At 42.4% G+C, this 71,639-nt stretch overlaps 2 protein-coding genes across 3 annotated transcripts in view; both read left to right on the top strand.

Moving 5' to 3' along the window:
• The window catches only part of CILP (cartilage intermediate layer protein), a 16,135-nt gene extending 3,580 nt beyond the window's left edge, over window positions 1-12,555 (top strand). Inside the window, exons 3-9 of the mRNA XM_012454484.2 lie at window positions 576-668; window positions 1,284-1,553; window positions 3,293-3,472; window positions 4,176-4,490; window positions 5,235-5,343; window positions 6,658-6,815; window positions 9,466-12,555. Of these exons, the coding sequence (XP_012309907.2) occupies window positions 576-668; window positions 1,284-1,553; window positions 3,293-3,472; window positions 4,176-4,490; window positions 5,235-5,343; window positions 6,658-6,815; window positions 9,466-11,834 (3,494 nt within the window). The 3' untranslated portion in view covers window positions 11,835-12,555. The remainder of the gene's footprint in view (window positions 1-575; window positions 669-1,283; window positions 1,554-3,292; window positions 3,473-4,175; window positions 4,491-5,234; window positions 5,344-6,657; window positions 6,816-9,465) is intronic.
• Window positions 12,556-30,233: 17,678 nt separating this feature from the next.
• CLPX (caseinolytic mitochondrial matrix peptidase chaperone subunit X) lies at window positions 30,234-71,174 on the top strand. Of its 2 annotated transcripts, XM_064361434.1 has the most exons (14): window positions 30,234-30,543; window positions 36,028-36,188; window positions 37,130-37,247; window positions 48,543-48,697; window positions 51,389-51,548; window positions 54,189-54,230; window positions 58,064-58,240; window positions 58,905-59,069; window positions 60,172-60,260; window positions 61,298-61,462; window positions 64,903-65,202; window positions 66,670-66,762; window positions 67,742-67,848; window positions 70,706-71,174. In XM_064361434.1, exons 1-14 carry the CDS (start codon window positions 30,465-30,467, stop codon window positions 70,794-70,796), a joined length of 1,902 nt encoding a protein of 633 aa, XP_064217504.1. In that variant the 5' UTR covers window positions 30,234-30,464; the 3' UTR covers window positions 70,797-71,174. The 2 variants fall into 2 exon arrangements, with proteins under 2 accessions (XP_064217504.1, XP_064217505.1); XM_064361435.1 differs by lacking the exon at window positions 67,742-67,848.
• Window positions 71,175-71,639: the final 465 nt, after the last annotated feature.

Genomic DNA, 71,639 nt, shown 5'->3' with positions numbered 1-71,639 from the left:
GTAACCTGCCCAAGGTCATACAGTTAGAAAGTGACAGAGGCTCAGGAGCCCACACTGTCAATCTGCATATACTTCAGAGAGGTTTATGTTCTATCTCATGGAATCCTCATGCCCATTGAGTCACCCTGCTAGGTGGGAATTAATATCTCCATTTTACAGATGAGGAAAACAAAGCTCCATTCTGCCAAGAAGGTTAGGTGCAGACACCAAAGCAGGAGTCCCAGGCCACTGGCTGCTCAGTAGCATCTGATGATCAGTTTCTAGAACAAGAGTGAACAGGGAGCTACCATTCATTATGTACTACATGCCCGGTCTCTTTATATTCATTATCGCCTGAATAAGGCACCAGGACCCTAGGAAGCAGCAATTGTTAATGCATTCCTATTTTATGGAGAAACAGGCTCAGAGGAATAAAGCTTTTCTGAGATTGCACGGCGATAAGTAGCAGAGTGGGATTTGAACCCGTGCCTGGGGCTCATGCTCCATCCACCGCCTCATACTGTTTCCCTGCATCTTGAGGAGGGCTGTAACTTCCAGCCCTGGCCTCTCACTTAGCTTCTCTTTCCGGCCCTCAGGGAGACAGACGATGCTCACCCAGTCAGTAAGAAGAGTCCAGCCCGGGAAGAGGAACCCCCTCATCTCTGCCAAGCCTGCCAACACCCTGGAGAGTGAGTTGTGGCTAGAGCAGGGAGGGGCTGGAGGGGGGAGTCTTTACCGAGCTTGCTAAGTAGATCTCTGAAGCCAGGGCATGATGTCAGGGTTCCATGGAAACCCACTTTTTACGGCATTTGGACTCCATCTCTGTCCAGGCAGAGGAACTTAGTGTATAAGACAGCTCCGAATCAGGAATCTGCCTGATACGTTTCAGGAATGCTGTGGAGCTTGGTGGGGCCAGAGCACAGGCTGGTGGGAAGTATGGAGAGATGGCTGCGGCCAGCTCCTCAGCACCCTGAGTGCCCAGCTAGAGGGTCTTAAAGCTGGGGGTGATGTGGCCCAAGGCACATGGAGAAAGCTCACCCTGATTGCAGGGTCAGGGATGGGTGTGAATGACGTAGAGGAGGAGCCTCGATGTAGAGAGATCAGGCAGAAAGTTACTGACATGGTTCAACCAGGCTGATGAGAGCGTGAACGGAGGCCTCAGCAGCGGCAGGTGTAGCAGGGATTGGAGAGAACCTGGAGAGACAAATGTGACAGGGCCTGAGACCAGCTGGGGGTGGGTGAGAAGGAAAGAACTGGAGCTCACCAGGATCACTGCTCCTCCCCGGTTTGGCTATGTCTCTCAGGCCCTGGTGAGTGGACAACGTGGTTCAACATCGACTATCCAGGAGGGCAGGGTGACTATGAGCGGCTGGACGCCATTCGCTTCTACTATGGGGACCGTGTATGTGCTCGTCCCCTGCAGCTAGAGGCTCGGACCACTGACTGGACACCTGCGGGCAGCACTGGCCAGGTGGTCCATGGTAGTCCTCGTGAGGGCTTCTGGTGCCTCAACAGGGAGCAGCGGCCCGGCCGGAACTGCTCTAATTACACTGTACGCTTCCTCTGCCCACCAGGTAAGCCAAACGACTCCCACCCCCACCAGCTACTTCCCACTAGTCTCTACTCAGGGAGAGGGAGAACCTGCCTCTGGCAACCAGAACTCTCACATCACACACATGCACATGCTTGGACTCTCTGTTGGAAATAGATGCTCGGTGCCACAAAGAAAAATTAGCACTGAGACAAAGGATCTTTCAGCAACACAATTTTTACTTCCTCGACTGCAGGAAGGGTACTCTCACTAGTGATCGTGCCACACGAGAGGACAATGAACAAAGGAACACACACAAAATTTATCCCTTACACATTTGGGGTCGTCCTTACTGCTGTGTCTGATCTCCATTGGCTGGAGCCAGACCTCACAATCTAAACTAAAACCTGATTGGCTAACAACTTAAAACTTTTCTAAACAGGTAAAAGCAGTGGAGAGCTGGGACATGCCTGTGAGCACGTCCAGCACAGATATCTTGGTTAAAGTACAAGGACATGGAATGTACTACATGCCTGTAAGCATGGCATGTCTAACAGCTGCATAGAATAGGGCTTAACAAAGTTATTAGCTCATTTATGATTTAACAAGAAAGGAAACTTGAAAAAGGAACTTTTCTACTTCCCACACTCTCTAATAATAACCAAGTGGTGTCATTAGTGCCAGAACCTTCCCAATACTGTCCTGTGTTTATAGGTACTCCCTATTCAACCTTTTTTATTGCGTTTGAGTGACACCATGGTGAAGACCACAGGCTCTGAAGTGGGGATGCTTGGGTTTGAATCCTGAGCCTGCCACGCGATGTGTCCCCTAGACAAATTTTCTGAAGTTGTCTTAGCCTCAGTTTTCTCCTATGTAACATATGGATAATAGTAAGTCTTCGGGTTTTTAATGAGGATTAAGTGATATGCAGAGGCTTAACTCAGGTAAATGCTCACTGAGTGTTAGTTTCTATTCTTGTTCCGATGTGCCAGATACTGTGCTAGTTATTCACATTATTCAACCTTTACAACTGATCTTTGACGGATCTCCATCTTGACAAGTTACACGAGGTTCAGAGAAGCTAGGTAACTTCTCACGATTCCACAGCTGATAAAGCAGAGCTGGGGTTTGAACCATGTCTGTGTTAGCAGTCCATGCATTTATATCCCCTCCCACCATGGATAATACAGATGATAGGGGAAACAGATCTGCTCCCGTCTTGGATGGGGATCCTCCCCCTTGGGGTTCCACAAGATCCCCCAGGCCCAGGCACCAGTGGTGGTCATCTGGGGTGGGAGCTCAGGCTGATCTGGGCAAGGTGTGAAGACCCCATTCTTGTACACAGGCCTCAGGCCAGAGGTTAGGAAGGTGGGCAGAAAGGGGCTTCTTGTCCAAGTCATTGCAGGTTCTAGGCCCTGACTTCCCAGGGAGTCAGTCCTTCCATAAGAGCACGTGCCTGTTTCCACACTAGTGAAGAAAAAAGACAGTGCTATCCCTGCACATCCTAGGACGGCATATCAAAGTCCCAGTGCTTGGCCCACAAGCCCCTCTCAGGGCCACCACTAGCCCATAGGGTGCCTCTGTGCAAATTAGAGACATCACTTCCTCAAGACTTTTGACTTCTATCTGCTAGAAAAATCATTGCAGTAACTATAAATATCAGTGACATCGATGACATAAATGGATACCTTGTCTTTACCAAAGAAACAGCTTCAGGGTCAGATTACCCGACAGAGTCCCCTCAAGAGGGAAGTCAGACTGTCTGCTGATTCCACTTTGCAGGGTCCCTGCGCCGAGACACAGAGCGCATCTGGAGCCCGTGGTCTTCCTGGAGCAAGTGCTCAGCTGCCTGTGGTCACACTGGGGTCCAGACTCGCACACGCACCTGCTTGGCAGAGACGATGTCACTGTGCAGTGAGGCCACTGAAGAGGGTCAGCACTGCATGGGCCAGGACTGTAAAGGTACCACCCTCCCTCCTGGCACTAGGCAGGGTATGGTGGGTGAGGTTGAAGAATGAGAAGTTAGATGGTCAGTCTGAGACTGATGGATTCCTTCATTTACTTACTCACCAAGTATTAACTGAGGATCTATTATGTGCCCTAATGAGGGATATACAGGATAATATAGGAACACAGGTCAGGATCAATTATCATAGCCTGGTGGAATCTGGGAAAGCTTCCTAGAGGAGGTGTTCTGGGCTAAGTTTTTTTTTTTTTTCTTGAGACAGAGTCTCACTCCGTTGCCCAGGCTGGAGTGCAGTGGCACAATCTCAGCTTACTGCAGATTCTGCCTCCCAGGTTCAAATGATTCTCCTGCCTCAGCCTCCCTAGTAGCTGGGATTACTTGTGCATGTCACCACACCCAGCTAATTTTTGTATTTTTAGTAGAGGAGGTGTTTCACCATGTTGGCCAGGCTGGTCTTGAACTCCTAACCTCAAGTGATCCACCCACCTTGGCCTTCCAAAGTGCTAGGTGTGAGCCACCGTCCCTGGCCCTGGGATAAGTTTTAAAGGATGAGTAGGAGTTAGTCATGCAGGCTGATAAGGAAAGGTAGTAAAGGCCAAGGAGGAGGGGAAGCGAAGTGTGAGCGTACAGGTTGTGATGTTGACTGAAGGAATGCCAGAATCCACAGAATCCCTGCTGATGTGGCCCCTTGTCCCACAGACTGTGAGCTGACCTGCCCAATGGGCCAGGTGAATGCTGACTGTGATGCCTGCATGTGTGAGGACTTCATGCTTCATGGGGTTGTCTCCCTTCCCGGAGGTGCCCCAGCCTCAGGAGCCACTGTCTACCTGCTGACCAAGACACCTAAGCTGCTGACCCAGACAGACAGTAATGGGAGATTCCGAATCCCTGGCTTGTGCCCTGATGGCAAAAGCATCCTGAAGATCACGAAGGTCAAGTTTGCCCCTATTAAACTCACAATGCCCAAGACTAGCCTGAAGGCAGCCACCATCAATGCAGAGTTCGTGAGGGCAGGTAACTAAATTCTCTGGGGTAGGACTGGTGAGAAGGTCCAGATTTTTAAATGAAGGGATCATAGTGCTAAAAGCTGGCTTCCCAGCTCACTCAGAGTAAAACCCTGAATCCTTACCATGGCCCACATGGCCCTATACACCAAATCACTCTACTCCAACTGCAATGGGCTCCTATCTGTTCCTCAAACACACAGGCACACTCCTGCCTCAGGGTCTTTGCACTTGCTGCATGTATTCTGTTTAGAATGCTCTTCCTGTAGATATTGGCATGGCTTGCTCCCTCAAATGTACGAGGTCTTCCCTGGCCACCTCATCTAACAGTCAATACAGTACACTGTGAGGTTTGGAGGTCACAGAGAGAAAGGCTTGGGAAGTTCAGAAATGGTGCAGGAAGGCCAGGAAATTCTGCCAGGGGCAGCAGAACATAAATATTGCACTATTCAAAACAGCCAGTTCTGTCCTAATGGTAGTGCTTAGGAATCCTGGCTGACACGAGGTCCCCTTGTTTCTCCACTGACCCACCCAGATGCTGCTTGACAGGCCATGGAGCAGGTCCCAGGATGGGACTCCACTCTGAACCAATTCCCTTAGGACCAATGGATATGGGCTGGAGGTGGGGGTGAAGCCATACAATTTTCAACCACCAAAGACCCTGAGGTCACACACACACACACACACACACACACTCTCTCTCTCTCTCTCTCTCTCTCTCTCTCAAAATGCTGTTTCTCATCTTCTGTCCCAGAGACCCCATACATGGTGATGAACCCTGAGACAAAAGCACGGAGAGCTGGGCAGAGCGTGTCCCTGTGCTGTAAGGCCACCGGGAAGCCCGGTCCAGACAAGTATTTTTGGTGCGTATTCGGCCAGCTACCCAGCCCAGTTCTCCTCTTGGAAACCAGAGCTTTCTTGCATTGGGTCTGAACTTATTAATAAGAACAATAACCAATAGAATAAAGTTACAAGTAAGGCACCGGTACAGAGCCCGGATGTTGGAACTTACAAGTGGGAGCCGGTGGGGTTGGGAGCCAGACAACCAGCAAGCTCTCTCACCGTACCCTCAAAGCTGGGAACCCTGTGGCGGGGCACAATGGCTCACACGTGTAATCCCAGCACATTGGGAGGCAGTGACAAGTGGATTGCTTGAGCCCAGGAGCTCGAGACCAGCCTGGGCAACATAGCAAAGCCTTGTCTCTATAAAAAGCTTTAAAAATCAGCCAGGTGTGGAGGCTTCTAGTCCCAGCTACTTGGGAGAATGAGGGAGGAGAATCACTCGAGTTCAGGAGGCAGAGCTTGCAGTGAGCTGTGATCACACCACTGCACTCTGGCCTGGGTGACAGTGTGAGATCTTGTCTCAAAAAAAAAACTAGGGTCCCCTAGAGCATCTCTGGTCTTGAGGTTCGGACTTGAGTATCATCAGGACACAGAACAAAGCTCCCAAGTCCTGCTTTTCCCAATAAAAGCAAACAAGGGCAGAATCCCTTATGGCTGTGAGTCCTTTATCCTTCACAAACATTTTATAGCTACTCTCTTGTTTGACACACCCAACAATCCTGTGAAGTCAGCTAGAGGTCATTGCTGCCATTTTATTATTATTATTATTATTATTTTTTTTTTTTCTGAGATGGAGTTTCACCCTTGTTGTCCAGGCTGGAGTGCAATGGCGCGATCTCGGCTCACTGCAGCCTCCACCTCCCGGGTTCAAATGATTCTCCTGCCTCAGCCTCCAGAGTACCTGGGATTACAGGCGCGTGCCCCCACGCCCAGCTAATTACATTTTTTTTTTTTTTAGTAGAGATGGGGTTTCGCTATATTGGCAGGCTGGCCTTGAGCTCCTGACCTCAGGTGATCCACTCACCTTGGCCTCCCAAAGTGCTGGGATGACAGGTGTGAGCCACCGCGCCTGGCCATTGCTGCCATTTTATAGACCAGAAAGCTGAAGCACAGACAGGTGAGATGGGGAGGGGGGTTGTCCCAGCCAGGTACATGGTAGGGCTGGGACTTAGAACCAAGTTCCTTGTCTCCCAGGCCAATTAGTGCTGTTGGATGAGCCAAGTCAAAGGGGAACCCATTTACCATCTGTCTCCTTGGCTGCCTGCTCCTGGAACTTTTCCAGGGACACCTGCCCTCCCACTGCCGTTCAGGTTCCTCCTCTCCATCCCTTGCAGGTATCATAATGACACATTGCTGGATCCTTCCCTCTACAAGCATGAGAGCAAGCTGGTGCTGAGGAACCTGAAGCAGGACCAGGCTGGGGAGTACTTTTGCAAGGCCCAGAGTGATGCTGGGGCCATGAAGTCCAAGATTGCCCAGCTGATTGTCATAGGTAAGCCTGTCTGGGTCCCTGGGAGCCCTGGGTCTGCAACAGGGACGGCTGAGCACCCCAGTGCACATAACTACACAGTAAAAGCTCAGGCTGGCTGGGTACAGTGGCTCATGCCTGTAATCCCAGCACTTTGGGAGGCCAAGGCAGATGGATTGCCTGAGGTCATTTGAGGCCAGCCTGGGCAACATGGTGAAACCCCATCTCTACTAAAAATACAAAAATTAGCCAGGTGTGGTAGTGTGCACCAGTAACCCGAGCTACTTAGGAGGCTGAGGCAGGAGAATTGCTTGAACCTGGGAGGCGGAGATTGCAGTGAGCCGAGATTGTGCCACTGCACTCCAGCCTGGGTGACAGAGCAAGACTCCATCTCAAAAACAAACAAACAAAAAAAAAAAAAGAAAGAAAGAAAAAGAAAAGAAAAATGCAGCTAAAACAGGAGATAAGGGGCTATAGACTCTAATAGATAACTAATAGGTATCTAATAGATACCTCCCAGGTGGGAGTGACCACAGATGGCTGCTTGAGGGAGCAGCTTTCCAGGTGGGGCTTAAATAATGGCTCTCAGTTTGGGCTGCCCATTGGTATGACCTGATTGGGTTTTAAAAAAATATTGATGCCTCAGTCTTACCTCCAGAGAGTCTGACTTAATTGGTCTGAGATGTGGCCTGGGCATGCATAGTTTAAAACCTCCCCATGTGATTCCAATTTGCAACCAAGGTTAGAACCCCTGGTCTTAAAGAATGGGCAGGGATTGTGTATGTGGAGGTGAGGGTGTTCCAGATTGAGGGGCCAGCATGGGTAAACATATAGAAGTGGGAACTCAGGGGGCTTTACAAGAAAGGGTGATCTAAAGCTGGCTTCAAGAAGAGAACTGGAGTGGGAGAGATTCGAGGTCCAAGACCAATCAGGAGCCTGTCTTTGGAAAATGGGTAGGAAGGAAGATAGTTTAGTAATTGGCCTAAACAAAACAAAACAAAACAAAATGCAAAGGAGGACAGAATGTATTGGAAGGATCATCCTGGACTACTTCAGACTCTTAAAAAGTTGAGCAAGAGACTTCAGGACAGACAAGACACAGGGTACTCTGGACATTGGCAGAGATGTGGAGCCCTCAGCAGTGGTCCCAACCCATCACACCAAGGCTCCCTGCTTGTTACAGTAATTTTTAATATTGCTTTATTGTTATGAAGTTCAATTTATAGATAACTACCTATAATTTCCAAATGTATTTGTGCATGGTCCTAAATATAAAACGAAGGATAAATTTTTAAATCTTTAATATAAAATAGTGTGTATTCCCATATGTAAATGCTTTGTCACATTGACACGAGAAGACGAACCAAGAAGTTAGCCACTTGCACTTAAATCCACCATAAACATGACCGCTACAAATGCTAACGGGTACAGAGGTATCATTCTGGCATTCACAGTGCTTAGGTAATGGTGGTGTAGAAACGTGATTTTCCTGAGATGAGGAACAATTCTTGGTATTGTTCTGAACTAAACAAAGTACAATCTAAGCTCAATTTATATGGTAGTTGCATACTTGAAAAATTCAGTATGTGGTTAAAGCCATGTAAAGGATACTAAGCTCTGATCTTTTCACTTTTTTTTAGACGGGGTCTTGCTCTGTTGCCCAGGCTGGAGCGCAGTGGCACACTCACAGCTCACTGCAGCATCGACCTCCCAGGCTCAAGCAATCCTCCCACCTCAGCCTCCCGAGTAGCTGGGACTATAGGCATGTGCCACCACGCCCAGCTGATTTTTATATTTTTTGTAGAGACAGGGTTTCATCATGTTGCCCAGGCTGGTCTCCAACTCCTGGGCTCAAGCAATCCACCCACCTTGGCCTCCCAAAATGTTGGGATTACAAGTGTGAGCCACGGCACCTGGCCAAAGCTCTGATCATTTTAAACAGGTTTTCTACCTAAATGAATGTCTGGTGGGATGTGTGAAAGTCATTCAGAACACAGAAAGATTTTTTATGCAGAACAGTAACCAGGCATTGCAGGACATAGAACATCAATGGCTGGCCGGGCACGGTGGCTCACACCTGTAATCCCAGCATGTTGGGAGGCTGAGGCAGGTGGATCATGAGGTCAAGAGATCGAGACCATCCTGGTCAACATGGTGAAACCCTGTCTCTACTAAAAATACAAAAATTAGCTGGGCATGGTGGCACGCGCCTGTAGTCCCAGCTACTCGGGAGGCTGAGGCAGGATAATTGCTTGAACCTAGGAGGCGGAGGTTGCGGTGAGCCGAGATTGTGTCATTGCACTCCAGCCTGGGTAACAAGAGTGAAACTCTGTCTCAAAAAAAAAAAAAAGAACATCAATGGCCCCTACCCACAATATGCCAGTAGCATCCCCAATTTTGGTGATAACCCAAAACACCTTCGTACATTTTCGAGACGCCTCCAGTCTCGACAAACCGCCACTATAGTGGTCTCATCAACCAACTGTGTTTCACCATATATAAAATGGGATCAGTAATAGCTGTTCCATCTCCCTCAGAGAGTTCTATGAGGATGAGGGTCATGGATATACAAGTCCTTTGAAAATCATAGAACACTGTAGAGATGTGAGGTTGAGATACTCTTTGTGTAGGATGTAAACTTACATCTTGATTTCCACACCATTTCCTTCTGCAGCACCTGACGAGACTCCTTGCAACCCAGTTCCTGAGAGTTACCTTATCCAGCTGCCCCATGATTGCTTTCAGAATGCCACCAACTCCTTCTACTATGATGTGGGACGCTGCCCTGTCAAGACCTGTGCAGGGCAGCAGGATAATGGGATCAGGTGCCGTGATGCTGTGCAGAACTGCTGTGGCATCTCCAAAACAGAGGAGAGGGAGATCCAGTGCAGCGGCTACACGCTACCCACCAAGGTGGCCAAGGAGTGCAGCTGCCAGCGATGTACAGAAACTCGGAGCATCGTGCGGGGTCGTGTCAGTGCTGCTGACAATGGGGAGCCCATGCGCTTTGGCCACGTGTACCTGGGGAACAGCCGTGTAAGCATGACTGGCTACAAGGGCACTTTCACCCTCCATGTGCCCCAGGACACTGAGAGGCTGGTGCTCACATTTGTGGACAGGCTGCAGAAGTTTGTCAACACGACCAAAGTGCTACCTTTCAACAAGAAGGGGAGTGCCGTGTTCCATGAAATCAAGATGCTTCGTCGGAAAGAGCCCATCACTTTGGAAGCCACGGAGACCAACATCATCCCCCTGGGGGAAGTGGTTGGTGAAGACCCCATGGCTGAACTGGAGATTCCCTCCAAGAGTTTCTACAGGCAGAATGGGGAGCCCTACACAGGAAAAGTGAAGGCCAGTGTGACCTTCCTGGATCCCCGCAATATTTCCACAGCCACGGCTGCCCAGAGTGACCTGAACTTCATCAATGATGAAGGAGACACTTTCCCCCTTCGGACGTACGGCATGTTCTCTGTGGACTTCAGAGATGAGATCACCTCAGAGTCACTTAATGCTGGCAAAGTGAAGGTCCACCTCGACTCGACCCAGGTCAAGATGCCAGAGCACATATCTACAGTGAAACTCTGGTCACTCAATCCAGACACAGGGCTGTGGGAGGAAGAAGGTGATTTCAAATTTGAAAATCAAAGGAGGAACAAAAGGGAAACGAGAACCTTCCTGGTGGGCAACATGGAGATCCGTGAGAGGAGGCTCTTTAACCTGGATGTTCCTGAAAGCAGGAGGTGCTTTGTTAAGGTGAGGGCCTACCGGAGTGAGAGGTTCTTGCCCAGTGAGCAGATCCAGGGGGTTGTGATCTCCGTGATCAACCTAGAGCCTAGAGCTGGCTTCTCATCCAACCCGAGGGCCTGGGGCCGCTTTGACAGTGTGATCACGGGCCCCAATGGGGCCTGCGTGCCTGCTTTCTGTGATGACCAGTCCCCTGATGCCTACTCTGCCTATGTCTTGGCAAGCCTGGCTGGAGAGGAACTACAAGCAGTGGAGTCTTTTCCTAAATTCAACCCAAATGCAATTGGCGTACCTCAGCCCTATCTCAACAAGCTCAAGTACCGCCGGACGGACCATGAGGATCCACGGGTTAAAAAGACAGCTTTCCAGATTAGCATGGCCAAGCCAAGGCCCAACTCAGCTGAGGAGAGCAACGGGCCTATCTATGCCTTTGAGAACCTCCGGGCATGTGAAGAGGCACCGCCCAGTGCAGCCCACTTCCGGTTCTACCAGATTGAGGGGGATCGGTATGACTATAACACAGTCCCTTTCGATGAAGGTGACCCTATGAGCTGGACTGAAGACTATCTGGCATGGTGGCCAAAGCCGATGGAATTCAGGGCCTGCTATATCAAGGTGAAGATTGTAGGGTCCCTGGAAGTGAATGTGCGATCCCGCAACATGGGGGGCACTCATCGGCGGACGGTGGGGAGGCTGTATGGAATCCGAGATGTGAGGAGCACTCGGGACAGGGACCAGCCCAGTGTCTCAGCTGCCTGTCTGGAGTTCAAGTGTAGTGGGATGCTCTATGACCAGGACCGTGTGGACCGCACCCTGGTGAAGGTCATCCCGCAGGGCAGCTGCCAGCGAGCCAGCGTGAACCCCATGCTGCATGAGTACCTGGTCAACCACCTGCCACTTGCAGTCAACAATGACACCAGTGAGTACACCATGCTGGCACCCCTGGACCCGCTGGGCCACAACTATGGCATCTACACTGTCACTGACCAGGACCCTCGCACGGCCAAGGAGATCGCGCTTGGACGGTGCTTTGATGGCACATCTGATGGCTCCTCCAGAATCATGAAGAGCAATGTGGGAGTAGCCCTCACCTTCAACTGTGTAGAGAGGCAGGTAGGCCGCCAGAGTGCCTTCCAGTACCTCCAGAGCACCCCAGCCAGGCCACCTGCTGCAGGCACTGTCCAGGGAAGAGTGCCCTCAAGGAGGCAGCAGCGGGCGAGCAGGGGTGGCCAGCGCGAGCGTGGAGCGGTGAACTCTCTGAGATTTCCTGGAGTTGCTCAACAGCCCCAGAGCAACTAAGTTTTGTGGTACTTCACCCTCTACTCCCCTCATCTCACGTGACAGCCATTGTGGGACTGACACACAAACGGTCACTTGGTTAATTTAAGCACATCTGTTTTGGTGCAATTTGCTTGTTTGTTTCTTCATGCCTTTACTTACTGTCTTTGTCCCATGATACTGATTGGCACGCGGCCCCCAAAATGGCAAAATAAAGCCCCTTTGTGAAACTGTTCTTTAAAAGAAACACAAGAAACTGGCCGCTGGTAAAACTGCAGCTTCAACTGTTCTTCATTTAATGCCATTACTGCAAATATACTTCCTCTTGTTTTTACATGGTTTTGCCCACCTCTGCAATAGTGATAATCTGACGCTGAAGATCAAATAACCAATATAAAGCATATTTCTTGGCCTTGCTCCACAGGACGTAAGCAAGCCTTGATTATAGTTCGTACATATGAATGGCGGTGAAATAAAGAAATAAAATGCAGTACTTTTTACTTGAAATGTAAATAACTTATTTATTTCTTTGCTAAATTTGGAATTCTAGTGCACATTCACAGTTAACCTATTAGATATAGGATAATGATAGTTTCTCTACCAAGACTGGAAGGAACATCTACTGGTATCCACAATTACACCAGGTTGCTAATTGCACTTGTACGTTTCCCTTTGCATTTGCTTTTGTTCTTGCCAGTGTAGCCCAGGGCAGATGTCAATAAATGCACATTCTGTACTTTGATTCTGAGGCCACTGTCCTGTCTTTTAAGTATTAAAGTGAGCCAGCTGCTCAGAGGGGTACAGGGGACTCTGGAAAGCAGGCACGAGTGGTGGAAGTCCTGGCCCCCTAAGTTACAGGGCAGGGCAACAGGCACACACTCCCGCGGTGAAGTTTGTTCTCATGGATCATATTTTCCATTTGCAGAAAAGAGCAGATTCCTGGAGTTGTGAGCATGTTCTGGGCTCCTGAGCAAGACTGAAAACATGTCCCAATTTCTTTTTCCTTCTTTCCAATACTTTGGAGCTTATACAATGGCTTGGCTCAGGGTCTGACGAGCTGGCCAAGTGGTCCTTTGGCTCCCTCCACAGCCTGTTGCCTTCTCCAGCTGCGCTGGCTGGCCTCACTCAGCAATGATCGGCTTTTTCTTTTTTTTAAGCTCTTCTAAAGATGTTAAGCTTTTCCAGACACCAGACCTCTGTTGTGTGTTACAGACCCTGTCCCCGGAGGAAAACAACTGGTCCAAACGGACAAGAGTTTTGGTTTTGGAAAAGGTATTTGTTTTAAAATAGTAACTCAGAAGCCCGTAGGTGGTACCAGAGCAATCTCGGCAGCATTGCAGTCAAGGCAGTAGGGTGTGGGGTTGGGTAAGATGCACTCATTGCCTCTATCCCAGCCCTCAGAATCTGTCAGGCAAGAGGCCAAGGGGTTTGGGGGAGGAGAGGGCACTGTTTATAATCAGGACAAAAAGCTTTCCCTGATCCCCTGGCCAGCCTAGTGCAGCTCCATTAGCCATCTCTGGCCTGGGCTGGATTTGTACTCTTGGATCACCATCTGGCTAGCTCCTGGGAATTTGGTTTGTGATCAATTAGAAATTTCTCTAGCTGAGCACATCCCAATAATCACAGAGAAAGGAAGCATCTGTAGGACTGAGGACTTGTGATTGCAACTTGACCCACTTCCAGACTCCACGTCTGTCACACTGCTCCCAGGAAGCAGCTCTCACTAACTGCTTGGGGAGGCTTGACTGCCCCTGCTGAGGGGTCAGCGTGCAGCTATCTGTAGCAGCATTGGCCCAGCCACTTCAGGAGCCAGAGTACATGCTGCTTCAACCTGACCACTAGTTCCCTTCAAACTCACAGGGAGGAGGTGCTGGGGAAGCTTGGCGGACTGGTTCCCCACTCTCGGCACTTTCCTTGCTGTTCTCAATTGAGGGCCTGAGTAAATGGACTCCAGTACACAGCATCTGATGCCTGACTCTTTCCTTCACTCCCCAACATTTATTGAGTGCCAAACCATGTGTGCAAGTAGACAAGCTTTTATGAAATAGTACAAAATATACGACACATCATGGCATCAGACTTTGAGGAAGTGGTGGTCAGAGAAGACTTCTTAGAAAAGGTGATATCTAATTTGAGGGCTAAACGATAGCTAGGAGCTGGCCTGCTGATGGTGTGGCTGTCACGAACAAGAGGCACAAGCAGAAACAGCTGTGCAAAACCAGTGACTGCAGGTGGGGTGGGGCTGGCAGGCAGATACCTCTCTTTTAGACAAGAAACTACTTTTTTTCTTTTGAGACGGAGTTTCGTTCTTTCACCCAGCTTGGAGTGAAGCAGTACGATCTCGGCTCACTGCAACCTCCAAACCTAGGGTTCAAGAGATTCTTCTGCCTTGGCCTCCAGAGTAGCTGGGATTATAGGTGTCCACAACCAGCTAATTTTTGTATTTTAGTAGAGATGGGCTTTCACCATGTTGGCCAGGCTGGTCTTGAACCCCTGACCTCAGGTGATCCACCCACCTCGGCCTCCCAAAGTGCTAGGATTACAGATGTGAGCCACCGCGCCAGGCCTAGGAAACACTCTTGAGTTGAACTCATGACACTTAATTCCTAAGAGTCTTGCCTCCAAAGTCAGATGTGCCTCTTGCTAGCTGTGTAACTTTCTCCTGGACCTCAATTTCCTCACCTATAAATGATTTCTAAAGTCCTTTTCATGATTTTCAGTGAGGCTAACAGCACCATTCCCAGGATGCTTTCAGTTCACCAAACCTCTGCTGATTCATCGGTTGTTCCTCTGTGGAGACTGCGCATTGGAGGGACAAAGTGCTCATCTCAGAAAAGCTCCGGCGTTTCAGTCTTAGCCTGCTGATCACCCAGTTACTGAGTGCGAATTCTATGAAGGTGAATACCGTATGGCAGAGAGGAGGGGAACAGGCGGGTTGTTAGATGGTAGATGGGTGGTTCAGGTTGTTTCTGCTTATAAACAAGGGAGTTTTCAAACAATAGTCTCGCAAGTTCAAAGAGTTCTAGCAGCTGGGGTGATAAGAGAAAAATGTCACCAAGATGTTGGGAAAAGAACAGAGTCTGGAAGGATTGAAAGGACTTATGCAAAATTAGAGGTAGTGCAGGGAGGGTGGGGTTTCAGGTAAAGGGTTGGCTAGAGCCAAAGAATAGAGGCGGGATTGTGCACTGGCAGTCTTTTGATTGCAAGTACCAGGGGTGCCAGGTAATCTCAGGAGGGACTGGAACCGAGCTGCAGAGCCATCAGAATCCAGATAACCACTCTCTTTGGTTTTGGTTCTCTTATCTTCTCTCACGCTCAGTGGCTTTTGCTTTCTCAATTTCCAGTTCAATGTTGCTTTACATGGTCTGTTTTTCAGACTGTCTCTCTGACTTTATTTCTCTTTTTCTCTCTTCCGTTTTTTTTTTTTTTAGAAGGAGTTTCGCTCTTGTTGCCCAGACTGGAGTGCAACGGTGCCATCTCAGTTCACTGTAACCTCTGCCCCCCGGATTCAAGCGATTCTCCTGCCTCAGGCTCCCAAGTAGGTGAGATTACAGGTGCCTGCCACCACACCTGGCTAATTTTTATATTTTTAGTATAGATGGGGTTTCACCATGTTGGCCAGGCTGGTCTCGAACTCCTGACCTCAGATGATCCACCTGCCTTGGCCTCCCAAAGTGAGCCACTGCACCCAGCCAATTTCTCTCTCTTCTTAGTCCCTCTCTCTGTTCATTCTATCTTGCAGTCTCTCCCTCTCACTGTGGTCTCTCCTCTCTGCAGGAATCCTTGGTTCTGCTTACAGATATGCTTTCTCTGTTCCTCTGGGCTCACAAAAGAAGGTGGCCATCCTATTTACATCTAAAGTCAATGAACAGCCTTATCTTGAAGATCAAATTTGATTGGCCCAGTTTGAATTGGGGCTCCACCTCTAGTCCAGTCAACCATGGCCATGACAGGTGTGGGAAATAGAGGGCAATTCTGCTATCCAATCAGATTCCTTGGAGAGACAATCTGGTTGGTCCAGCTGGAGTTTGCCTCTAGTCCAATCAACTGTGGCCATGGTGGGGGTGGGGCATAAAGGACAGTCCTAAGGCTGGGCACGGTGACTCTCACCTATAATCCCAGCACTTTGGGAGGCGAAGGCTAGCAGATTACCTGAGGTCAGAAGTTCAAGACCAGCCTGGCCAACATCACTAAAAATACAAAAATTAGCCAGGCTTGGTGGCACATGCCTGTAATCCCAGCTACTTGGGAGGCTGAGGCAGGAAAATGGCTTGAACCTGGGAGGTGGAGGTTGAAGTGAACAGAGATTGTGCCACTGCACTCCAGCTTGGGCAACAGAGTTAGACTCTGTCTCCAAAAAAAAAACCAAAAAACAAAAAATAAAGAAGTGCTATAATCACTGGGTGCAATACTCTATGTAAGGCTATTAACTCAAGCTTAATTGTTCTGTTCAGTAAATATACTGTTTGTTGCAATCTTCTACTTGGCATTTTTTCCCTACGAATCCTCAATTTGGGTTTTATACATTTAGAGGTTATTGTACTGGGTGCATATTATTGAATTTTCACACCTTCTCATGAGTTGAATCATCATTATATGGTTATGTTCTTTGTTCTTATGATGCCTTGTCTGAAAGCCTACTTTAATTACACAGCTCCCAACATTATTTTAGTATTTGCCCAATATACCATTTTTATTTTAATCTTGTGTCTTTTTAAAGATCTCCAAACACTATTTTATATTTTTTTACCTTTCAAAGTAATTTTATTATTATTTTGTATAATATTTGTTTAGATTTTATGTTTATCATCTCAGATCTTGCTTTGAAGGTCATTTTTCTTCTCCCTTCAGAATATCTTTTAGAAATTATTTTGATGAAGGTCTGTTGTTGGTTGAACCATCAGGTTTTTTAAACTGAGATATAATTCACTTTGCATAATGCTCACAATTTATTTACTTATTTATATATTTACAGGTGGGGTCTCCCTCTGTCATCCAGGATGGAGTGCAGTGGCACTTTGTAGCTCACTTGCAGCCTCAAACTCCTAGGCTCAAGCTATTCTCCCACCTCAGCCTCCTGAGTAGCTAGGATTACAGTGTGCACCACTGTAACAGCCCAAGGGGTTCACCTTGTCCACTGCCTAGAAGAGCCAATTAATCAGGACAGGGGAATTGCAATAGAGAAACAGTTATTCACGCAGAGCCGGCTGTATGTGGGGAGACCAGAGTTTTATTATTACTCAAATCAGTCTCCTCAAGCATTCAAGGATCAGAGTTTTTAAGGACAATTTGGTGGGTAGGGGGAAGCCAGTGAGCCAGGTGTTCTGACTGGTCAGGGATGAAATCATGGGGAGTCAAAGAGGTCTTCTTGCACTGAGTCAGTTCCTGGGTGGAGGTCACAAGATCCACATGAGCCAGTTCATTGATCTGGCTGGTGTCAGCTGATGCATCAAGTGCAGGGTCTGCAAAATATCTCAAGCCCTGATCTTAGGAGGAGTTTAGGGAGGGTCAGAATCTTGTAGCCTCCAGTTACATAACTCCTAAACCATAATTTCTAATCTTGTGGCTAATGTTAGCTCTACAGAGGCAATCTAGTCCCCAGGCAAGAAGGAGGTCTGCTTCAGGAAAGGGCTGTGACCATCTTTGTTTTAAACTATAAACTATACACTAAGTTTCTCCCCAGGTTAGTTCAGCCTATGCCCAGGAATAAACAAGGACAGCTTGGGAGTTAGAAGCAAGATGGAGTCAGTTAAATTAGATCTTTTTCACTGTCTCAGTCAAAATTTTGCAAAAGTGGTTTCACCACTGCACCTAATTTTGTTTTTTAAGATGAGGTCTTGCTATGTTGCCGAGGCTGGTCTTTAACTCCTGGCCTCAAGCCATCTTCCCACCTTGGCCTCCCAAAGTGCTGGGATTACAGGTGTGAGCCACTGCACTCAGCCAAAATTCACCATTTTAAAGTGTACAGTTCAGTAGTTTTCAGTATATTCACAAGGTTGTACAACTATCATCACTTTCTAATTCCAGATATTTTCATCCCAGAAAAAAACCAGGTACTCATTAGCAGTCATTCCCTATCCCTCTTGCCCCCAGCCCCTGCCAGCTACTTTCTTTATAGTCTTGCCTATTCTGGACATTTCATATAAATGGAATCATATGCAGTTTATGTTTGGTTTCTTTCACTTAGCATGTTTTCAAGGTTCATCCATGTTGGAGTATGTGTCACTATTCCATTCCTTTTTATGACTGAATAATATTCCAATATATGACTATTCCACGGTTAATCTACTAGCTAGTTGAACATGTGAGTTGTATTTATGTTTTGCTGATTATTAATAAGACTGGTATGAATATTCACGTACACATTTTTGCATGAATGCATGTTTTCAATTATCTTAGGTATATATGCAGGAATTCCTGGGTCATGTAGTAATTCTCTTTAACATCTGAGGAACTGCCAAATTGTTTTTTACAGCAGCTGCACCATTTTACATTCCCAGCAGTAATGTAAGAGGGTTCTAATTTCTCCACATCCTTGCCAACATTTGGTAACTTCTGCTTTTTAAAAAATTGTAGCTGTCCTAATGATTGTGAAGTAGTGTCTCATCGTGGTTTTGATTTGCATTTCCCTAATGGTTAGTGACCTTGAGCACCTTTTCTTTTTTCTTTTTTTGAGACAGAGTCTTGCTCTGCTCCCCAGGCTGGAGTACAATGGCATGATCTCAGCTCATTGCGACCTCTGCCTCCTGGGCTCAAGAGATTCTCTTGCCTCAGCCTCCTGAACAGCTGGGATTACAGGCACTCATCACCATGTCTGGCTTATTAGGGATGGGCTTTCACCATATTGGCCAGGCTGGTCTTGAACTTCTGACCTCAGGTGATCCACTTGCCTCGGCTTCCAAAGTGCTGGGATGACAGGCATGAGCAACTGTGCCTGGCCTTGAGCACTTTTTCATATGCTCATTGATTCATTTGTAAATCTTCTTTGGAGAAATGTCTGTTCAAATCCTTTGCCCATTTTAAAAATTGAATTATCTTTTTATTGTTGAGTTGTAAGATATCTCTATTGATGATTTTGAATACTAGGACTTTATCAGTACATGATTTGCAGAGGTTTTCCCCATTCTGTGAGTTGCCTTTTAACTTTCTTGATAGTTTTCTTTGAAGCACAAAAATTTCTAATTTTGATGAAGTCTAATATATTTTTTTCATTGGTTGCTTATACTTCCAGTGTCTAAGAAAGTGTTGCTTCATCTAAGGTCATGACGATTTAGCCCTATATTTTCTTCCAAGAGTTTTAGCTCTTACATTTAGTCTTTGATCCATTTTAAGTTAACTTTTGTACATGGTATGAGGTAAGGATCCAACTTCATTCTTTTGCATATGGATATCCAGTTGACTTGGCACGGTTTAGTGAAAAGACTCTTCTTTTTCCACTGAATGATCTTGGCACTTCTGATAAAAAGCAACTAAGGCTGGGCACGGTGGCTCATGCCTGTAATCCCAGCACTTTGGGAGGCTGAGGCGGGAGGATCACCTGAGCTCAGGAGTTTGAGACCAGCCTGACCAACAAAAAGAAACCCCGTCTCTAGTGAAAATACAAAATAGCCGGGCATGGCGGCACACGCCTGTACTCCCAGCTACTCGGGAGGCTGAGGCAGGAGAATGGCTTGAACCCAGGAGGTGGAGGTTGCGATGAGCTGAGATCGCGCCACTGCACTCCAGCCTGGGCAACAAGAGTGAGACTCCGTCTCAAAAAAAAAAAAAAGCAACTGATTTTATGACTGTAAATGTAAGGGTTTATTTGTGGACTCTCAATTCTTTTGCTCTATATGTCTATTCTTATGAAGTACCACTCTGTCTTGATTACTGTAGCTTTGTAACAAGTTTTGAAATTAGGTCATGTGAGTCCTCCAACTTTGTTCTATCTGTTTTTAGTTATCTAAAAATGTCCTTTATTTTGTCCTCATGCTTGAAAACAGTTTTGTCATTACACAGCTCTAGGTTGACAGTTATCTTCTCATTTCCACTGTTAGTGTCAAGTAACATTACATCCATCTTGCTGTCCGTTTGTCATTTCTTGTAAGGGATCTCTTTGACAGTTTTTAAAGATATTTTGTCTTTGGCATTGTGAAATAAATCTGACTATAACTAGGTATTTATTTCATTTTAATTATCACGCTCGGTATACACTGTACTTTCTGTATTATGAATTCATATGTTACAAGTAGATATGTCTTTCATCAGTTCTGGAAAATTCTTAGACTCTGTAAATATTGCCTGTTCTCTTATTTTCTCTGCTCTCCTATCAGGAACTATAATTAGACGTATCTTAGACCTTTTCATTCTACTCTCCACATCTCTAATAATATACCTCATCTCCTCCTCTCTGGACAATGTCTTTTTTTTTTTTAGATGGAGTCTCTGTCACCAGGCTGGAGTGCAGTGGCATGATCTTGGTTCACTGCAACCTCCGCCTCCTGGGTTTAAGTGATTCTCCTGCCTCAGCCTCCCAAGTAGCTGTGACTACAGGTGCCCACCACCATGCCCAGCTAATTTTTTGTATTTTTTAGTAGAGACAAGGTTTCACTGTCTTAGCCAGGATGTCTCGATCTCCTGACCTTGTGATTTGCCTGCCTTGGCCTCCCCAAGTGCTGGGATTACAGTCATGAACCACCGCTCGAGGCCTGGATAATGTCTTTAGAGCTGTTGTTTAATGCATTAACTATCTTTTCAGCTGGGCAAAATACTAATTAAATGTATCCATGTAATTTTAACAATTAGGTTCTTCATTTTCAAGTGTTTTACTGAGGTGGGGAAGATGATTATTTTTCAAAATCATCTGGTCAATTTTTTTTTTATTTTTGAGACAGAATCTTGCTCTGACACCCAGGCTGGAATGCAGTGGCGTGATCACAGCTTACTGCAGCCTCCACCTCTTGGGCTCAAGCAATCCTTCTTCCTCAGCATTTCAAATAGCTGGGACCACAGGCGTGCACCACTATACCTGGCTAACTTTTCCTTTCTTTTTTTTTTTTTTGTGTGACAGGGTCTTACTAGGTTGTTCAAGCTGGTCTCAAGCAATCTACCTGCCTTGGCCTCCCAAACTGCTAGGATTACATGTGTAAGCCACCACTCCTAGCCTATCTGGTCATTTTTGATAGTCTCCAATTGCTTAATTGCTTGCTCATTTAAAACCAATTCTGGGCCTGGTGCGATGGTGTACGCCTGTAATCCCAGCACTTTGGGAGGCCAAGGCAGGTGGATCACCTGAGGTCAGGAGTTCACGAGCAACCTTACTAACAGGGTAAGTACTAAATACAAAAAAACAAAACAAAACAAAAAACCCAGCATGGTGGTGCATGCCTGTAATCCAAGCTACTTGGGAGGCTGAGACAGGAGAATCTCTTGTACCTGGGAGGCAGAGGTTGCAGTGAGCTGAGATTGCGCCATTGCACTATAGCCTGGGCAACAAGAGCGAAACTCCATCTCAAAAACAAAAACAAAAACAAAATAATTCCGGCCAGGCATGGTGGCTCACACCTGTAATCCAAGCACTTTGGGAGGCCAAGGCAGGTGCATTGCTTGAGATCAGGCAGGAGTTCAAGACCAGCCTGACCAACATGGCGAAACCCCATCTCTACTAAAAATACAAAGATTAGTGGGGCGTGATGGTAATCCCAGCTACTCAGGAGGCTGAGGCAGGAGAATAGCTTGAACCTGGGAGGTGGAGGTTGTAATGAGCCAAGATCATACCACTGTACTCCAGCCTGGGCAACAGAGCAAGACTCCATCTCAGAAACAACAACAGCAACAACAACAAAAAACTCAATTCCTGAGTTTACTTTTGATTACTCAAAACACTTATATGATGTTAATTCTATGTAGTAACATGTAGAGGGGAGATACCATAAGCACTGAGGCAGGAGCAGAAAGCCTCAGCCTATTTCCATATACATAATGAAGAAGAAAGTAACTAGAAATATAACCATAGTTATTAGTTATTCATATGTGATCTTAGTTATTCATAGGTGATCTTAATTCTTTTACTAATGCCTCTCAGGTCGGAACTGTGAACCTGGGGTGACATTGTGAAATAAATGATACAAGGTAAGATGCTTTAAGCCCTCTGTCACGCCCATATAAGGGCTGCTGGAGGGCACCTTGGCTGTGCGGCAGCGCCAGTGCTGGGAAAGCACCCGCTGTTTAGCCAGCTAGGGAAGGAGTCGTCCAAGGTGACTGAGACGTCTCTTTCCCCGAGGAGTTAGGAGAAAACTCTGCTTCTCCAAGATCTTGCGGTAAGGCCTCACGGCTGTCAGGTAGGCCTGCAGACATCCGGGGGCTTAACTGTCTCTATGCAATGCTGTGCTTCAGTGGTCACATTCTATGTCTACTCTTATGTTCTACTTCTGCACCTGGTTCCTTTTTTCTTAGAAAAGATAATCAGTAATAGTAACACAAATCTTAATGTTTTAGTTCTTTCTTGGTAAGTATGGAAAAAGTGCTGATGCATTATGCTCCTTACCTCACTTTGAGTGCCAGAAATTCCTGAGCCCCTATCTGAATGACACGTGATGTACTTGACCCTATCACTGGCACGCCCTATCTACCCTGCCCCCAGTCTCCGACAACCAAGACCATGCCCTACTTACCCTGACCCCAGATTTGCAACTCAATAAATGTGAGAGCGTCTCGGCATTCAGGACCACTGCTGGTCTCTGAGATTTGGTTGGCAGTGGACCCCCAGGCCCAAACTCTCTTTTCTCTATCTCCGTGTCTTATGTCTTTTATTTTTACAATTTCTGGTCTCCGCACCAGATGAGAGGGGCTCACAGAACCCTGTAGGGCTGGACCCTACAGTAACGTAAGAGTTTACATGCATGTTCTTAGAGAATATTATTACCTTTTGTGAGCCCAACAATGCAATAAAGTGTGTTTCATCCAGGAGGATCTAATAGTGAGTCCTACAGAGTATAGTCCAGTAGTTAAATGCATGACTCTAGGACCAGACTACCTGGTTCTTTTACTTACTGACAGTGAAATCTTGGACAAGTTATTTAACTTTTATATGCTTCTGTTTCCTCAACTATATAGACTTAAAATGTACCTCGTCGGGTTGTTATGAGGATCAATTGAACATATATATGAACACAGTATATATTAGCCACTGGAACACAGTAACCATGATATAAGAATTTGCTGGCTGGGTATGGTGGCTCATGCCTGTAATCCTAGCACTTTGGGAGGCTGAGGCAGTTGGATCACTTGAGCCTAGGAGTTCAAATCCATCCTGGGTAACATGGTGAAACTCTATCTCTAAAAAAATACCAAAACTAGCCAGGCATGGTGGCATACACCAGCTACACGGGAGGCTGAGTTGGGAGGATCGCTTGAGCCTGGGAGGTCGAGGCTGCAGTGAGCTGTGATTGCACTATCGTACTCCAGTCTGGGCAACAGAGTGAAACTATGACCCCCAACAAAAAAAGAATTTGCTGTATACCACATTGCTAGAAATGGAAGAGACTGAAAATTGTGTAGATTTTACAAGGTAATGGTTCATTTCTGTAGCACAATAGGAAATTGAGTTGTTTTACAGAAGCAGTTTACCAGAAAATTCAAACTTTTCCTCTTTATTTAAGCCTCTTTTTTTTTTTTTTTTTTTTTTTGAGACAGGGTTTTTTGTTGCCCAGGCTGGAGTGCAACGGCGCTATCACAGCTCACTGCAGCCTTGACCTCCCAGGTTCCAGCAATCCTCCCACCTTGGCTTCCCAAGTAGCTAGGACTACAGGCATCAGCCACCATACCAGGCTAATTTTTTATTTTTTGTGGAGACTGAGTCTCATTATGTTGCCCAGGCTGGTCTCAAACTCCTGGACTCAAGTGGTCCTTCTGTCTTGGCCTCTCAAAGTGCTGGGATTACAAGAATGAGCCACTGCACCAGGCCTCCAAAACTAACTTTTATTTTGGTTGTTTTTGGGTAGAAATATAAAAGTATATAGTCTATTTTTATAAAAACAGAAATAACATAATTCAATATTTTCTTAATGTATTATGAATACCATTACTGTGGAAGTATAATAATAATAAAATAGCAACGAGGGCTGATATGATATATAAAACATTTTATCTAATCCCAGATGATGCCAAACTATATACCCTTCTTGTTGAGTTCACATATCTGTTTTTCTGTTTCCATTTTTGTCAGACTATTAGACAACCCTTTGGCTGTGCACCTCTTCCCCCTTTCTAATTTACTTACCTGTGGAATATGGTGAGTAAATTATAATATGACCAAATTAGTATTTAAAATGAGTAAAAAGGCCAGGTGCAGTGGCTCACGCCTATAATCCCAGCACTTCGGGAGGCCGAGGCGGGTGGATCACGAGGTCAAGATATCGAGGCCATCCTGGTCAACAAGGTGAAACCCCGTCTCTACTAAAAATACAAAAATTAGCTGGGCATGGTGGTGTGTGCCTGTAATCCCAGCTACTCAGGAGGCTGAGGCAGGAGAATTGCTTGAACCCAGGAGGCGGAGGTTGCGGTGAGCCGAGATCGCGCCATTGCACTCCAGTCTGGGTAACAACAGCAAAACTCCATCTCAAAAAAAAAAAATAATAAAATAAAATAAAAATAAAATGAGTAAAGAGACTTATAGAATGAAATTCTGAAGGGCTAGGTATGAGTAAAGTACACGAACTTTGATATGCCAACTTTCCGATATCTACTTCGATGGCTCAGAAGACTTTTCTCTTCATAACCTTGTTACTGATTAATTTACCCATGAGTACTACTTTACATACAGAGCCAGTGAGTGCTTCTGTATATTTAACAATTGCTTGCATGATTATAATTGTTAACCACTTGTATTATCCAATATTATGGTTAATGCCCATAAATTGCAAATTGGAAAAGACTTATAAGCCAAGAGTTCATATTCTCTCTTTCATCTCTTTTTAAGTGTTTCATTTGAAATCAAGCAAGTTCCTCACAATGCTAAAGTATTGTGAATAGGGTAAGATCCTCAACAACCTGGCTAAGAAGCAAGACCAAAATAGAAATTTTTTATTTTTATTTAGTCTGCAACTCATATTGTTTCTTATCTTTTTTTAATTTAAAGGAATTTTTTAAAGGCATAAAGGGAAAGCCATAATTCACAACGCTGCACAGGAAAAGCTCTTTATTACTTAGTAAGCACCTACTTACTATAGTAAGTGCCGAGGAGTAATTTATTCTTCACATTAATTCTAGGAGGTCAAAAACACCCCAATTTATAGTTGAAAAAATAGGCTTATGGAATTAACTTACTTACCAGAAGTCACATGGCTGGTGAGTGACTCAGCTGGGATTCACACACCAGTCCTTCTTCTCCTGACATCTGTGCCCTTTAGAAAAAACAAACGAGGGCCAGGCACAGTGGCTCACGCTGGTAATCTCAGCACTTTGGGAGGCCGAGGCAGGCAGATCACCTGAGGTCAGGAGTTTGAGACCAGCCTGACCAACACGGAGAAACCCCATCGCTCCTAAAAATACAAAATTAGCCGGGCATGATGGTGCATGCCTGTAATCCCAGCTACTCAGGAGGCTGCAGCAGAAGAATCACTTGAACCCAGGAGGCAGAGGTTGCAGTGAGCTGAGATAGCGCCATTACACTCCAGCCTGGGCAACAAGAGTGAAACTCGCTCGGAAAAAAAAAGAGAGAGAGAGAAAGATAGAAAGAAAATACAAGCAAGATTTCCCTAGCACTGTCTTCGAGATTTGATACACCGAAAGTTCCACTGGATTAGTTTTAAGAATGCTCCTGCAGGATTCAAAGAAGGAAGGCTGGTAAGTTAGTGCCATCTGCTGACCATCTCCCTGAACATCAGGAAGAGGGACAAGGAGGAGTCTAATTTAGGACAAGAGGAACCTTATGCTATCTAAGGTTACCTCCAGCCCCCAAGGACAGGCTCAGGAGGATGAAGAGCACCTCGCTGGAGTCCCCTTGGTCACTCCACAATGCCAAGGTTGGGCAGTGACCTCCTGAGGAAGAAAGTGGCAGCAGTTGGAGGGAGCGTTAAAAAAGAGACCTTGAAAAGGCCGGGCGCAGTGGCTCACGCCTGTAATCCCAGCACTTTGGGAGGCCGAGGCGGGTGGATCACGAGGTCAAGAGATCGAGACCATCCTGGTCAACATGGTGAAACCCTGTCTCTACTAAAAATACAAAAATTAGCTGGGCATGGTGGCACGCCCCTGTAGTCCCAGCTACTTGGGAGGCTGAGGCAGGAGAATTGCTTGAACCCAGGAGGCGGAGGTTGTGGTGAGCGGAGATCGCGCCATTGCACTCCAGCCTGGGTAACAAGAGTGAAACTCCGTCTCAAAAAAAAAAAGAGACCTTGAGAAATAAAGGCCCAGACTTCTATCAGCACAGTGGAAACATATCATTTCTGCAAATAAACCTTAGCATCTCCTAATTCTACATTCTAGCAATAAAAATAGATTCCTGGGCTGGGAATGGTGGCTCATGCCTGTAATCCCAGCATTTTGGGAGGCCAAAGCAGACAGATCACAAGGTCAGGAGTTTGAGACCAGCCTGGCCAATATGGTGAAACCCTGTATCTACTAAAAATACAAAGACTTATAACATGAAAGAGCCTACCACAAAGTTAGCGTCCCAATTCATGCTTATTGGGTGCTGATCCCAATAGTCTAGGTAAATTCTGACCTGCAGAGGATAGTTTTAGGGGAATGCATTGTAACTACCAAATTTGTGCTGCCTGTGTGATAAAACCATCACCAGCCTCATACCAAAGCTACATGACCTTTGTTCACATTTTTGAGAAAAAGTTAAACTAAGTTGTGTACAGCTCCCTCTGTTTTGTACTTTCTAGGGCAAAGTCTATACTCTGCTAATCAGGCAATCTCTGAGAATTCCTTTTGGGACACTCAGTAAGTTAGATTAATCATTGTTTACATTTGTAGAACTTATGTCTATTAACACTCTATTAATACTCACCTCTTTGTCCATTGTAATTTGCTTGCTTATGTGTTGGATTTTATTTTTTGGAACAGAGTCTCACTCTGTTACCCAGGCTGCAGTACAGTGGTGCAATCTTGGCTCACTGCAACCTCCGCCTCCCAGGTTCAAGCAAGTAGTTGGGATTATAGGTGCCCACCACCACGCTTGGCTAATTTTTGCATTTTTAGTAGAGACAGGGTTTCACCATGTTGGCCAGGCTGGACTTGAACTCCTGACCTCAGGTTACCCGCCCGCCTTGGCCTCTCAAAGTGCTGGGATTACAGGCGTAAGCCACCACAGCTAGCCATGTGTTGTATTTTATGAAGACACCATCCTATGATTCTGGCATGCAAACGTATCGCTGGAAGATAAGTACTTAACCAAGTATTTACTGAATTTCTACTATGGATTCAGCCCAAGTGCATATATGTTAAATATATATATATACACACACATACATACATATATATATTTTATATATATACACACATACATATATATATATTTTATATATATATACACATACATACATACATATATATATTTTTTGAGATGTAGACTCCCTCTGTCACCCAGCCTGGAGTGCAGCGGTGCAATCTTGGCTCGCTGCAACCTCTGCCTCCTGGGTTCAAGTGATTCTCCTGCCTCAGTAGCTGGGATAACAGGCGCCCCACCGCCAGCCCAGCTAATTTTTGTATTTTTAGCAGAGGCACGGTTTCATCATGTTGGCCAGGCTGGTCTCAAACTCGTGACCTCAAGTGATCTACCCGCCTTGGCCTCCCAAAGTGCTAGGATTACAGGCATGAGCCACTGCGCCTGGCCACAAGTATATAAGTACCTGCGTCAAAGAGCTCATAGTCCAGTTGGGAATACAAGGCTACACACACATCAACCCGTAAATAAAATTAGTCAATCATTCTGGAAATAATATAAGAATATGTTACACAACAACATAAGGATATTACCGTGTCATCATACCACTGGTATATTTTATTTACTGTCTTATCTTTCTCCACTAGAATGGAAGTTCCATGAGAGGAGGAACATTTTTTATTTTTATTTTTGAGATGAAGTTTTGCTCTTGTTGCCCAGGTTCAAGTGCAATGGCGTGATCTCGGCTCACCGCAACCTCTACCTCCCAAGTTCAAGCAATTCTCCTGCCTCAGGCTCCTGAGTAGCTGAGATTACAGGTGCATGTCACCATGCCTGGCTAATGTATATATTTTTAGTAGAGATGGGGTTTCACCATGTTGGTCAGGCTGGTCTAGAACTCCTGACCTCATGGTCTGCCCACCTTAGCCTCCCAAAGTGCTGGGATTACAGGTGTGAGCCACTGTGCCCTGCAAGAGGAGGAACATTTTAAAAAATTCAGTGCTGGCCGGGCGCGGTGGCTCACGCCTGTAATCCCAGCACTTTGGGAGGCCGAGGCGGGTGGATCACGAGGTCAAGAGATCGAGACCATCCTGGTCAACATGGTGAAACCCCGTCTCTACTAAAAATACAAAAAATTAGCTGGGCATGGTGGCGCGTGCCTGTAATCCCAGCTACTCAGGAGGCTGAGGCAGGAGAATTGCCTGAACCCAGGAGGCGGAGGTTGCGGTGAGCCGAGATAGCGCCATTGCACTCCAGCCTGGGTAACTAAAGCGAAACTCCGTCTCAAAAAAAAAAAAAAAAAAAAAAATTCAGTGCTATTTCCCCAGTGTGTGGCTTGTAACCGGTGGTTAATAAATATTTGTTGACTGATTGAATGCAAGGTCAATTCCCTAGAATAGACAGGAAAGAAGGAGGCTTACTGGAGTGGTTCCCCTAGCCTGAGCCTTGATTTAGCAACACTCATACTCAGCTTGCTTATAGCAATCTATAGGTTTTAGCGAACAATCTCTTCTTTATTTTTATAATGAGAAGAAAATGTGACACAATTGAAAAATAAGGTGGGGGTGGGATGAAAAGAATTTAAATTGGGTGTTAGGGGCTCTCAGTTCATTTCCAAAAGAAGGGGTTTGCCCTTGACTCAATGAATCTCATTTTTTTTTTTTAATCTTCTTTTCTCAAACATTGTTTTAATGCAGAACTACTTTCAAACAAAACCCCAATAATGAAATAGATCAAGGCAGAGCTGCTCTAGTTGATTCTACTACAAAGATACAGCTTCTGAGAAATTTTAGGAACATAGTTTGAAACACTGGATTGAGGGAACATTTGGAGACTCTCCTCTCTCAAAATTCTATTAATGGATTCAGCTGAGGACGGCCAAAGTCTTGGTGAAGGAAGACGTCGGCTCTCTTCTGGTCTCCGCCAGTTTATGCTGAGGGAGTACTAGGAGTCATCTCTCCAAAGAGAGAAAGAAAAAACTGTGGCCTGGGCCGAGGCCAATGCCCCTTCTCACGGCTAGACACAGGGAGCTGGAAGCCACATTTCTTTGGACTGGATGGAGATTGATGAGGGCTCATGGACTTGTGTGACCTGGTCTTGCCTCTCCCTTTTCCGCTCCCCCACCCCCACCCCCACCCGCATCCCCAAAGCTCAGAACTAAAAGCACCTAAGCTCACTTGGCAACTTCTCTGGGTTTGAGAGTTAATCAGAATCTTATACACAACGTAAATACTCAGTCTGGCACCAACCCAGATGGAAGAAGGGTGTGACTCGCTTGTCACCATCTTCCATCTTGTGCAGCTGGTCCATCTGTTTAGTTGTGCAGAAGCAAGCTCTGCAAGAGGGCTCAAACAAAGGGTTAACAGAAAAGGGTTTAATTAAGGGAGTATTTACTAGGGTGTGATCAGGTTTAAGAAAACCAGCCGGGAGGCCAGGCGGCAGGGCGCGGTGGCTCACGCCTGTAATCCCAGCACTTTGGGAGGCCGAGACGAGCGGATCACGAGGTCAAGAGATCGAGACCACCCTGGCCAACATGGTGAAACCCCCATGTTACAAGTGAGAAAACTAAGGAGAACAAGAAGATAAGGAACACAGGATGTGGAATTCCGGGGGATAGAAATTTAGTAAATCTGAAGCATCTAGCGGCTACCAAGGCACTTTAGAGGCTTCCCCGTGGATGGTTAAGCCGCCAGCCACACCTTGACCTTGCCTACCGCCCGCTGAAAATAACCGGAAGAAGAGCTTGACTATGACGACTAGGGACTACAAGTCCCGGCATGCATCTCTCCGCGTCTATCTCAAAACCTTCAAACTTTAGGCTAAAGGAGCTTTTGGAAACCTTGCGCGTCGGGACCTGTAGTCGTCCCAGTTGGGGCTAGGCGCTTGCCGTAGTGCGCTCATTGGCGCCCAGGGCACCGCCCCCGCGCCTTCGCCTCACATTGCTTCTCCAGCACGCACTAGCGGCGCGTGCCCACGCCCTCCACCCCCTCCCCGGGCCTAGGACGCAGGCGCGCGCACGCTCCCCGGGCCGGGTAGGCGGGGGGTGGGGAGGGGGAGAAGAAGAAGGAGGGGAAAGGGAAGGGGGGTTGGTTGTCCACTCTGGTGAGTAGACGGCTGTGGGGCACAGAAGTGCTAAGGCCTGGCTGCCGGGCAGGTGAACTCTGCACGGGGTCTAGGGCCCGCGGAGGATTCGGAACTGAGTCGGCACGCCTTGGAAGCAAGAGTCGCGCCGCTAAAACCCGGAGGTCCTCAGGGGGTGAAGCCCCGGCCTAGGCCCCGCGGAGATGTCCAGCTGCGGCGCTTGTACCTGCGGGGCGGCCGCCGCCCGACTCATCGCCTCCTCACTCGCCTCCGCGCAGAGAGGTAACGAAATAGTGCCACTTCTGAGCTCTCAGCCCTTGGGAAGGGGGTGGACTGGCAGATGGGAGGGGGCCCCGGGGAGGGCACGAGGCCTAGTGTTGCTGGGGACTGTGAGGGAAGGCGCGGCGCTTCGCCCGGCGCCCACCACTTTCCGCGTGGAATGGGGCTCTGCCAACCTCTGGAGCAGCCGTTGCTCATATTGGAAGTAAACCCCTTCCCCCGCAGCTGCCTGCGCGTTTTCAGGCCTGCTGACTTTGGGGCCGTAATGCGGCCACTTCGTAGAAACCCTGAATGTCTCCAGCCCTACTCAGCCCCGCCGGGGACCGCCGTCTGCCCCAGCTGTGGCCCTTGTTCCACAGCCTGGCCGGGATCCCCCTTGGGCCCTTCGGGGGCTCTGGGAGGGGCTCGGCTGAGGGGCTGTCCCTGCTGGGGTCCCCCAGGTCTCGGGGGTACCCAGCCGGCAGTCCCGGACGCAAGCCGCGCGATACCCGAGATGTTATTACTGTCACCGTGCTGCCCAGACACTGGGACATAAACCAGGTTCACAATACTTCCTGGCTTCAGGCAAGCCTCGGGGCCCTCAGGACAGTGGCCGGAGAGATGGAGAGAAGTCCCCCAGGAGTTGGTTTGGAAGTAATTGGGCGTTTCATCAAGTCCATTGCTGGCTTTCCTAACTTGAGCGGAGGTAACTTCCTGAGTGGCGCATGTCTGTTTACCTTTCCTTTCTGTTTATCTGAAGCTGGCTCCCCAGCCAAGAGAGACTAGAAAAGAAACTGTTTTTCTCTTCCTCACATCTATGGATGTCAGACCACGAGGCTAGATCCTGTTATATCGCTGACTTCTAGACAAATTCTTTTTATTTTGGCTTATCAGTTTATGACCCTTGGATGGATTTTTTTTTAAAGACCCCCTTTATCTAACTTTTAAGTCAATTATAAAATTCTTGTTGTTCATATATCTTCAGTTTATTTACTACACCAGGAGGGATTGAATGAGGTAATGTGGGCAGAAGCATTTTGTAAAATGATACATAAATGTAAGGGAGTGAATTTAATCCTAAATCGTTAAGCCTCAACCAGTAAATGTCCCGATTCCAGTGTGACATATTTTTAATCCATTTATCTGACATACATTGCTATTTGTTGAGGGCCCACTGTGTGCCAGCCTTATTTTAGTGCTGGAGGTAGAGTGGTGATTAAGTTCTCACCGTCATGTTTAAATCCAGTGGAGTAGATAAAGAATAATACACTTTCCAGTGGGTGGATGGAGTATGTGTGTGTTCTCTTTGGGCAGGGAAAGCCTCTTTGAAAGTGTTCTTGATCTGTTCTGTCCAAGAGTCCTTGAAAACTTTTGAATCATAGAAGATAAGCAGTTATTTTTTTTTCTTTTCAAAACCACTGGTTTCGTTTCTTTCCTTTTCTTTTCTTTCTGATGGAATCTGCTGTCGCCCAGGCTGGAGTACAGTAGCACCATCTTGGCTCACTACAACCTCCCCTTCCTGGGTTAAAGGGATTCTCCTGCCTCAGCCTCCTGAGTAGCTGAAATTAGAGGCACCCGCCACCATGCCCAGCTAATTTTTATATGTTTAGTAGAGATAGGGTTTCGCCGTGTTGGCCAGGCTGGTCTCAAACTCCTGGACCTCAGGAGATCTGCCTGTCTCGGCCTCCCAAAGTGCTGGGATTACAGGTGTGAGCCACCCCACCCGGCCTAGTCTTTTTAAAAACAGCTTTTCTGAAACTTAGAAAGCTTTGTTTGTATGATAAGTTTTTGTAAATAGTGGAACTTGTAATTGTCTTTTATAGTTGTTGCCAAGTAGACTAGTGAAGTATACTTTACAGAAATACGTGTCTTTTTTGGCTTTCAGAGGTTCTTCGCCTGAGGTTTACAGGCCCCCAAAGGGTCCTTGGATAGAATTCAGAGGGTCTGTGAACTTTATTTTCACTAAGCTCTAACTGAAACATAGCATTTTCTTTGCCTATGAATGTAGGCAAAAGATCCACGGTAGTCTTAGAAATGTCTGTGAATTTGAATCAAAATCAGAAATATTTTCATACCACATTATAGTTGCTAGTATTTCAGAATATTGTTCATACTTCTTGCTACTTTGAAATCATAGTAATTATTTAAAAAGCTGTTAGATCCTATTTAATTTTGCTTGTTAATAAAGAGGCATATTTTAAAAATATTTTCATTTTGTTATATATTTTACACATTTAAAAATATTATTCTGAGAAGAGATCTATTCAGAGGCTTCACCAGACTGCTCAAGGGGTTCATGGCACAAAAAATGTAAGAAACCCCAGTTAATTTGCTGCAGAGCTTTATAATTTTTGTGAGGATTTTTTGATTGGTGAATGGTCATTTTGATTGTGTCTGTCACTCCCTCATTTTTTTTTTTTTTTTTTTGAAACGGAGTCTCGCTCTGTCACCAGCCTGGAGTGCACTGGCGTGATCTCGACTCACTGCAACCTCCAACTCCTGGGTTCAAGTGATTCTCCTGCCTCAGCCTCCTGAGTAACTGGGACTACAGTTGTGCGCCACCACGCCCAGCTAATTTTTGCATTTTTAGTAGGGACAGGGTTTCACTGTGTTCACCAGGATGGTCTCGATCTCTTGACCTTGTGATCCACCCACCTCGGCCTCCCAAAGTGCTGGGATTACAAGCATGAGCCACTACACCTGGCCCCTCATTACTTTTTCTAACCCTACTTTTGAGATTTACATTGTCTTTATTTACTTATTTATTTTGAGACAGAGTCTCCCTCTGTTGCCCAGGCTGGAGTGCAGTGGCGCCATCTCGTCTCACTGCAGCCTCTGCCTCCTGGGTTCAAGTGATTCTCCTGCCTCAGTTCCCATGTAGCTGGGACTACAGGCATGTGCCACTGTGCCTAGCTAAGCTAATTTTTTGTATCTTTAGTAGAGATGGGGTTTCTCCACGTTGTCTAGGCTGGTCTCAAACTCCTGAGCTCAGGTGATCTAGCCACTTCAGCCTCCCAAAGTGCTGGGATTACAGGCGCTAACCACCACGCCTGGCCCCCACAGTGTGTAATATGGCCTTTTTTGCCATTGACTGTAATTTTAGGGGGTATTTATTTTGGATTTACATGAGAAAATTAGGGGGCAGCAAACAGTGACCCCCATGGATCAAATTTGGTCACACCCTCTTATTTACATGTTGTTTTGTGTTTGCTTTCCTGCTACAATGGCAGAGTAATTGAGACTGAGACTACATGGTCCACAAAGCTGAAAATATTTACTGTTCTAATCCTTTATAGAAAGTTTGACTCCTGACCAATCTATAGCATTAACCAGTTATTAACATATTCCTTTTTTTTTTGGAGATAGAGTTGCGCTCTTGTTGCCCAGGCTGGAGTGCAGTGGCACAATCTCAGCTCACCTCAACCTCCACCTCCTAGGTTCAAGTGATTATCCTGCTTCAGCTTCCCAAGTAGCTGGGATTATAGGCATGCGCCACCACGCTCGGCTAATTTTATATTTTTAGTAGAGACAGGGTTTCTCCATGTTGGTCAGGCTGGTCTTGAACTCAACCTCAGGTGATCTGCATGCCTTGGCCTCCCAGCCTCCCAAAGTACTGGGATAACAGGCGTGAGCCACCATGCCCGACCAATACATTCTTTTTAAGAATGTTAACAGGCTGGGTGAGGTGGCTCATGCCTGTAATCCGAGTATTTTGGGAGGCCAAGGCAAGAGGATAGCTTGAGCCCACCAATTCCAAGAGGAATTGAAGACAAGCCTGGCCAAAATGGGTAGACACCATCTCTACAAAAAAATGTAAAAATTAGTCCTACATGGTGATGTGTGCCTGTAGTTCCAGCTCCTTAGAAGGCTGAGATGAAGGATTACTTGAACCCAGGAGTTTGAGGCAGCAGTGAGGCATGATCATTCCAGACACTGTAGCCTGTGTGATAGAGTGAGACTGTGTCTCAAAACATAAAAAAGAACATTAATGTCAAATATGGCAAAAGGTTAGAATGTTTGAAAGTAGAATGGTGATTATGTGGTATTTATTGAATTTCTTCTTCTGTAAAATTGAAGTATTTCATTAAAATATATGTTTTAATAAAGAGCTCAAAATTTTGTTTTTCCTTCAATTTTTTTTTTTTTTTTTTTTTTTTTGAGATGAGGTCTTGCTCTGTTGCCTGTACTGGAGTATAGTGGCACAATCTTGGCTCACTGCAACATCCACCTCCTGGCTTTAAGTCATTCTGCTGCCTCAGCTTCCTAAGTAGTTGAGATTACAGGCGCCCACCACCACACCTGGCTGATTTTTGTGTTGTTTTGTTTTGTTTTTTGGGTTTTTTTTTGAGACAGAGTTTCACCCTGTTGCCCAGACTGGAGTGCAGTGATGCAATCTCAGCTCACTGAATCCTTTGCCTCCCGGGTTCAATCGATTCTCTTGCCTCAGCCTCCTGAGTAGCTGGGATTACAGGTGCACGCCACCATACCTGGCTAATTTTTTGTATCTTTAGTAGAAATAAGGTTTCACCTTGTTAGCCAGGCTGGTCTCAAACTCCTGACCTTGTGATCCGCCCACCTTGGCCTCCCAAAATGCTGGGATTACAGGCGTTAGCCACCATGCTCGGTCTAATTTATGTATTTTTACTAGAGGCAGGGCTTCACCATGCAGGCTAGGCTGATCTCAAACTCCTGACCTCAAGTGATCGATCCACCCTCCTCAGCCTCCCAAAGTGCTGGCATTACAAAGTGCATGAGCCACCACACCTGGCCTTAAAGAACATTTGAAGTTTCTTTCCATTGTTACAGATATTCCTCTTCTTCTTCTTTTTTTTTTTTTTGAGATGGAGTCTGGTTCTGTTATTCAGGCTGGATTGTGGTGGCATGATCTCAGCTCACCGCAACCTTTGCCTCCTGAGTAGCTGGGATTACAGGTGCCCACCACCACTACTGGCTAATTTTTTTGTATTTTCATTAGAGATGGGGTTTCACCATTTTGGCCAGGCTGGTTTTAAACTCCTGACCCCAGTGATCTGCCTACCTAGGCCTCCCAGAATGCTAGGATTACAAGTGTGAGCCACTGTGCCTGGCCCAGATATTATTCTTACCTAACAACAGATAGGAGTTGCTGTCAGATGTTTATTCTCATTGGTAGAAATAATAAGAATATAGAGGATACATGGCCTTTTTCAAAATCCTACTGGTGAGGCAGATGTTGAGCTCCATTCAGACTTTGAAAAAGCCACATATTGTAATGTGGGTGATCTTGCCTTACTGCCAAAGGACACATACAGAAAGAAACATCTTTATCTAGAATCTTTCAGAGCTCCAAGCCCAGCCTGTTTTGGAGAGGGCTTTGCCTCTGTTGGTGTCATTATTTTCTGTCAGTTTATACTCCTGCTGTGAAAATGATAGCTTTTTTTCAACCTCCTTTATGCTCAAGGAATTTTTGTTTCCAGGGGATTTATTGAGGCATGTCTATATTTGACATAGATTTCCTTTTATTTTCAGGTATTTCTGGTGGTCGTATTCATATATCAGTTTTAGGAAGGCTTGGGACATTTGAAACTCAGATTCTGCGAAGAGCTCCTCTTAGATCCTTTACAGAAACACCAGCATACTTTGCCTCAAAAGATGGGATAAGTAAAGATGGTTCTGGAGATGGAAATAAGGTAATTTTTTTTATCTTACTGGCACCTGTATACATTGTGAATTCCCACCTGTTAAATATAATAATAGTACTGTCTCTTGCTGGCTTATATGTTTTCCTTAGGAAATATGAGATCTGAAGAATTTTATGTAATTAGATGTTTCATTTTGAACCTTAGAATATTTTTATAAGCATTGCACATAGTAAGCAGTAATTAAAATTTCTAACATCCCAAAGTAGTAAAGAAGTGTCATTTAATAACCTGTATAGTCAGTAAGATTGAATTAGGAATAGCCATCATTTCCTGCTTTCATACAGCTCTTATAACTTGTTATAGTATAAACCTCACTTTATCTTCTACCTAAAAATTGCAGATTTGTGGTATAACTTAATGTTGTAGCTAGTAAGTAGGTGATTGGTAGTTGTATTGGGTCAGTGACTTACCAATTTTTTTCATTATGTGAATTTGAGTAACACTTGAGTTAATTTTATATGTTAGACGAAATGTGAGGCACTTACATATCCATACTTAACCCTAACAGTGACTCTCTGATGTAGGTAAAATTATTCCCATTTTAGAGGTAAGTTAGATGTAAGAATAGTCAGAATCACTACCTGCCATGATAATAACTCCTGATTCAATTTCATTGAAATGTAGTTTTTTACCCTTAGTAACTTTTCTAGTGCTTAATGAGTCATTGAATGAAAGCTATTTATTTTATATGTTGGCACATGTCATATAAAGGAGGACTACAGATTTACATGTATTTACTAGAACTGATTTGACTTTTGAAGTAAATAGATCTTCTGACACCAGTAATAGTAGAGTAACTATACTAATAATTTCATTCTAGAAATTTAGAAAATTATAACATTAGTTACAAACAGTATTGTTTATATTTAAGTTGGTTGCCTGAAACTAATAATTGACACTCTTCCTTTTTTCTCCTTCATAAAAATTAGAAATCAGCAAGTGAGGGAAGTAGTAAGAAATCAGGCTCTGGGAATTCTGGGAAAGGTGGAAACCAGCTGCGCTGTCCTAAATGTGGTGACTTGTGCACACATGTAGAGACCTTTGTGTGTAAGTATTACGTCTTCTGTTTTTTCCGTACATTTTCTATACATTATTAAATGTATAGAAATATGTAAATTATGTAAAATTTATTGACATGTTTATTATTTTTTGGGACAGAGTTTCACTTTTGTTGCCCAAGCTGGAGTGCAATGGCGCGATCTCGGCTTTCTGCAGCTTCCACCTCCTGGGTTTGAGTGATTGATTCTCCTGCCTCAGCCTCCTGAGTAGCTGGGATTACAGGCATGCGTCACCACGCCCAGCTAATTTTTGTATTTTTAGTAGAGATGGCTTTTCTCCCTGTTGGTCTGGTTAGTCTTGAACGCTCAACCTCAGGTGATCCGCCTGCCTTGGCCTCTGAAAGTGCCAGGATTACAGCTGTGAGTCACCGTACCTGGCCCAATTATGTAAAATTTATAAATATAGGCCAGGCACAAATGGCTCATGCCTGTAATCCCAGCACTTTGGGAGGCGGAGATGGGAGGATCTCTTAAGCCTAGAAGTTCAAGACCTGTCTGGGCAACATGTTGAGACACCTGACTCTACCAAAAAAAAAAAAAAAAAAAAAAGCTAGTTATGGTGGTGCATACCTGTGATCCTAGCTACTTCTTTTAAGAAGGTTGAGGCTGCAGTGAGCCGTGATCATGCTACTGTACTCCATCCTGGGTGACAGAGAACCTGTCTCAAAAAAAAAAAAAGAATGTATATATATATACACACACACACACAATATAAATTGTATTAATTGTCTAGAAATATGAATTATATAAAATATATAAATTTATGTAACTTTGTTTGGTATGTAAATTATATATAAATTGTATGAACTTACCTGATTCTCTCTCACGTTCACCATATACTAGAAAATCCTCAGGACAGGTAATACTTTGCACTGTTGTATAAAAGACAGTTTAAGAAAAATATTTGCTTCTTTATTTTGCTTACTTGTGTTTATTTCACATTTGGATTTTGTGAATTTCTGGATGTGATTATTAGGCTATAGGAGAACCAAGACTTATTTATTCTGTATTTATTACTACATTCTTCGAATACATATTGAGTATCTCACATGGCTGGGAAGGCCAGTCATTCAAATATTAAGGTAATTTCCCTTAATACTTACCAAAGGAGGTAAGCCCTGAATTCTGGGAACCATCTGGTAATTATTAATGATTCAAACACTCAGAGAAGGAAGAAATCAGGGCTGGGCACAGTGACTCACACCTGTAATCCCAGCACTTTTGGAGACTGAGGTAGGCAGATTTCTTGAGCCCAGAAGTTCAGAACCAGCCAGAGCAACATGGCAAAACCCCATATGTATAAAAGATACAAAAATTAGCCAAGCGTGGTGGTGCATGGCTATAGTCCCAGTTACTCAGGGGACTCAGGTAGGAGGATCGCTTAAGCCTGGGAGGTGAGTCTTCAGTGATCCAGCCATTGAACTCAGGCCTCACTGACAAGGAAAGAGCCTGTCTCAAAAAAAAGAAAAGAAGGAGGCCGGGCACGGTGGCTCATGCCTATAATCCCAGCACTTTGGGAGGCTGAGGTGGGTGGATCACGAGGTCAAGAGATCAAGACTATCCTGGTCAACAAGGTGAAACCCCGTCTCTACTAAAAATACAAAAATTAGCTGGGCATGGTGGCACACGCCTGTAGTCCCAGCTACTCGGGAGGCTGAGGCAGGAGAATTGCTTGAACCCAGGAGACGGAGGTTGCGGTGAGCTTAGATCGCGCCATAGCACTCCAGCCTGGGTAACAAGAGTGAAACTCCATCTCAAAAAAAAAAGAAAGAAAAGAAGGAAAAAATCAACTGTTCTACTTTTGCCGTTAATGTCAGTAACTCTGAAATGCAAAGATGCTATTACAGATATTTTCATTAATGAATCAAATAATCAAAAAACTCATTACTTAAATGATTTAGAGTTGATGGTAATTAATTTTACTACCATGTCATCCTTTCTGTACAATCCAGTTGTAGAAAGCTTCATGACTGTAAGAATTCAGTGTCTGATGGTTGACTAGAGAGTATTCTCTCTCTCCTGACCCTAATTTTGAGACTTTGATTACAATTTCACATTTACCATTAATAGTAATTGGCTACCATATGAAAAGGTACTAGATGTAGTTTTTTGGTTTTTTGTTTGTTTGTTTTGAGACGGAGTCTCACTCTTGCCAGGCTGGAGTGCAGTGGTGCAATCTCGACTCACTACAACCTCTGCCTCAGCCTCCTGAATAGCTGGGACTACAGGTGTGCGCCACCATGCCCAGCTGATTTTTGTATTTTTAGTAGAGACAGGGTTTCACCATGTTGGCCAAGATGGTCTCGATCTCTTGACCTCATGATCCACCCTCCTCGGCCTACCAAAGTCCTGGGATTACATGTGTGAGCCACCATGCCTGGCTATAGTATGTTTATAGGTACTGAAAAGACTTAAAGTAGCTCCATCACATAGCTGGAATATTAGAGGCTCTGAACAAAATTTAATTTGGATCACACATAAAATAAAAGTGGTCTGGGCACAGTGGCTCATGCCAGCAATCACAGGACTTCGGGAGGCCGAGGCAGGTGGATCACTTGAGGTCAGGAGTTTGAGACCAGCCTGCCCAACATGGTGAAACCTTGTCTGCACGCATCTGTCGTCCCAGCTCTTCGGGAGATTAAGACAGGAGAATCGCTTGAACCTGGGAGGTGGAGGTCACCGTGAGCCAAGATCACACCACTGCACTCCTCCAGCCTAAGGGACAGAGCGAAACTCCATCTCAAAAAAAAAAAAGGGTAGAACTAGATGATAAAACCTTCTAAACAAATTTGATGTGATATAATAAAATTATAAAGAGGCCGAGAATTGCTCAGTTTATAAGGTTAGTGTCTCATATTTTAATCAAGAAATTTTCCTCCTTTTTTTCTTTTTTTTTGAGACGAGGTTTCACCATGTTGGTCAGAGTAGTCTCGAACTCCTGACCTCAGGTAACCCACCTGCCTCCGCCTCCCAAAGTGCTGGGATTACAGACGTGAGCCACCACACCTGGCCAGCCTCCTTTTTTTTCTTGAAATAAACATTTCAGCCTTTACAGACCTAAAGAATAGTTTCTTGATGGGCGTGGTGGCTTATTACTGTAATCCCAGCAGTTTGGGAGGCCAAGGTGAGCAGATCACCTGAGGTCAGGAGTTCGAGACCAGCCTGGCCAACATGGTGAAACCCCATCTCTACTAAAAATACAAAAATTAGAGCTGGGCATGGTGGTGGGCACCTGTAATCCCCTGGGAGGCTGAGGCAGGAGAACTGCTTGAACCCAGGAGGGCGGAGGCTGCAGTGACCCGAGATTGTGCCACTGCACTCTAGCCTGGGAAACGAGCGAAACTGCATTTCAAAAAAAGAATTTCTTAGAGTGGAAAAGGAAAGAAACTAATATTTAATAAATGCCAACATATATAGTTTTATTCTTGCAACCTCATTTTGTCATAACGAAGAGTATTCTCCTTTTTATAAGTGAAGAAACTTGATATTTAGCAAGTTTAAGTAACTCATTCAAGGTCACATAGCAGTGAAGATTTAATATTAAGATAAGATAGGAATTTCTTATCTCATACATTTCTACCATCTAGAGATTCTTTAGGAGTAAACTAGCTCCTCTTGGGATTAAATTCATTTTACTTCTATGCATTCTTTCCAAAACTTACCAGTTGTATTTATCACTAAAGATGACTGTTAAACTTAGAGATTCCCAAACTCCTTCCCTAGAGATTAAGATTCTGTAGATGTGGGTTGGGTCCTAGAATCTGTATGTTAGTAGTATCTGTATATTAGTAGTTAGACTAAGTGTGGAAACACTACTTTACTGTAATCAATTCAAGGCTGAGTCCTGTTTGTTTTGAAAATTCTAATTGGGGATGGTGATATGGGAGTAGAAAATGTGGAAGGAAAGAATAAAAAAAAAGAGCACACACATATATACAAAATTTATAAGCAAATGTGTTGATCCAGACACCACTGGCCTCAGAAAATGTGCAGATGATTGTGACACTGTCCCCGTCCTCTGTAACTGTTTGTAGGCCCTAGCAGTGCAATAATCCCCTCCTCCCTTGGTTTTACCTACCCATAATAAGTCTTTTCAGAATGCATCCTTTTGACTCCTTCTGTGTCTGATCTTAAAATTTGGGTCTTCATTGTCCTTAAGAGAGTTTTATTTGATTTCAGAGTACTTACAGGTTGAGCATCCCTAGTCTGAAAATCTGGAATTCAAAATGCTTCGAAATCCAAAATTTCTCAGTGCCATCATGACGCTTAAAGGAAATGCTCCATTGGGCATTTCAAATTTTGGATTTCACGTAGGAGTGCTTAACCAGTGTATTTACAAAACTTGAAAACATTTGAACTCTGAAACTCTTTTGGTCCCATGCATTTTGGTTAAGGGATACTCAGCCTGCAGTGTTTTTGTTTTTCTTTTTGAGATGGAGTTTTGCTCTTGTCACCCAGGCTGGAGTGCAGTGATGCAGTCTCCACTCACTGCAACCTCCGCCTCCTGGGTTCAAGTGATTCTCCTGCCTCGGCCTCCCAAGTAGCTGGGATTACAGGTGCCTGCTACTGCACCCAGCTAATTTCTGTATTTTTAGTATAAATGGGTTTTTACCATGTTGGCTAGGCTGGTCTCGAACTCCTGACCTCAGGTGATCCACCCACCTCGGCCTCCCAAAGTGCTGGGATTACAGACGTGAGCCACCATGCCCAGCCTGCATTTTGTTTAAGTCTGCATTTATTGGGATAATAGTTTGTAAACATCTTTTTATATGCTTTTTGGTCACTTGTAATTCTTTTGTGAATGGCCCGTTTAGGTAATTGCCTAGTTTTTGTCACGTAATTATTTTTAATTACTTGAGGAATGCATATATAGATCCTCCTTTATGAGAAAAGAGTAGACCCTTATAGATGAAGCTAAAGTTCTATAACATATCTTCATTGAACGTGTGATTTTTTAAAAAAGTATAAATATTCATATTTTTGCAAATTGCTTATTTTCAGTAAGCTATGTTTTGAGAGCTGTGTATGTTAATATAGTTGACTCTTGAACAGTGGGTTTGAATTGTTCAGGTCCATTTATACCTTGTTAATTTTCAACCAAACACATAAGTCCAGTGTATATGGGGAGCTGACTTTTTATATATGTGGGTTCCATGGGGCCAGCTGTGGATTTGAGTATGCATGGATTTCGTTATATGTTGGTGGTCCTAGAACTAGCCTCTTGTGTGTGCTGAGGGACAGCTGTACATGTGGTCCTAGTCTTTTCCTTTTTTTTTTTTTTTTTTTTTTTTGAGACGGAGTTTTGCTCTTGTTACCCAGGCTGGAGTGCAATGGCGCGATCTCGGCTCACTGCAACCTCTGCCTCCTGGGTTCAGGCAATTCTCCTGCCTCAGCTTCCTGAGTAGCTGGGATTATAGGCATGCGCCACCATGCCCAGCTAATTTTTTTGTATTAGTAGAGACGGGGTTTCACCGTGTTGACCAGGATGGTCTTGATCTCTTGACCTCGTGATCCACCCGCCTCGGCCTCCCAAAGTGCTGGGACTACAGGCTTGAGCCACTGCGCCCGGCGTCTTTTCCTTTTAAAAATTTATTTGTTTGAGAGATCATCATTATACCATGTAGTTCATTCTCAGTGGTTTTAAGATATTTACCAAATTGTATGATCATCTCCACTATCTAATTCCAGAACATTTTTCATCACCTCCGGAAGAAAAAACCCCATAGCCTTAGTCACTCTCCACCCTTCTCCCCTCCTAGCCCCTGTTAACTATTGACTACTTTCTGTATCAGTGGATTTGTCTACTCTGGGTATCTCATATAATGGAATTATATGATATGTGGCATTTCATATCAGCCTTCTTTAGGATGTTTTCAAGGTTTATCCAGGTTGCAGCATATATCGGTATTTCATTTTTCTTTTTAAGTTTATTTTCTTTTTTGAGACAGAGTCTTGGTCTTGTCGCCAGGCTGGAGTGCAGTGGAGCGATCTTGGCTCACTGCAACCTCTGCTTCCCGAGTTCAAGCAATTCTCCTGCCTCAGCCTCCCGAGTAGCTGGGACTACAGGTGCCCACCACCATGCCTGGCTAATTTTTATTTTTTAGTAGAGATGGAGTTTCACCATATTGGTCCAACTGGTCTCGAACTCCTGACCTCAGGTCATCTGCCTGCCTTGGCCTCCCAAACTGCTGAGATTACAGATGGGAGCCACAGCGCCCAGCCTGTCTTTATTCATAGTGGATAGGAAGTGGTATCTCATTGTGTGCTTTTTTTTTTTGGTTTTATTTTGTTTTTGGTAACAGGATCTTACGGGCTGGGCGCGGTGGCTCACGCCTGTAATCCCAGCACTTTGGGAGGCTAAGGTGGGCGGATCACCTGAGGTCAGGAGTTCGAGACCAGCCTGGCCAACATGGAGAAACCCCATCTCTATTAAAAAAAAAGAAGAAACAGGATCTTGCTCTGTCACCCAGGCTACAATGCAGTGGTGCAATCATAGCTCACTGTAGCCTCAACCTCCTGGGTTCGAGCTTTCCTCCCACCTCAGCCTCCTGAATAGCTAGGACTATAGGCACATGCCACCTCAGAGACAGGGTCTCATTTACGTTGCCCAGGTTGGCCCCAAACTCCTGGGCTCAAGTGATACTCCTGCCTTGGCTTCCCACAGTGCTGGGATTACAGGTGTGTGCCACCTCACCCAGACTCACTGTGGTTTTGATTTGCATTTCCCTAATGACTAACAATGTTGAGCATCTTTTCTTATGTTTATTGGCTATTTGTCTGTCTTTGGAGAAGTGTCAGTTTAAATCCTTTGTCCATTTTTAAATTGAGTTATGTTTTTATTGTTGAGTTCTTTATATATTTTGGACACTGGACTCCTATTCATATACACAATTTGCAAGTATTTCCTCTCATTCTGTGGGTAGTTTTTTTCCTTTTAAATGTTTTATAACAGAAGTCAGCAAACTTTTACTATAAAAGACCAAATAGCAAATATTTTAGGCTTTGTGGGACATCTGGTCCGTTTTAAGTATTTAGTTTGTTGCCAAAGTGCAAAAGTAGCCATAGACAATGTAAATGAATGACTATGACTATGTTCCAAAACTTTGTATATAGACACTGAGATTTGAATTTCATATAACTTTCATTGTCTTGATTTTTTTCCTCAACTATTTAAAAATGTAAAAACTATTATTAGCTCATAGGCCCTGCTGTGTACTATTTCATCCTATGTATATTTATAGTGAGTTTGTTGTTTTCTTATAGTATTATTAAAATAGGTTACTCTTGCTTAACTTTGTGGAAATAAAATACTATTTTTATAGGTACCATAATGAATGTATAGAAAATCATCAGAAATTCGGGAAAGAAGAGTTATATCTGAGAATCTTCTAATCATAAGGGCTAAGAATACATATGTACTATTCTTTGGTTTTCTTTGGCCCATTTAAAAAAATACCTTGTCAAACATGAATAGTATCTCTACCTTTATTTAAGGTAGAGACTTTAGTTGTTTTTGCTTACTGTGCTTAATGTTTCTTTTTTTTTTTTTGAGACGGAGTTTTGCTCTTGTCGCCCAGGCTGGAGTGCAGTGGTGTGATCTTGGTTCACTGCAACCACCACCTCCTGGGTTCAAGTGATTATCATGCCTCAGCCTCCTGAGTAACTGGGATTACAGGCGTGCACCATCACACCGACTAATTTTTGTATTATTGGTAGAGACGGGGTTTCCCTATGTTGGCCAGACTGGTCTTAAACTCCTGACTTCAGGCGATCCACCTGCCTTGGCTTCCCAAAGTGCTGGGATTACAGGTGTGAGCCACTGTGCCCAGCCTGTACTTAATGTTGCTCTTGGAGTTGGAATTAAACTTTTCTGCAATGGTTTGGAGATTTTATGTAGTTCATTCAAAATAACGAACTTTCATTTAAACAATTTCATGAATGGGTTTTCACTAAGGTAGTCTTTCTTGCCTTTGGCATATTATACAAGCTTGTTTACTGGGGACAAATTTATTTTATTTTATTTTTTTTGAGATGGAGTTTTGCTCTTTTTGCCCAGGCCGGAGTGCAATGGTGCGATCTCAGCTCACTACAACCTCCGCCTCCTGGGTTCAAGCAATTCTCTTGCCTTAGCCTCCAAAGTAGCTGGGATTACAGGCATGTGCCACCATGCCCAGCTAATTTTGTATTTTTGGTAGAGATGAAGTTTCACCATGTTGGTCCAGCCGGTCTCCAACTCCTGACCTCAAGTGATACACCTGCCTCAGCCTCCCAAAGTGCCAGAATTACAGGCATGAGCCACTGCACCCAGCCCTACAAAATTTTATATAAAGAAATACAAGGTATTTGTAGTAGCTGTTTAAAGGAAAGAAGTCTATTTATCTCCTGGTAACTTAACAAAATTAGATTTTTACCCCTTGTTTTTGGAGTTAAAAAAAATGTGCATTGCAATGCTTGTATTTTGTTTTTCCAAAATAACATTTTGACTAATAACATTGAATCCTTGAATTTAGCTATATGTTGAACATAAGTCAGTGTAAAATTGTATTGCAAATATTCAAGTCAAATTTAAGCAACCTTACAGCAGTAAACAAAAGAGGGATGTGATTTGTTGGTGTTTATTCCCTTTCCCTTTGACCTAGTTTCCCTAGTGAAATATTTTGTATTTGTGGTCTCAGGCCAGATTTTCCTGTCACACCACCTGAACTAGGTCAGAGGCTTCTCTGCCCTTTAATCTTTGCCCTGTTTACCATCACCAGTAACAATTGTAAACTAGTGCCTTATTATAAAGGCATTGACTATCGTTCCTATTGATAGGAAATGGTGGTTATTTATTTAGCCTTGTGTTAGTAACAGATACTTCGAATAGCTTGATCTTTTTCTTTAGGTAAGCATTTATTGGTGATCGTTAAATAGGAAACATCAATGAGACCTCTTATTCTTTAAAATTTCCTATTAAAGTTTATCCAGAATGTATGTGTTTTTTGGTTGGTTTGTTTGTTTTTTAAGATGGAGTCTTGCTCTGTTGCCCTAGCTGGAGTGCAGTGGTGTGATCCCAACTCACTGCAACCTCCATCTCCCAGTTTCAAGCAATGCTCATGCCTCAGCATCCCCAGTAGCTAGGATTACAGGCACGCACCAACATTACGACTAATTTGTGTATTTTTAGTAAAGACAGGGTTTCACTATATTGGGCAGGCTGGTCTCGAACTCCTGACCTTAAGTGATCTACCACCTCGGCCTCCAAAGTGCTAGGATTACAAATGTGAGCCACTATGCCTGGCCCAGAATGTATTTTTAATTAGTATTTTGTTTAAGAACAGAAATATGGTGGCTCACGCCTGTAATCACAGCACTTTGGGAGGCTGAGACGGGTGGATCACTTGAGGTCAGGAGTTCGAGACCAGCCTGCCCAATATAGTGAAACCCTGTCTTTACTAAAAATACACAAACTAGTTGGCGTGTTGGTGTGCATCTGTAGTCCCAGCTACTCGGGAGACTGAGGCAGGAGAATTTCATGATCCTGGGAGGCAGAGGTTGAGATTGCGCCACTCCAACCCAGCTGGGCAACAGAGTGAGACTTTGTCTCAAAAATAAACCACTTAATTATTAATTAAATCAATTCTTGTGTTTCTGTTTTTTTTTTTTTTAATTCTTGTGTTTCCACTTTTTTTTTTTTTTTTAGATGGAGTCTCGCTCTGTATCACCAAGGCTGGAGTGCAGTGGTGCGATCTTGGCTCAGTGCAACCTCTGCCTCCTGGGTTCAAGCGATTATCCTGCTGCAGCCTCCCAAGTAGCTGGGATTACAGGCACCTGCTGCCACGCCCAGCTAATTTTTGTATTTTTAGTAGAGATGGGGTTTTGCCATGTTGGCCAGGGTGCTCTCGAACTCCTGACCTCAAGTGATCCACCCACCTCAGCCTCCCAAAGTGCTGGGATTACAGGCCTGAGCCACACTGTGCCCAACCTGAAGTTTTTTTTTTTTTTTAATATGGAATTGTCTATTTTTTTCATTTAGATTATTTTGTAAAGACTTAGGTGTGCTTGCTAGTGCAGTTTTCCCTGTGATCTGTGGATATATCATTTTATTTAAAATTTTCCCGTGCTTGCTTCGGCAGCACATATACTAAAATTTTCCCAAAGGACAAAGAATTATATAAAGAATTTTTTTTTCTCTGCAGTTCTCTCTTTCTAGTTAGATTACAAAATTTTTTTTTTTTGAGACCGAGTCTTTCTTTGTCACCCAGGCTGGGGTGCAGTGGCGCAATCTCACTGGAACCTCCGCCTTCCGGTTGAAGCAGTTCTCCTGCCTCAGCCTCTCGAGTAGCTGGGATTACAGGCGACTGCCACCATGCCCAGCTAATTTTTTGTATTTTTTAATAGAGACAGGGTTGGGGTTTCACCTTGTTAGCCAGGATGGTCTCAATCTCCTGATTGCTTGAACTTAGGAGATCAAGGCTGCGGTGAAGTGATCACACCACTGCACTTCAGCCTGAGCAACAGATTGAGACCCTGTCTTAAAAAAAAAAAAAGAACAAGAGAAAAGAAAAATAAGTCACCTTTAATATTCTGTAACTGATGCATTGGAATTGAGAAATCCTTATAAACACATTCACCCACTGTGTACCCACAAAAATTTTTTTAAGAAAAAAGAGAAACTCTTTTTTATCCTCATTTTACACTGCCGTTGTATTGCTTTCAAAGGTAGTATGATTATCTTCAAATCAGTATGACTGAGAAAGTTGTTACTTTGTTAGTTTCTTAGAGGTTTTTTGATCAGAGAAATAGGAACTAGTAAAGATAAAATATCTCTTTCAACTTTTGTATATGTTTGAAATTTTTTTCTTTCTTCCCAAAACCTCACAAGTATATGTTTGAAATTTTTAATAATAAAATATTGGAAAAATATATTAATCTTGTATTTTACTTTTTTAGTTTGTTCATTCAAGTATTTCAATAAAATAGATGATTACTCCATATTCTTAAAGAGGTTTTAAAATCTTTTTTAGTGAGTGGAAAGTTGGAAGAATTTCATCCAGTCATTTCTGTTAATGAAGTATATCACAAAATGAAAGAACCTAGTAGACATGAACAAAAGGTAGTTAACTGAACTAATCCATCTTTGTAGTATATTTGGTATATAAATGAGGCTGTGTGTCAAATAGAGTGAACAGCAGGCCTACTTTGTGTCAAGTGCATAGCTTTCATTTACAGTGGCGTCTTTGAGGTTAAACACTGTTGGAATTATTTTTTATTTTCCTCTACTTACCTCTGTTTTCTTTTACAGCATCCACCCGTTTTGTCAAATGTGAAAAATGTCATCATTTTTTTGTTGTGCTATCTGAAGCAGACTCAAAGAAAAGTGTAATTAAAGAACCTGAATCAGCAGCAGAAGCTGTAAAGTTGGCATTCCAACAGAAACCACCACCTCCCCCTAAGAAGGTATAAGTCTTAATTAAGCTCCATCTTACAAGTATTTTATGTTGAAAACATTGCATTGCTTCTTTCTCCCAAGTTTACATTGAATCCTAATACTAGTATCTAAACAAGTATTATAGATTCATAATATGGACCATATGTGGCTAAATTTTTATTGCCTTTTGGAATTTAGATAAGGGGTCTGTTGCTTTTTCCCATGTCATGATTACTGTATTCAGTAATATAGCTGGATAATTACTAAAATGTTAACTTGTTAATTAAAAGTTAAAGTTAATCTGAAATAATATCTTTACAGTAGAGTAAGCAGCTTTTGATTTATTTTGTTTGTTTGGGCTCTTAAATAACACCAGCCAATTGAGCGAGGCGGATCATGAGGTCAGGAGATTGAGACCATCCTGGCCAACATGTTGAAATCCCATTTCTATTAAAAATACAAAAATTAGCTGGGCATGGTAGTGTGCACCTGTAATCCTAGCTACTCTGGAGGCTGAGTCAGAATTACTTGAACCTGGGAGTTGGAGGTTGTATGGAGCCAAGATCATGCCACTGCATTCCAGCCTGGTGACAGAGTGAGACTCTCTCTCAATAAAAAAAATAATAATAATAGTAACACCAGCCTAGGCTGGTCCACTTGACTAGCCTTAAAATAAAAAAAAAAGCCTGCAATTGTCTCCTTAAATTGGTGTATTGTATGGTAAAACAGCCTTCAGTCTAACAATATAAGCAAGTAATTTTTTTCATGGCCAGTGTGCTAGGGCTGCTCCTTATAGCACTGTGGCTTTGGTAGTGTGGACTCTTTTTAGGAGTCTCAGGCAGAGTATGATTTGGTCCTGTGAAACATAACAGAATGTACCATCAGCTCCATTGGGTGCTTGGTGTGTGCTTTTTGAGAACTGGGAGCCCTTGTACCCTGGCTGTGTGCTTTCTGTTCTGGCTGTGTCTCAGATGTTTACACACTTAGATTATTTATCACTGCCTTAGTGTATCTTTTTCTACTGTGTTTAGATAGCAGTGCATTTGTCTCTACTTCCAAATATGCTGTGATAGATTTAATGTCATTGGTATAATTTGCTAGGAATAAAGATGTTTAAAACTATAATAAAATGTATGTGCTCAACAACTAAAGAATTTGTCATGTAAAAATAATGGGGCCAGGTGCTGTGGTTCACGCCTGTAATCCCAGCACTTTGGGAGGTCGAGGCAGGTGGATCACAAGGTCAGGAGTTCAAGACCAGCCTGGCCAACCTGGTGAAACCTCATCCCTATTGAAAATACAAAAATTAGCCGGGCATGGTGGCAGGCGCCTGTAATCTCAGCCACTCAGGAGGCTGAGGCAGGAGAATGACTTGAACACAGGAGGTGGAGGTTGCAGTGAGCCAAGATTGTGCCACCGTACTTCCAGCCTGGGTAACAAGAGCAAAACTCTGTCTCAAAGAAAAAAAAAGGAAAATACAGCTATTGGGCTTCATGTTCTATATGAATTTGTGTAGACTTCAGACACCTGAGTTAAAATTCCAGGCAGTTTAACTATTTTCAGGAGTTTGTGAATTACTTATTTATTTTGAATCAGGGTTTCACTTTGTTGCCCGGGCTGGAGTGTAGTGGCATGCTCATGGTTCATTGTACCCTGAACTTCCTGGGCTTAAGTGATCCTTCCACTTCAGCTTCCACGGTAGCTGGGACTGCAGGCGTGTGCCACCATGCCCAACTAATTTCTGTAGAGATGGAGTTTCACCATGTTGCCCAGGCTGGTCTGCACCTGCTGGGTTTAAGTCATCTATCCGCCTCAGCCTCCCAACTTTGTACGGGGATTACAGGCGTGAGCCACCATGCCCAGCAGGAGTTGGTGAATATTAATTCACCAACCACTTCATTTCTATTCACTAAAAACTTAAAAAATTTACCTCAGGTTCCAAAACAAACTGTTATCAATAACCAACTATAGAATAGAGCTTTAGCTTCTATTAAAAATAAAGTTTTAGGGCAGGGTGCCGTGGTTCATGCCTGTAATCCCAGCACTTTGGGAAGCCAAGGCAGGAGGATCGCTTGACCAACACAATGAGACCCTGTCTCAAAAAGAGAAAAAAATATATTTTTAGAAAATTAAAAAAAAAAGAATACAGTTTTTAGTCTCATTTAGATAAATGAGTAGCTTTAAAGTTAATATCTGAGAAAAAACTAAATGTATTAAAACACATAGATACTGATAGTGTAATGGCTTTTGATTATATAATACCTGTTTCTGAAAAGGGTTGTTTTATAATATGTTATCCTTATGAAGAATATTAGGCATTTGATAGGTATAGATTTATTTTAATGATTTATATTAATGTTGATACTTTTAGACTCATGGTGACATGTGTAGTATGTATTCTAAATTACTTTAATATTAACTTTTTATTAAAAAATTAAGATCGATAGCATTGTTTATAGAATAGAAATTAGCATAACACTAGTAGAGTACAGTTAGACTTTGTTAAGCTAGAGAACAAATGAATTGTGTTTTTGTTCATTTAGTGTTTAGGGCCTCTGAATCATTGCTATATAATGTGTCATACCCTTGTCTTTTTGTTTTTAATGAGAGAGTTTGTTCAGATTTAAAACTGTACGCAAATATACTTAGCATATAATTTTTTAATGTGTGTGCTCTTAAAATAGCTCATAGTAAATTATTTACACCTAATTATTTTTCAGATTTATAACTACCTCGACAAGTATGTTGTTGGCCAGTCATTTGCTAAGAAGGTGCTTTCAGTTGCTGTGTACAATCATTATAAGAGAATATATAATAATATCCCAGCTAATCTGAGACAGCAAGCAGAGGTTGAGAAGCAGACATCATTAACACCAAGAGGTAGCATATTTGATAATTGACATAAATAGAGATTGCTATGCTTAGAAGTAGTTTTTATTTGTAACTCTTCACTTTCTTCTTAAAATGCTTTTTATTTAATGCAGCATTTTTTTTTTCTTTGAAATGGAGTTTCCCTCTTGTTGACCAGGCTGGAGTGCAATGGTGCTATCTGGGCTCACTGCAACCTCCACCTCCCTGGTTCAAGTGATTCTCCTGCCTCAGCCTTCCCAGTAGCTGGGATTATAGGCATGTGCCACCACGCCCAGCTGATTTTTGTATTTTTAGTAGAGGTGGGGTTTCACCATGTTGGCCAGGCTGGTCTCAAGCTCCTACCTCAGGTGATCCACGCCTAGCAAAGCGCAGCATTTTTCAGAGTGCAGGTTACTTCTCATTAGTGGATCATGAAATCATTTTAGTAGGTTGCCAGCAGCATTTTAAGAAAATGTGATAGATGTGAATAGAAAATACCAGAATACATTAACTTATAGTTAAGGTAAATATTATTTCTTAGGCCGGGCACTGTGGCTCACGCCTGTAATCCCAGCACTTTGGTAGGGTGAGGTGGGCAGATCACTTGAGGTCAGGAGTTCAAGACCTGCCTGGCCATCATGGTGAAACCTAGTCTCTACTAAAAATATGAAAATTAGCCAGGCATGGTGGTGCACGCCTGTAGTTGCAGCTACTTGGGAACTTGAGGCTTAAGCCTGGGAGGAATGGCTTGGGAGCCTGGGAGGTGGAGGTTGCAGTGAACTGAGATTGTACCATTGCACTCTAGCCTGGGCGGCAAGACTCCATCTCAAAAAAATTTAAAAAAAAACAACTAATGTTTTCAGTAATGCGTGCATGGGTTCTGAGTCACAAAAATATACTGCTTATTGAGGGTCTTAGTAAAAAATGTTTGAAAGCCACTGGGCTAGCGATTGAGACATCCTTTTTGAATTACAGATTTCACCACAACCAGTTCCCTATGAATGGATCTTTGCAATACTCTGTGCAACTCAGTTCTCTTGGGTTCAGGATACAGAATTTCATTTGCCTGTGTTAGAGATATGGAGATAATAACTTAATATATTCAGTATTTATTTTTCTTTGGGTCCTAGCTTCAGAGTGTGTTAAGTTTAAGGGCAAATTTGTAAGTGATTCAAAGTGCAGTTTCTATTAAGGATAGGTTCTGATATATCAGTATACTGTATAATCTCAATTTGCTATGGATAATAATGTATATTAATAGAATGATTTTATTAAAAACATTTATGAATAGAGTAAATGAAAATAATCTAAGTTTTTATGTTGTTGACCAGACAGCTCTGATTTCAGCCTACATTCTATCATTTTAGATTATTTTAATTATCACTGTACAGTGTGAAGAGTTCTGCTAAGTACTAAATTTATAAATCTGCATTATCTTTGATTGCCTTTAGTAGCTATTAAATGTGTAATTTATTTCAGTGAAGACACTTGTTCACTTGTTGAACTTACATCACATAACTGCAAAATAGTTATGTGACGGTATCAGTTATTTTTAGAAAGTACAAGTCGTAACTAATGGAAGACTTGGAACTTTTTGGAACTTTTTTTTTTTTTTTGAGACAGGGTCTTGCTCTGTCACCAGGCTGGAGTGCAGTGGCGCAGTCTCGGCTCACTGCAACCTCCTCCTGGGTTAAAGCAATTCTCCTGCTTTAGACTCCCGAGTACCTGAGACTACAGGCAGGTGCCACCATGCCCAGCTAATTTTTTTGTATTTTTAGTAGAGACAGGGTTTTACCATGTTGGCCAGGATGGTCTTGATCTCTTGACCTGGTGATCCACCCACCTTGGCCTCCCAAAGTGCTAGGATTACAAGTGTGAGCCACTGTGCCTGGCCCTTTTCTTTCTTTTTTTTTTTAAATGAAAATTTTTATTTTTTTCATAGCATTTGCTCCTGAAGGAACTTTTTTTTGAGACGAGGTCTCACTCTGTCACCCAGGCTGGATCACAACTCACTGCAGGCTCAACTTCCCAGGCTCCAGGGATCCTCCCACCTCAGCCTCCCAAGTAGCTAGGACCACAGGCATGTGTCACCATGCCCAGCTAATTTTTTTTATATTTTCAGTAGAGATGGGGTTTTGCCATGTTGCTCAGGCTGGTCTCAAACTCCTGGGCTCAAGCGATCCACCTGTCTCAGCCTCCCAAAGTGCTAGGATTATAGGCATGAACCCCTGTGCCTGGCTTGAAATCTTTATTTTTATAAGGTCCAAATAGTGCTGATATTATGGAGCAAAACTTTTTTTGTTTTCTTCAGTCAACAAATAAATATTTAAGCTATTCTAAGTGCTGGTGGAGCAAATAGTTATATTTATGGCATGAGGGGCTTAAACTCTTACTGAAGACTTATGTTATTATACCCTTATAATACATATCAATTTTATATTTGACAAATGTGAATATTAGCAGCTGGACAACTATCATTATGCATGTATAATTTATTTCTATATTTCTTTTAATACAGAAAAGATATAGTGTATAGACTCATATAAAAAGCTGAAAAAAATGTTTTAAACACATCTTTTAAATATATTGGGAAGAGGATAGGAGGTAGGATATTCATTGTTTGTTCCCCTAAGGTAAACAAATATGTAATATTTTCATCCTCTTTCTTAGAGTTAGAAATAAGAAGACGGGAGGATGAGTACAGATTTACAAGTAAGTGACTTCAGGTCCTCCTCTGTGATCATTCTTCCTGTTGACATTTATTTCAGTGAAGTGTTTCAGCAGTAACAGTGATAGACATATATGTATTTGCTTGTGTATTACCAAGAAAGATACATATTATCTAAATGTGTTTATCATACATCATGGCATTATAACTTTGGAATAGGTTTTCTTTTTTTTTTTTTTTTTTTTTTGAGATGGAATCTCACACTGTCGCCAGACTGGAGTGCAGTGGCGTGATCTTAGCTCACTGCAATCTATGCCTCCCAGGTTCAAGCGATTCTCCTGCCTCAGCTTCCCGAGTAGCTGGGACTACAGGCACACGCCACCATGCCCAGCTAATTTTTGTATTTTTAGTAGAGATGGGGTTTCACCATGTTGGCCAGGATGGTCTTGATCTCTTGACCTTGTGAACTGCCCTCTTCGACCTCCCAAGGTGCTGGGATTACAGGCATGAGCACTGCGCCCAGCCCTGAATAGTTTTTCATAGCTAATTTGTGTCATTTCTGTATGTTGGGTTATTTTTTTTTCTATCAAACTACAATTACAGTTGGCCTGCTTCTTTTGGGTCACAGAAATTTGGGGGAGGCAAATTATCTTCTAGCTACTCTTTGCCAGAAACCACACTGTTTCTTTTTTGGTATTTATGAAACTTATAGTCTTACAGATGATGAATAAGCCTTAATTCACTGTTTCCAGCCCTGGATTGCCCCTATAAGCATCAGATGGTCCAATGGAGGGTGTGGAAGGATTTGATACACCAAGGAGAGTGGCCCTTCTAATGTCTTCCACCTATTCCTTTGGAGGTGGACATAGTTAGTTGCTGCATAGAGGGTGGAGGTTCCAGGGATATCATAGAAAGATGCACATGGCCTTTTGTTTGAGTAATTGAAATAAAGAAAATTAGCTAATTTGCCTTTGAACCAAGTAGTAGTATAAATCCACTATTTGAAGTGTACTATATATAGGATGAGCCATGAGAATATAACTTGTGTTACCAACTTGGGCATTACATTTATCACATGTAATAAAATTACATTATCCCTAGTTATATTTTTATCCCCAGTTATTTTTAAGTTTATGGAAATATTGATTATACCATGCATGGTCAAATTAAGAAATACAGTAAGTATAATATAATTAGATTGTATATAAGAATATAAGATCTAAATAATAAACTTTAGGTATATATGTAATTTATATTTCATAATGAAAAAATATATTCATATATGCAATTAATACCATACTCATAAATTTGTGTTGATGGCTAGTGAAACTATACTAAATTAGTAAAGAAAGTCTATAGTGCATATTTTGAAAGACATGTCATGTAATATATGTAGTGATTTAATGTTATTTAAATGTTAAGTAACAGTACTTAAGAACTTATGTAAAAGCAATTTGTAATTATATTGACTGACTTAGAAACAAATATTTCAAAGCTTAAATTTATTGTCTTGTACAGTTTTGTTGTGTTTCATGTGGGATTTTAAGTTCTAAAGTTAGGTTGTTAACTAACACTGGCCTGTGGTATTAGACCCTAATATTGGTCTAGGGTTTTAGACCAAAATCATGTATAATAAAAATTAATTCTTATAAATTCCTTTGCAAGTCAAATTTTAGAGACCACCATACAACTTCTAGGAAGACTGACACAACTAGCTTTTTTTTCTCCATCTTTGGAATAAGTGTTGTTTCTTAAGTTGAGCACCAGATGAAATACTTGGTTTGCATTTCAGGGCTATGTTGTATGAATAGTTAAACACTATGGAAATGGTAATACTAATAGCAGATTCTTCTATAACACTTAGAAAACGATCTGCCAGGCATTGTTCTAAGTGTTTTACATATATTAATTCATTTAATTACCACTAAAGCCATGAGACAGAAACTACTGTTTTCATTGCCATTTTAGAAATAAGAAAACTGAAGCACAGAAATTTTAAGTAGTTTGTCCATGGCCACATAGCTGGTAAGTTCTGTGCAGCTAACTGCTACACTAGCCTGCTTGCTCACGGTCCTCATTTTAGAGAGCTGTGCTTACACAGTGAGAGATGCACAAATAGGGACTAACTGAAAGAATAGGACAGTTTTCTCAAGTTTACTCTAAGGCATATACTCATAAAATGGAATGCTAGACATCATCTGTATCATTTGAATTATTTCTTTTTTTTAACTTAAATTATTAAATAAGTTAAATAAATATATTATGTGGCTCCACTATAATTAATATGCCTCTTGCAATTTTGTTCATTTATTCGCCTAAATCATTTGTGTGTGTGTGTGTGTGTGAGAGAGAGAGAGAAAGAGAGAGAGGGAGAATGAGTGAATGACAAGCACCTGCTGGCCTTGCTTATCCCAAGCTACATCTAAATCATTTTTTTCCTTTGGGCAGAGCTAAACTTAGCCACATCCCTTCTTATGTTATCATAATCCCTAACCAGATTTTGCTGAAATTAAAAAGAATACTTCGCTAGTGACAGTTTAACCTCATACAGCAGACTGAGTTTTCTTGGTTGGTATGGATTATAATGAGGCACACCATTGTGAATTTTTCACTAATTATTAACCCTCAAAGGTAGCACAATTTAATTCAGATGTTTATGGAATTTTTATTATTTTTGATGAATAGAATAAACCCTTTACATTAACAATGAAGATAGTTTGAAAGTGACAGCCAAATGGAATAGGACCATGATAATAGATATGTCTGCTGAACTATCAATTTAATTAAAATAATCCATTGGAAAGTCTGATTTTCTTAATCCATTTCTTAGAAAATAAAATTTAGGTCTGGCACAGTGGCTCACACCTGTAGACCCAGCGCTTTGGGAGGCCGAGGCGGGTGGATCACCTGAGGTCAGCAGTTTGAGACCAGCCTGGCCAGCATGGCAAAACTCCGTTTCTACTAATAATACAAAAATCAGCTGGGCGTGGTGGTGTGTGCTTGTAATCCCAGCTGCTTGGGAGGCTGAGGCAGGAGAATCACTTGAACCCAAGAGGCAGAGGTTGTAGTGAGCCGAGATTGTACCACTGCACTCCAGACTGGACAACAGAGCAAGACTCTGTCTCAAAAAAAAAAGGAAAAAAAAAAGAAAATTTAAAAATAAATTTAGAAAATATAAACAAGTATGTTACAATGACAGGTACTCAAATGCTAAGAACCAAGAACAATCAGAATATTTACAAATCTGGATAATCTTTCCCTCAGCCAAGAGAAAGTGAGAATAAAGATTTACTGTTGTAGGAACCTGGCTGATAAACTGATATTTCACTAGCAGTGTCAGTCACATCTAGTTAAGTGTTACGTCTCGAATAAATGGACTAGAAAGATCCAGTACAGGTCCAATAAAGTTAGAGATTTAGATAGGGCCAGAGACAGTGAGATCTACCATATTTGGTTTCTCTAGTAGATTTTATTGATTATGAAACAGAAACAGAAAGTTTATATGACTTGCCCTAGATCATATAGCTTCTACTTAGAGACAAAGGAAGGAAGGTACGGAGCTAAAGCTTTCTAACTCCTGGCTCTGCTCGTCCATTGCACTGCCTTCCCTTGGGTGAAGGAGTATTCTTACATACTTATATAAATAATAACATGAAAAAAAATCAATTTCCTTTGCTTAAGGTTCTTTATATAATCATTGTGTGCTATATGTTTGTCACTAGATAATTTGAGATTTTTCTTCTTTGTAGGTAAGACAATGTCAAAATACTTAAATTTTTCTATATAGATGTTCAGTTTTAGATAAAAGTTTTTATGGGACTTTTTTTCAAGTAAATTCAAACGAAGCTCAAGTAATTCCTTTGGTTTTTTTTTTCAGAATTGCTTCAGATTGCTGGAATTAGCCCACATGGTAATGCTTTAGGAGCATCAATGCAGCAACAGGTGAATCAACAAATACCTCAGGAAAGACGAGGAGGTGAAGTATTGGATTCTTCTCATGATGACATAAAACTTGAAAAAAGTAATATTTTGCTGCTTGGACCAACTGGGTCAGGTAAATAACTCGCTGAGAAAATTTACTACTCATTTTAAAAATCAGAATATAAATGATGGTATAATCTATATTTTGTGATTGAGGTATTATGGCTTTTGAGAAGAAAATCTAAGACCTGTTGTGTGGATAGATTATCAGTATTCCTGCATAGAATACAAACTAAATTTGAGGCATTGGTGTTGCCCATCAGGCCAGTCCCTAACATCTTAACAGGAATAATAAAGTAAAAAACAACTGTATCTAAATAATAATAGACCAAATGTGGTGACTCACACCTGTAATCCCAGCATATTGGGAGACAAAGGTGGGAGGATCATTTGAGGCCAGGAATTTGAGACCACCAGCCTAGGCAACATAGCAAGACTCCATCTCTACAAAAAATAAAGTATTAGCTGAGTGTCGTAGCACGTGCCTGTAGTCCCAGGACTCAGGGAGGCTAAGGCAAGAGGATTACTTAAGCCCAGGAGATTGAGGCTGCAGTGAGCCATGATCACAGACTGCACTCCAGTCAGGGTAACAGAGCAAGATACTGTCTCTAAAAAAAATAATATCAGAAAAAGGATGTAGCAGTTGACAACTTTTTATTATATACTACTAAAATTTATTTTGCATTTTTATTTGAAAAATTGTGTGCCAAACTTTTAGTTACTGTTTCTGTTTGTAGGTAAAACCCTGCTGGCACAAACCCTAGCTAAATGCCTTGATGTCCCTTTTGCTATCTGTGACTGTACAACTTTGACTCAGGCTGGATACGTGGGCGAAGATATTGAATCTGTGATTGCCAAACTACTCCAAGATGCCAATTATAACGTGGAAAAAGCACAACAAGGTATGTTTTCAACATGATCTTTCTCCAGATTTAGTATACTGGGGAATCAGTCCAACATTAAGAGACAATATAATTCTTATTTTGAGTCAAGGACTAAAATTCTGTAATTACAAAAAAGTACCTATGTTACATGATTTCTAGGATACTGATCAAGGGCCACATAGTTTGCTTTGCCTTATTATCACTAAGCTGGCTGGTAGGGTAAAAACAGGCCAAATTGTCTGGGCATGGTGGCTTACGCCTGTAATCCCAGCATTTTGGGAGGCTGAGGCGGGTAGATCATGAGGTCAGGAGATCGAGACCATCCTGGCCATGGTGTAACCCTGTTTCTACTAAAATACAAAAAATTAGTCGGGTGTGGTGGTGTGTGCCTGTGGTCCCAGCTACTCAGAAGGCTGAGGCAGGAAAATCGCCTGAACCCGGGAGACGGAGGTTGCAGTGAGCCAACATCGTGCCACTGCACTCCAGCCCGGCGACAGAGCAAGACTCCATGTCAAAAAAAAAAACAAAACAGGCCAAATTACTATCCTATTAGATCTTTAGTACTACCATTGCTTTTCTTGTTTTAACTCCCCTCAAGACTCCTAATGCTTAGATTAAGACAGGGCAGGGCAGGGGCAAGGGTGGAGGGTACCACATGACTCTAGAAACAGTTTAGCCTGTTGACCTACAGAATGTCATGGATGCTGCATTACTCCTTCATCTATCATCTATTCTTGTTTACCTGAAGAGTCTGTTCAGATTCCTTTAAGACAAGAATATAGGTGGGAAAGAGTAATCTAAAGTTTTGCAAATACTAGCACTGCAGATACCTCCTGCTTAGATACTATAAAGAATTCATATACATTAGTGGGGCAAATAACTGTTGTCAAGGAGATTTTGTTACTATACCTACATATTATTCTATAAAGCAAATTACAAAGCAGTTGTACAGAATGATGGATGGGAGAAATAAAAGTGGATTTTTATAATAAGCTATTGCATATGTTAAGTGTGAAAGATCAAATAACCTTGCTGTTTAGCTGCCTAGTCTTTTAAAGCTGAGGCTATCTTGTATACATATTTTTTTCATATTATAAATAGAATCCTCCTTAAATTATAGGAATTGTCTTTCTGGATGAAGTAGATAAGATTGGCAGTGTGCCAGGCATTCATCAATTACGCGATGTAGGTGGAGAAGGCGTTCAGCAAGTAAGCAGTTGAATATTTTGTTCAAGCCCACTAAAAGGAAGGGAATACATCAGCTTCCCAAATATTGTACGTTTGGTTTCACATTCAATTAGATTCTGTTTTATTTCTTCCACCCCTAAACTCCACATACCATTTTGAAGTAGTTGAAATCCTCAAAGAAAGTTGTTAACAATTTGAAATAACAAATTACCTTGTTAGGAAATTTAACATATTTTGAAGAACAGGAAAAATGAAATTTAATCTTTGCTTTTTTTATTCCTCAGAGGCTCAGTTCAGCATTTCTAGAAGACTCTTGAAGAAAGTTATGATTCTAACTAGACATGAATGAACTATGTACATGCTTCTTATTCCTTCCAATTAGTTAAAAGATAGGTATAAAATAGTGTTTAATTCCTTGCAGAGCCATAATTGAAGCCACAATGATCTATTGGCCAACTTGACCTTTTAATGGTAACTAATTATGACATAAACTATTAGGGTGAGGAAAATTGTTTCACTTTTTGACAGAGAGGTAGAGAGGTATAATCACAGTGATGTGCTGGAATTTTTTTTATAAAACCATCTCCAAATATAGGTAGTCTCAAACTTTAATACTATAAGTGGAATAGAATTTTAATTTATGTGAAAGACATGTCATCAATTTCTTATTACCTGGCCCCGCCTCCTAATAATACAGGGCTAGGATTTCAACATACAAATTTGGGGACATTTACATATTCCTACCATGTTTGAACCCCATTTTATACAGTCCTAATTCTGTCTTTATGTCAGAATTATGTCTTTACTATCAAAAACAACCTCTTAGGTTGACTGTTTTCCTGAATTACAGTGCATCAGGAGTTCTGTAACCATTTCAAATAAATTCATTATTAATGTGATAAATACATTAGATTTTCTTATTATAGAAATACGAGAGTTTGATTAGTTATGTTCATTGACCATAATCACGTTGTCTTCCCCATTGAATCCTATTGTCTAAAGTATAATAAATAATGCACTAATAAATATGGTGATGCTGTAAATCATTTGTTCTTTAGGGCTTACTAAAACTACTAGAAGGCACAATAGTCAATGTTCCAGAAAAGAATTCCCGAAAGCTCCGTGGAGAAACAGTACAAGTTGATACAACAAACATCCTGTTTGTTGCATCTGGTGCTTTCAATGGTTTAGACAGAATCATCAGCAGGAGGAAAAATGAAAAGGTAAGTTTTTCTGAGGGGTTACTAGAAGGATAGAGAGCATTTAAAGAATGTACACTTAGTTTCTATTCTGATATCTGTGGGCTACCAGTCATCGTCTTTTAAGAGTTGGGTTTTCTTAGAGCATATCAGAAATATACAGGACCGGGCACAGTGGCTCATGCCTGTAATCCCAGCTCTTTGGGAGACTGAGGTGGGTAAATTGCCTGAGCTCAGGAGTTTGAGATCAGCCTGGCCAACATGGCCAAACCAAAGAAAAATGTACAGTAAGTCCTCACTTAACGTCATCCCATAGGTTCTTGGAAACTGCAGCGTTAAGCAAAAAACTAATTTTTCCTTATCAATTTTATAAGGAAATGATATTGAATAAAATAACATTATTGGAGGACATGTTGTACGGTGTTTTGCTTAAAGTTGGAGTTTCCAAGAACCTATCAACAATGTTAAGTTAGGATGTAAATATCATCTATATATTGAGCATTTTGTTTGTTTGTTTGAGGTGGAGTCTCGCTCTGTCATCAGGCTGGAGTGCAGTGGTGTGATCTTGGCTCACTGCAACCTCTGTCCCCTGGGTTCACAAGTGATACTTGTGCCTCAGCCTCCCAAGAAGCTGGGATTACAGGCATGTGCCACCACAGCAGCTAATTCTTGTATTTTTAGTAGAGACGGGGTTTCACCATATTGGCCAGGATGGTCTTGATCTCCTGACCTTGTGATCTACCCACCTCGGCCTCCCAAAATTCTGGGATTACAGGCATGAGCCACTGCGCCTGGCCTGTATGGGCATTTTAAAAGTGTAACTTGATGAGTTCAACTTAATATTTTATCTAGGGAGTTCGTTATTGGACTTGCTGCATCAGTAAAATTTCTATTCATTTCCCCTGCCCAATTCAGTGGAGCCCAGTAAAGTTTATCTCCATTGCCCTTGCTCATAGAGTCGACCATAGATCACTGCTGACTTTCACAAATGGAGGGGAGCATATTGGCAGATGCAGGAAGGGTTGTGATCCCACCTAGTTTTATAGGTGTTTCTTCTTAATGGCCTCTACTTTTAATTGGGTCTGGGACTTGTTTCTTCATATCCTCATAATACATGCCCAGTACTAATTTTTTGATTGATTACAGCAAAATGTAATGTGAGAATAGTGGCAGGAAGCCCAGAAAACACCTGTATTTTCCATGGTTTTTGTAGTTTGCATGATAGCCCCAAGTGATCACTTTTGTGTTTTATAACATTCTATTTGAAATCTGTATGTCATAGATCAGCTGTCTTCTTGGCATTAAATATACTAGTTTAAGTAATAGTTCAGTAATAGTAAAAAATAATAATCCTAATTATAATGCTGCTAATGGTGTGGTTGCCCATGGTAGTTCCTTTGCCTAGCCTAGGTGAGGAAACACTTAGAAATACTAACCGTGCCACGTAATTATTGTTATTCCTCAGTACCAAGCCTTATTTAGCATGGATATGATTCGATTTTTATTTTTCTGCTAATTTATGCAAAATTTCAACAGCAGCCAAAACATAACTTAATATGAAAATTTGTTTTTTTGTCATTGAAATTCTGCTTAAATTAGCCTAACAACTTAGAAAGAAGAAATTATTTCTTTGGGGGGTGTGTGTGTGAAAGAAAGATGACCTTGTATTTGAAATTCTGTAAAAGCAAAGACCATGTTCTAATATATATTTTTAATTAATTCTTCTTTATATTTCCAAAAAGGATTTGAAGCTAGAAACATACAGTACAGAAGATTTAAAAGTAATGTCAGAAAAAGAATCAGAAATCTATAGAAGGAAGGTTTAAGTTGTAGTTCTGTTTTGTTGAGGATTAGGTTACTCCATTTAGCTGTGAACTTTATTAATGAAAATTAGGGGAGCAATCATGGGCTCTAGTTCTTACTACCTTGACTGAAGCAAGCTCCATATGCCTTCCATATGCTCTAGTTCTTATTACCTGGCCCCACCTCCTAATAATACAGCATTAGGATTTCAACATACAAATTTGGGGACACTTAAATATTCAGTCCATTGCAGACAGATTTTTTATTTTTATTTTTATTTTTTGAGACAGAGTCTCACTCTGTTGCCCAGGCTGGAATGCAGTGGCATGATCTCAGCTCAATGCAACCTCCACCTCTAAGGTTCAAGTTATCTTCCTGCCTCAGCTTCCCAAGCAGCTGGGATTGTAGGTGCACACCACACTTGGCTAATTTTTGTATTTTTAATAGAGATGGGGTTTCACCATGTTGGCCAGGCTGGTCTTGAACTTCTGACCTCAAGTGATCCACCTGCCTCAGCTTCCCAAAGTGCTGAGATTATAGGTGTGAGCCACCATGCCCAGCCTGCAAACAGATTTTTAGCTTAGGCTATGTTTGCACATATCATGTACTTCTCTTGTTCATTTGACAAAAGCTGGATGACATGGCAAAACTAAACTTTCTGAGAATTTCCTGGAGTACAGTTCTTTTATGTTGATAGAAGCAAGATCCATATGCCTTTATATACCCAATCTTGTTCAGCAAAGTTAGCGTTTATTTTTATTTTTTTGAGGACTATGACTTTGCAAAAGTTAGCATTCTTGTTTGATGTCATTCTGAAATGTTTTTAAATAAAATCTAAATTATTCTAACTCATAGGCTGATGTATGCGAACCAAAATCATGATTTTAGAGGAGTCATGATTTAGCAGTGACTTAAGACACTTACAGATAATTTTCTCATTAGGTTGCTTGTAGCTCTTTTGTTTTTTGTTTTTTCTTTTTTGAGACAGAGTTTTGCTGTTGTTGCCCAGTCTAGAGTGTAATGGTGCAATCTTGGCTCACTGCAACCTCCGTCCCTGGGTTCAAGCAATTCTCCTGCCTCAGCCTCTCGAGTAGCTGGGGTTACAGGCATGCGCTACCATGCTTGTCTAATTTTATATTTTTAATAGAGACAGGGTTTCTCCATGTTGGTCAGACTGGTCTCGAACTCCTGACCTCAGGTGATCTGCCCACCTTGCCTTCCCAAAGTGATGGGATTATAGGTGTAATCCACCACACTGGCCTGTAGCTCCATTTTTTACAGTTTTTATACCTTTGAACTCATCTAAGTCTTGAATAAACCCTGCAACCTTATTATCTGCGTTCTAAGGGACTTCTAGTTCTTACTTACCTGCTTTTATTAGAATTCATTCTTTGAGAGTTGGTTATTATGTAGTGGTTAGGTTCTCAATTCCAAAGGCAGACAGACCTGAGTTCAAATTCTGGCTTTGCCACTTACAGCAATAAGACTTTGGTCAAGATATTTAACCTCTCTAAGCCTGTTGTTTTCCTTTGTAAGATGTGAATGATAATAAAACCTTCTTCACAGAGTTGTTGCAAAGATCACATGAAATATGTATGAAAAGTATTTAATAAGGTATCATTTGATTCTACCATTTATAATATGCATCATTTCTTTGGCAGTATCTTGGATTTGGAACACCATCTAATCTGGGGAAAGGCAGAAGGGCTGCAGCTGCTGCAGACCTTGCTAATCGAAGTGGGGAATCAAATACTCACCAAGATATTGAAGAAAAAGATCGGTTATTACGTCATGTGGAAGCCAGAGATCTGATTGAGTTTGGCATGATTCCTGAGTTTGTGGGACGGTTGCCTGTGGTGGTTCCATTGCATAGCCTAGATGAGAAAACACTTGTACAAATACTAACTGAGCCACGAAATGCTATTATTCCTCAGTACCAGGCCTTATTCAGCATGGATAAGGTTAGATTTTTATTTTTTGTACTTCATTAATTTTTAATTTTCTTGCTATTGAAATTCTACATAAATTAACCTGACAACAAAAACAAATTCTGCTCATCTAGAACACCAGCTTATTCCTTATTAAATACGGATCTAGGAATCAAGGAAGGCATATTGTATTATGTTAGAATTTAGGAGTTGGCTTTATTTCTATGAATTAAAACCATCATTGTAGCTTAAATCCCAAGGAAAATAATGCCATTAGCCTACTCGAGTACCTCCAAGCCAAACATACAGGATTGTTTTGTCCTTTCAGCCTCGACATTCTAAATGCTTTTGTTGTGACATAGTGTATTTTTGTATTCTTTTGCCTAAATAGAGTTTTAGTAGTCCCACATAAACCTCTCTGTAGCCAAATACCTAGCGGTCACTCTATTTTATTTTTTATGAGATAGAGTTTCGCTCTTATTATCCAGGCTGGAGTGCGATGGCACAATCTCGGCTCACCGCAACCTCCGCCTCCCGGGTTCAGGCAATTCTCCTGCCTCAGCCTCCTGAGTAGCTGAGATTACAGGCACGAGCCACTATGCCCAGCTAATTTTTTGTATTTTTTTTAGTAGAGACAGGGTTTCACCATGTTGACCAGGATGATCTCGATCTCTTGACCTCGTGATCCACCCACCTCGGCCTCCCAAAATGCTGGGATTACAGGCGTGAGCCACCGCGCCCGGCCCTGGTGGTCACTCTAGCTCACATACCCAATCAGATAAATGGTTTGGGTTTTATGAACTTTGTGTCTCTAAATATCAGTCTCCTTCTCTCCATTGCCCCTGCCTCAAGTCAACCCCTTTGTTGTTATTCACCTTGACCCACGCATTTAATTTGTAATTGGTCTGCCTGTCTCATGTCTGCCTGTGACTACCACCACCAAAATATCATATTCCTCTTTACTTCCAGAATGGATCATTGAGCACAGTGTCCAACAAATAGATACTAAGTTCTTAAATAGTTATTGAATGAGTAAAGACAAGGCTAATGTTTTTACTCCCTTGCTCAAAATCCTCCAGTGGTTCCCTAGTCTCATTTAGATGCCTCCCTCTTTGCTGCTCCCTGAGCTCCATGTGCATACACTGGACTATAAATGCTAGTTTGCTAATCTGTCATCTGTCACCACACAATAGACTGCAAGTTGCTTGGCAAAAATGATGTCTTCATCATTAAATCCCTAGTATGTAACACACAGAGGTTTAGTAAATGTTGAAAAAAATCCTAGGGAGTCCGTGTCAATCTAGAAAACTTCTTCAAGCTTAAGAACAAACTTGATACTCATAATACTAATATTGTCACTGGTTAATTGATAGAAACAAGTGCTTCTTGAAGGCAGGGTTCCAAAACACCATGACAAATTGTGGCCTTACTTAATGGTACATTTTCTGGAGGTAGAAATTAACAACTAAAAGTTATAATTTATTTTTAATGTATTTGTAGTGTGAATTGAATGTTACTGAGGACGCTTTGAAAGCTATAGCCAGATTGGCACTAGAACGAAAAACAGGTGCACGAGGCCTTCGGTCCATAATGGTGAGTTGGCATTATTCTATAAAAACTAGATTATTTCTTGGTCTGAGTTTTGAGAATATTAAGCTTCTCTTTTTTTCTTTTGGAAAATATGTCTAGAAAATTGGCATAAAGTTGTTTTTTAGTTTTTGGGTTTTTTTTTTTAAATGACAGAGTCTCAAATAAAGGAGTGCAGTGGTGTGATCTTGGCTCATTGTAATTTCTACCTCCCAGGCTCAGGCTCAGGCTCAGGCTCAAGCAATCCTCCCACCTCAGCCTCCCAAGGAGCTGAGACTATAGGCAAGAATCACCACACCCAACTAATTTTTGTGTTTTTAGTAGAGACAGGGTTTCACCATGTTGGCCAGGCTGGTCTCAAACTCCTGACCGCAGGTGATCTGCCCGCCTCAGCCTCCCAAAGTGCTGGGATTACAGGTGTGAGCCAATACACCCGGCTAATTTTTTTTTTTTTTTAAATCACACTAGATTATATTTTGCTTTTTTTCAAAAATGAACTTTAAGATGTTTGCAACAAAGGACATATACATAATATGATTAATGAAATAGAAAATCAGGATTGGGCCTGGTAACTCACACCTATAATCTCACCCCTTTGGGAGGCTGAGACAGGAGGATTGCTTGAGACCAGCCTGGGCAACATAGAGAGACCCTCATCTCTCCAAAAAAAAAAAAAAAACAGGCCGGGCGCAGTGGCTCACATCCATAATCCTAGCACTTTTGGAGGCTGAGGCGGGTGGATCGCCTGAGCTCAGGAGTTCGAGACCAACCTGGGCAATGTGGCAAAACCCCATCTCTACTGAAAATACAAGAAACTAGCCAGATGTGGTGGCGTGTGCCTGCAATCCCAAATATATAAAGATATATATATATTTGTTATTGTCGTTTTTCCTTGAGTGAATGGATTCCAATTTGTGATTTATAGAATAAAACCATTTGTATGTAATCTGTTTTCAGTGTGAGTCATTACTTTTTCTCTGTTTAGGAAAAGCTGTTACTAGAACCAATGTTTGAAGTCCCTAATTCTGATATCGTATGTGTGGAGGTTGACAAAGAAGTAGTAGAAGGAAAAAAGGAACCAGGATACATCCGGTAAAGTGTATTTTCAAGCCAGAACAGATATAAAATTTAAGATCAGCTCCTCATTGCTATGTTTGTTGGTTTGTCATTTTAAAATTACATAAAAATTCTTATATTTGTAAGGGAAGCAATAATCTTTAGAAAAGTTTTCTTTAGAAATAGTTTTCTTTAGAAAAATCTAATTTGGGTTTATAAAATAATGTTTTGTGAGTCTTTGAAAGCTGATCCTCAGGCTGGGCGTGGTAGCTCAGACCTGTAATCCTAGCACTTTGGGAGGCCAAGGCGGGTGGATCCTGTCTCTACAAAAAATACAAAAATTAGCTGGGTGTGGTGGCATGCACCTGTAGTCCCAGCTACTGAGGAGGCCGAGGCAGAGACTTGCTTGAACTCAGAAGGTGGAGGTTGCAGTGAGCTGAGATAGCACCACTGCACTCCAGCCTGGCGACAGAGTGACAGTCTCAAAAAAAAAAAAAAGTTGATCTTCAAAATTGCTCTCCACCTTTTTCCCCTAAAAGGAAAATGTTTTAAAAGAGACATAAAAGTAATCCATCTATAACATCTGTTCCAGGAAGAAAAAAGAAAAAAAAAAGTAATCCAAATGAGATTAAAATGAACTTTGCTGCTAAAAAAAAAAAGTAATCCAAATGAGATTAAAATGAACTTTGCTGCTAATTCTCTAAATTTATTAATGACTTGTCTTTCACAAGACCAAAACTGTCATAATTTTTTCTCTCAGTAGTAGTGTCATCAGTTGACAAATTCAACACCTTTTTCACCTATATATTTATCTTATTCGAAGGGGTCAGCAAATTGCCTCATAAAGGGCTAAATACTTTAGGGCCATGAGGTCTGTATTGCAACTACTCAACACTGCTCTCATTGCAAGAAAGCAGCTATAAGACAATACATAAATAAATGATTATGTCTGTGTTCCAGTAAAACTTTATTTACAGTAACAGGCAATGGGGCTGGACATAGTAGGTCACGCCTATAATCCTAACGCTTTGGGAAGCTGAGGCTGGAGGATCCCTTCAGCCCAGGAGTTCCAGACCAGCTTGGGCAACATAGGGAGATCTGTCTCTACAAAATAAAAATAAAAATTTTTTTTCTTAATTAGGTATTCCAGCTACGTGGGTGCGTGAGATGGGAGGATCGCTTGAGCCTCGGAGGTTGTAGCTGCAGTGAGCTGTGATTGCACCACTGCACTGCAGCCTGGGTGACAGAGTGAGACCTTGTCTCAAAAAAAAATAACAATTTTTTTAAAAGGCAATGGGCCGGGCAGGGTGGCTCATGCCTGTAATCCCAGCACTTTGGGAAGCTGAGGAGGGTGAATCACCTGAGGTCAGGAATTTGAGACCAGCCTGGCCAACATGTTGAAACCCCATCTGAACTAAAAATACAAAAATTAGCCAGGTATGCTGGCGGGTGCCCATTGTCCCAGCTACTTGGGAGGCTGAGGCAGGAGAATCACTTGAACCTGGGAGGAGGAGGTTGCAGTGAGCCAAGATTGTGCCACTGCACTCCAGCCTGGGTGACAGAATGAGACTCGGTCTCAATAAAAAATAAAAAAATAAAAAGGCATTGGGGGGCTGGATTTGGCTAGCAAGCTACAGTGTCTTAACCCCTGATTTATTATATAAATAATTTACTATACAATGCTTGACATTAATGTCACCTACACAAAAGTTAGGTTTCTGTTTAACTCTGGTATGTTATATTTTATGTTTACTTCTCTTTCAAGATAACTTTGGAGGCAGTTGCTTAGGTTCGAACAACCTTAGACCAGAGAGACATAATCTTTTATTTTTATTGTTGAATGACATTGATATGTGGCTTTTAAAGGAATTGTGGTGATCTGAATTATAATTTTTACTAATTTGAGACAAGATGGATTTGGTCAGAAGTAGTTGCCTTCTTTACCATATACATATGCTAAATTCAAGTATTTGAGTTGAAATAACAGATGATACTTTATTTCTTGGAGAAAATATTTTTTTAAGCCTTCGCAATTGAAGCCATGTTGTCCTTTTTTTTTTTTTTTTTTTTTTTTTGTAATTTGTCAGGGAAAATGTTGGCAAATTTATTTGCAACTTTTGGTTGTATAGTCTGTTTCCCATATTACTAAGCAATTTTTTTTTCTTTTGAGACAGAGTCTGGGTCTGTCGCCTAGGCTGGAGTACAGTGGTATGATCTCAGCTCACTGCAACCTCCACCTCCCTGGTTCAAGTGATTCTCCTGTCTTAGCTTCCTCAGGAGCTGGGATTACAGGTGTGTGTCACCACACCTGGCTAATTTTTGTATTTTTAGTAGGGATAGGGCTTTACTATAGGTTAGCCAGGCAGGTCTTGAAAACCTGACCTCAGGTGATCTGCCCTCCTTGGCCTCCCAATGTGCTGAGGTCACAGGTGTGAGCCATGGCGTCTGGCCTAAGCAATCTTAATATTAAAATTGCTCCAGCCAGGCATGGAGGCTCACACTTGTAATCCCAGCACTTTGGGAGCCTGAGGCAGGCGGATCACGAGGTCAAGAGATTGAGACCATCCTAGCCAACATGGTGAAACTCTGTCTCTACTAAAACTATAAAAAATTAGCCGGGTGTGGTGGTGCACATCTATAGTCCCAGCTACTTGGGAGGCTTGAGGCAGGAGAATCGCTTTAACCCGGGAGGTAGTGGTTGCAGTGAGCTGACATCGTGCCACTGCACTCTTAACCAGAGCAGACTCTGTCTCAAAAAAAAAAAAAAAAGGTGCTCCTAATATTTTCTATTATTGTGGCTTTCTTAGCTAGGGGGGTTACTTTGCTGTTTTGATTTTAAAGATCATGTTTACCTCCATTTATAATTTTTAAAAAACGTGGCTTTTCATTGTAGGGCTCCAACGAAAGAATCCTCTGAAGAGGAGTATGACTCTGGAGTTGAAGAAGAAGGATGGCCCCGCCAAGCAGATGCTGCAAACAGCTAAACTGTAATATTGCTGTTCTGTATATACAGCTTTTCCTTCTTTTGTTTAGGATCATAACTGTCTCTGCAGTCTGATATTTTAAAGGCATTGGATCTATCTTGGATATCATACATGGTCAGAGAAGCCTTTAGGATAAGAACCAGATCATGTATATTACTGTAACATCACATTGATTTAACAGAGGACATTATATGGACTTTAATGACATGGTATTTAGAGATAAAATGTACATTATTTTGGTTCAGTTTTTTTAAAAATATGCTTTAACAAAATTCTTAGGAATTCTTTTAGGCAGTGAAGGTATTGCAAAACTATGGATTTTACAATAATGTTACTCTACAAATGGGAAAATAAATTCTTTAAAATTGAATATTAGGATACCATTCTTTAGTGTTACCTTTTTTACTCACATGTGCTTCTGAAAATATTGGAATTTTATTCATCTTAAAAATTGGACCAGGTAGTTTTCAAGTAGTTAAAAATTTCATTGAAAAATACCCTGAAGAACTATATTTTGATAATTGATAATTGGTTTAGCTGTATTCCTTGTCTTCTTATCTTCTGAGGCATGACACTAACTTCCCAAATGGTTCTGTAAAAAAGGCTATTTTCTTACCAACTTGTCTGATTTATTTACCATCTTTTTAAAAGACAGAGTCTTGCTGTGTCCCAGGTTGGAGTACAGTGGCTTTGATCTCTGCTCACTGCAACCTCCACCTCCTGGGTTCAAACGATGCTTCTGCCTCAGCCTTCCGAGTAGCTGGGATTACAGGCATGCACTACCCCGCCCGGCTAATTTTTGTATTTTTAGTAGAGACAGGGTTTCACCTTGTTGGCCAGGCA

This window comes from Aotus nancymaae, unplaced genomic scaffold (genome assembly GCF_030222135.1).
Source record: "Aotus nancymaae isolate 86718 unplaced genomic scaffold, 86718_ANA_hifiasm-v0.15.2.pri h1tg000041l, whole genome shotgun sequence".
Lineage (NCBI taxonomy): Eukaryota > Metazoa > Chordata > Mammalia > Primates > Aotidae > Aotus > Aotus nancymaae.
Note: the sequence above shows the minus strand (reverse complement) of the source record. Positions and strands in the feature narration are given on the sequence as shown.

What these genes read in the sequence shown, in the direction of transcription:
- CLPX (XM_064361434.1), top strand. Translation starts at nt 30,465, where the DNA reads ATGTCCAGCTGCGGCGCTTGTACCTGCGGGGCGGCCGCCGCCCGACTC. An exon ending in ACTCGCCTCCGCGCAGAGAG is followed by an intron (nt 30,544 to 36,027) that starts GTAACGAAATAG and finishes TTTTATTTTCAG; the next exon opens with GTATTTCTGGTGGTCGTATT. An exon ending in GAGGCCTTCGGTCCATAATG is followed by an intron (nt 66,763 to 67,741) that starts GTGAGTTGGCAT and finishes TTCTCTGTTTAG; the next exon opens with GAAAAGCTGTTACTAGAACC.